We start from the raw sequence: 70646 nt of genomic DNA on the forward strand, positions 1-70646 counted from the left end.
GCACACTGCTAAAACCTGATAAGGTAAACATTATTGTTTTCCTGTCAAAGAATTTCTAAGTTTTGTTTGAAGGGAATGTTTGAGCTTCTTTTCTTGTTTGTTTCAGTGTTAATATAGCTACTTTTTGGATTATTTATTTGAAATTTGCCAGATCGCACAAAGGACTTAACAACAGAGATTTTCTTTTTATGTTCGCTGGAAGAAACATTTTGATTTTTAACTTTTTAATTTTGTATTTGTTGTTTGGTCGAATGTGTAAGACAGATAAACACTGGAACAGTCTGTAAACACAGTTGTAGTGCAAAAAAGAAGGTAGTTTCGCTTTGTTTCCCTCCCCACCTTTGTTTTGTTTTTTATATTTAAATGTTTTTTTTTTCCTGAACATAGACTATTGCCGTTCTTTTTTTTTTTTTTTTTTTTTTTTTTTTTTTTTTTTTCTGTTATGAGTCTGAGTAAATGAATCGCTGCTGCATTTGGGCGCACTCTGAGGAGGGTGCATTTGCTCGCAGCTAAAAGAGGGTGTTGTTAAAACAGCGCTATTATTATTATTTTATTTTATTTTTTTTCTGTTGACTGCTTCTATTAGCTTCAACCAACATTATTAACAAACTTACTCATGGGCAAATAAATAAATAAATTGGTCTTGTAAAAACAATCGACGATAGTCGATATATTTGTCCAATCGCCCAACCTCGTCACTGGCCAGTTTATTAGTTACAAGTTACAAGGTTGGACCTCATCTTTCCATCAGCACTGCCTTCATTTTTCAGGTCACAGATTCAACAAGGTCTTGGAAACATTCTTCACAGTTTGGTCTATGTTGACAGAATGGCATCACAGTTGCTTCAGATTTGTCGGCTGCACAGCAATGAGAAGCTTCTGTTCCAGCACAATGGTGCTCTTTTGGATTGTGATCTGATGACTGTGGAGGCGATTTGAGTACAGTGAACTCATGGTCAACAAACCAGTATGATTTGAGCTTTGTGACTTGGCAGATTGTCCTGCTGGAAGCAACCACCAAAAGACGGTATGTTGTGGTCATGAAGGGAACAACAGCAACCAGTAGTTCAGTACTAAAGTGCACCAAGTGTGTTAAGATAATCACACAAGGTTATTCCACCACCAGTCTAAACCTTTGATTAAAAAGCTTTTTATGCTTTTTAAAAACCAAATTCTGACCTTACCATTCAAATGCAGACCAGGTAACATTTTTCTAATCTTCTATTGTCCGATTTTGGTGAGCCTATGAAAACTGTAGTTTCAGCTTTTTGTTGTTAGATGTGCTGCTGCAGTAGCCCATTTACTTCAAGGTTCAGTGTGTTGTGCAATTTTAATTACTGTTGCTTTTCTGTTCACTCGAAGCAATCAGGCCATTCTCCTTTGGCATTGTCTACCCTTACTGCTGCTCACTGGATTTTCTCTTCTGCCGACCATTTTCTCTAAACTGAAGAAAAATCCCAGTAGATCAGTAGTTTTTGACGGCCATGCCACATTCAAAGTCACCTAAATCACCTTTCTTCCCGAGTCTGGTGCTCAGTTTAAACTTCTGCAGGTTGTCTTTACCATGCATACATGCCTAAATGCATTTGAGTTGCTGCCATGCAATTTGCTGATTAAATATCTACATGAACAAGTGGTTTAACATAACAATGTGCCCGGTGATGCGTGTATGGATTAAATCTTCAATTGTGTTCTTTCCAAAGTTCTTTAACACCTCAAGGGCCCCATATCGGATTCCAATACACAACTGTTTTTTGGTAAGTACTTTAAACTTGATCAAGAAAAAAAAATTGTTGGCACGTTAATTAGATTATTTTTGTAAAGGATATTAAAATAATTTTCAAATGGCCTTGTCAATATTTATAGTAGATCACACAGAGCTGAGATGGAGGTGATGATACAGTTTTCTTTATTATTAAGAAAGCACAGCATGTCATAATGGTAAAAAAAATTACTTTGTGGTAGTGCCTGTTTGAAAAGCTAGCTTTTAAATTAATTTAATGGGTTTTCATTGTTAAAAAAACAAACAAACACACAAATCGAGGTGTTGTCTCAGGAAAGGGTGCGTCAGGCGTCAGGAGGGATGGTATCAGAGAGAATCATGGGAGAGCCGAGCTGTAACTCCTGCTGCAAAGATTCCAGGTCAGCTGGAGTCATGCGGTGGACCTCGCTCCAGTCAGATAACAATGAAGCCGAGAGGGGGGCTGAGTCGTAACTGAACACAAAAAGGAAAATGCAAAATATGAAAACTGATATGAAACTGAATAAGATAAGGCCACATAGCCTTTGCATGCAGCTCTTTCAGCAGTATTTTAATAAAAAAACAAGCGTGACCAAGTTGTTTTTCAGCACTTGGTCAAAGTTCCTTTAAAATATGCAGCTCTTACTCTTTTAAGTAATCATTTACACTGGTGTTTATTGTAAAAGTGACACTAAACACACATGAGCTAGATCATTAACTAAAACTAAACAACTCAAAAACCAAACCAAGGAAGCTGACACATTTGATTACACTATACTTTCAAAATGATGGCTAGTTAGGTTGTTTGTACGCATGACTCATCCAACTTCACTCTGCTCCTTTCTGTGCTGGTAGCTGTTTACAAGTAGCTTTATAAAGGATTGTTATGACCCTTATTAAGATATAGTTGATTAGCTGACATACTTACACTACTAGTAACCATAAACTATTCAGGTCAGTGTGTACTTATGCCACAAATCCAGTGGAAAAATAGGGTCATGTTCTCAAATATGACCTGACTTCTTTTTTTGAGACCAGAGAAGTCGACCCTGCAGGCTACTAGAAAGAATGCATGTCTGAGGGACTTACTATTAAATATCTTCACTTTTCAGAACCGGATGTCAGTTCTTTATATTCAGTTCATTGGGTTTCCTTTAGTCTCCTTTCTGAGACTATTTAATTTAAATAGCAAATAAATAGTACAACAAAGCAGATGCACATAATGTTTTCATATGAATGAGCAGGAAGTGTTTATTTTTTCTTTCTATAAGAGCTGCGTCAGACCTCACCTTTCTCTGTCACTGTGTTGCAAGTCTGTAAGAGACTGGTTGAGAAGGTCATCCAGGTCAAAGCCCAAGCCGTAGCCAGCCCCGCTGCCCTTAGGGGTGACTGAGAATGCAGGGGGTAAAAGATCCTCTACCTGACACCAGAAAAGAAGAAAAGATTGGCTCAACTGAACTTTGGACCCTTTAAATCACTTTAAGACAAGCAGGAAACTGTGACGTTTAACCCTGGTATTTGTCTAAAGAAGACAACATTTTTAAGGGGAAAAAAACATCGGTGTAACTTCTTTGTAGCAAAATGCACTCTGTGCGGGGAAAAGCTACAGTAAAATAAGAATGCACACCTGGGACTTTGAGAGCTGCAGTGTCACCATATGAATGTCAGGGGCAATGGAAGGTCCTTGCTGTCCAGTATCTGTGAACCCCAAGCTGGACTTTGGCTGAGAGGGGACTCCTAAAGACCCACAGAGAGGATTTGTGGTCTGTGGTGCAGTTTTCTCTCCTACAGAGGGACAGATCTTCTCCATTTGTCCAGCACTTGCAGTCAGCGAGTTGTGGTGGGAGTTGTGATTATTCTGCCCCCTGATATCCACATTCCTGTTTGTATCTCTGGTGCTCAGTGGCGGAGCTTTCGACAAAAAACCCTCCAGGGCGAGCAGCTGTGACTGAGGTTGAGGGTCGAGCTGGGTTTGATTCTGAGGCTGGAGCTGTGGCTGGAGAAAGCTCGACGGCAGCGGCTGTGATGTCCTGTCTGGCTGCGCCCTCGCCTCTAATTGCTGCCCATTCCAATTCCCCAAACAGTTGAATCCACTCTGCCCATTGCTCTCACTGTGAGGTTTGAGTGTGTCGTTTTTAACAAAGCCACTAGTGACAGTCATTATATCTATGCCTCCGCTTACAGCGACAACTATATCTGCTGGAGGCTTCGTCTGGCTCATGGAGAAAACTAACGATGGTTGCTGGGTGCTGGGAGCCTGAAACAAGCCCGGCTGGTTAGGTTTAACTTGAGACATTAACTGTTCATGGGACTGAACCTTCCTCGCTTCCTTATCTGTTTTGTTGTTCAGTGCTCCTTGAGTGTTGTCATCCATAACTACACCTCTCTGTACATTGCAGTCCTTATTCTTTGCACCGTCGTTATTAGAAGGCTGAGATTTCTCATTGCGGCTGTCCATCATCTTTGTCCAGCGCTGCAGAAGACTTTTATCGTTGTCAGTCAGCAGAACCCCGCCCAGCGAATCCCCTTGTTTTCCCTCTCTTTTTTCTTTTTCTCTCATTTTCCTCTCCCTCTCTCGCGCGCGCTCCTGCCTCTTCCTTCGTTTCTCCTCTCTTTCTCGTTGACGCTCCTGGGCTGTGACAGGCCGACGCGACTCCGGAACAGAAGACAGGGAGGACGGTGCAACTCCTCCTGCGCCCGTGTCGGTGCCCAGAGCCGAGGTGCTTCCATCTGCAAAGAAAATATTACATTCAGATGAAGGCGGTCTAAAATTTTAAGCGATTAAAAGCAGATTATGGGAAAGAACCAACTTACCACCCCTGGCTCTATTTCTGAGAGCTGATTTCAATAAAGCTGCTTTAAGTGCAGCTTTAGTATCTTCTGAAATAGCACCTTCTTTTCTGGTTCCCTCTGCTGCACATGAAGCAGGTCTGGCGTTCTTGGACAGGGACTGTGAAAGGGATTGAGAAAGTGACTGGGCCTGTGCTGCAGAGAGAGAGAGGGAAGGCACAGCGGTGGGGAGTGTTGTCACTGCCTGTGCTGGCTTTGTAGCAATGGAGTTTGCAGGCTGGGCCATGCTCTGGCTCTGGGTGTTTTGAGCTAGAGGAGCCTGACTGCTTGCTAGCTGCCCTTGTGTCTCGCTGTCTCTCATCGTCTCTGGTGGAGCGTCCTGACTAGACACCGGTGTTGTTAAATCTATAGTCTCTGGCTGACCGTTCTCCGAGTTGGCACTTGGCATGTCCACGTCAACCGGGCCACTTTCACTTTTAGAGAGGAGAGGTAAATTGTGGGTCACATGGGGTGGGGCGACTTCTAAAGCGGATGCAGGCTTACTGAAGGTCGTCATGTGATTTGTAAATGCGTGGCTCCCTTCTGCTGGTGTGTGGTCTTGTTGCCGCTGAGATTTCACCTCTCTCATTTGCTGTGCTGCTTGTGGGTGCTGCGCCAAGGGAACCACTGATGATTCGTTCAGGTTGACAGTTGCAGGCTGAGCACTGCAGTGGTTACTGCTTTGTGCTGCAGCTCCACCTTTCACCCTCACCAAAGGCCTGAACTGCAGCCTCTGACGAGAGCTTTGTTTGTTTCTGTGAAAGTCCTGGATCTCCATCAGAATTGCCTCTTTAATTTGTTCCTTGTTCATCTGAAGCTTGTCAAACTCAAAGTCAAAAGCTGGCACGCAAATTGGCTCGTCATCTGGGTCATGGTATTTAGCCAGGTAAGGATGCTCCAGAGCTTCTGTCACGCTTATTCGCTGGCGAGGGTCAAAGCGCAGCATGGCCGCCAGCAGGTCTAAAGCTTCCGGTTCAGCTTGTGGATATAGTTTGGCCAAAGGTATGGGCGATCGTGATGGAAGACTCTGAACATATGCGCGGACCCTGTCAGCCCTAATAGCACCAATTAGACCCTCGGGAGGAGTGCCTAACACATTCAAAATAAGCTGGAGCTGGTGTACATAGTGCTTTCCAGGAAACAGCTGCTTACGGCCCAACATCTCAGCAAAGATGCAGCCCACAGACCACAAGTCAATGGCCAAGCTATAGTGATTCAGAGACAGCAGGAGTTCAGGAGCACGGTACCATCGAGTCGCCACATATTCAGTCATGAAGGAATGAGACTCCTCAGGGTGTGAACTGAGACCCCTTGCCATGCCGAAGTCACCGATTTTTAGTTCACAGTTTTCGTTCACCAGCAAGTTGGAAGGTTTGAGGTCACGGTGGATGACGTTGGCAGAGTGCACATACTTAAGGCCACGAAGGAGCTGGTACAGAAAGTAGCGTGTGTGCTCTGGTGTCAGCGTCTGGGCAGAATGGATAATCTGGTGCAGGTCACTCTCCATGAGGTCCAACACCACATACCTGCACACACAGGAAAAGCAAAAGTGAGGTGAACAACATGCGCACTTGGCAATATATATTTAAATACTTTTTATTTATAAACTGTTGCCCAGGGCAGACAGGGGACCAGTGGCACGTCATTCTTACCCAATGAAATAGACTTCAAAATAAATTTACTAAAACTTATTACTGTTCTAAACAAGAGTCATTAAGATCTTGTGTGCACAAAGATGTCAGGTCAACAATTTTGATTTACACATAACTGGCTTTGTTTTTCACATTTTATAAACCGTTTTAGTTTTATTTAAATGTACAAAAAACATTGTGCATGTTTTTTTTTATTTTATTTGTTTGTTTCTAGATCAGGTGGCCCTTTTGTAGGGGGCAGGGGCAGGACAGTAAGCATGCCCTTGTACAGTAAAGGGGATGCATGTCATGCATTCCTCAGCTCTGATTAAAATCTCTTTGAAGAAACTGCCAAAATTCCTCCCTGCAGGAAGAAGCCTGGACATAACAGAACAACATCCAATTTGATGACTATGTTTCCAGCTCTTGCATTTATTAATAATCTACAGATCTATCTGTGGACGTGTTATTAGCCAAAGTTAGAAAAAAGAAAAGTACATACACAGACTTGAAGGCAGAATGAGGGAGGTTCGGCTGCAGGATGTCTTTGATGGCGATAATGTTGTCATGTTTGAAGTGTTTAAGAATCTTCAGTTCTCTCAGTGTGCGTTTGGCATTTGTCACCACTTCAAAAGCGTTGGAGATTTTCTTTATTGCCACCTGCTGGCCTGCAAAGTGTAAATGCAGAACAGAATTAAGGGAGAGCCACCTTTGATCATTTATTCGGCATTGTACTAAAGACAGAATTAATTACATATATATTTTAAACTAAATTAGCCCTACCATTGTCCCTCCTCCTGGCAGAGGAAACAACACCATAGGCCCCGGTGCCAATGGTTTCTATGATGTCATACTCCTCTCCGACATCAAACTTCACATCTAGAGAGTGTGCTTTAAGCAAAGCCAGGTTTTTAGCTGCCGTGCTGGTGTCTGCGTTGCTGCCCGGTACCTCAACTCCCCGTGGGTTCTGGTTTTCTCTGGTTTTGTCTGTGGCCATTCTTTCAGGTGACGCCACAAGTTGACCATTTTTACTCTCTCCGCCCTCCTTAAGTGACATTTTTCTGTAAAGAATAAAAAACAGAAAAGTTGAAAAAGTTATTTATTTATTTATTTTTAATTTTCAAAAAAACAAAATGGAGTATAACACATAGTACATCAAAAACTAAATATCCAGATATACCCCACTTTAAACTTTTTACATTTTGGGAACAAAAAAAAACAAAACAAAAAAAAACGCATAGGGAGAGAAGGCAACAATGTCATACATAGAACTCAACAGGAACTAGAACACAGCACTCAAGTCTCTAAACAGATGAGATTTCAACAAAGTCCGGTTGAAGAGGCTTAATAAAACTGACCCACTCACACCATAACTTGCCAAAAACATTCTTCTTAAGACATATTGAGAATGTAATTATTTCCATTGCATAAATCTCATTCACAATGTCCCTCCAATCTGACATAGTGGGGTGCGCGGGAAGGAGCCGGCATCTTGTAACTGCTTTTTTGGCAGCTGTCACAAGAATCATAAAAAGATATTTATTTCTCATGTCCTGCAGATGATCAAGATTAGTTAGGAATATAGTAGAGAATTGTAAAGGTATATTATTTGCCTTAAATATGGTGATTAAGGCTTTGTGGAACTCGTGCCAAAAGGGCTTAATCTTCGAGCAATCCCAGAATATGTGCCAGTGCCCTGCCTACTGAGCCCCACACCTTCTCCAACAACCGAGGGTACCCGTGTGCCAATAAGTCATCTGGTTTGGTGTTATAAAAAAATGCATCAGACATTTCCAACTGAAATCCCGCCACGCATTAGAATTCGGACATTCCCATATCGATTTACATGCCATCAGCCATTCCTCTTTTGATATTGAAATGTCACCTTCTTTTTCCCACCTTTCTTTAATATAAATAGTGGAATGGGGCCTCCTGGGCAACAGCCCGTTTTATAATTTACCAATCATATCCTTAAGTAAGGTAAGCTTTCCGAAAAATTATTAAAACTGGATCATCTACATCTGTTTTGCTAAGGATGTTTAGCTGGAGGTAGTTCCTCATCTGGATGTATCTAAAATAGTCTAAATTATTAAGCTGAAATTCCGTCTTCCAATATTCAAAATCCTTAACCTCAAAATCCTTAAAAAAATAATATTTGAGAAAATATAGAAGGTTTACATGGCCTGAATTCACAATACACAAATAGGAATGCTGATTTAATTCTAGCTGTTTTACAAAGCTGAATATATATATATTTATTAGGGGTGCAACAATACATGTATCGATATTGAACCGTTTGATACAGTGCTTTTGGTTCGGTACGCATGTGTATCGAACAATACAAAGTTTTTTATTTATCTTATCAACTTTTTTCTGACGATGCTGTCTGTGTTGAGCGCTCAGTGGATCTGCGCTCGACTACTCCGCCTAGGCTGCACTGTCGAGCGCAGATCCACTAAAGGCAAGCTGCACAGCTCTACTACTCTTTTTGAGAATTAAGTTCAAATTTCTGATGAAGTTGCAGTTGCTGACAGGGATTTCAGGGATTTCAAGTCTTATAGTGTGTAATTTTAGTGAATAATTACATCAACTACATATTATTTATTAATGCAATCTGCACTAGTCTCTTATACAATGCCAGTCTTACATTTACTGCTTTTTAACAAGCTTCATTTTTACTTTTCTTTTTATCACTTGAGACCATCAATATGCGCCGGTGGCACTTTAACTTTGTTTTTTTTCTATTGTTGACTGTATTATTTGCATTCTTTATCCGACTTTAACACAATTGTTGGAATATCTATCTATCTATCTTTCAACAAAATTTATAATGTTTTTTTTCTTATATTATTTACACAGGAGTTGTATCTTATGAATGCATCAAAAACCTGCTATTAGCTCAGGGATGTCAAGGTCATTCTACATACTGGACCACATATAGCCCCGTTTGATCTTAAGTGGGCCTGACCAGTGAAACTGCCCTTTCTGTCAGTAAAAAGAAATGTACCTACACGTCTTACTGTAGCAAAAAGACATGGAATTTCAACAAGTATTTATTAGTTTGTCTACATGTTAAAGAAAGCTTCTGTAGTAAATGAAAGAATGTGTTAAAATGACTCTCTTTGTTAAAATGTTAAGAAATAAATGTTTAAAATTCCATCCATCCATTCATTCGCTTCCGCTTATCCTTTTCAGGGTCGGTATAAAATTACAGAAAAAAAAGGTTCTGGTAGCTCATTTGTCTAGACCAGGGGTCTCAAACTTAGATGAGCTGTGGGCCACTACTGGTACTGTAGTACCACTTTAGTGTTCAAGTAGTACAAAATAACAAACCAGCAAAAAAAAAAGAAAGCACCCACAAATATTTCAGAAAATGTAGTATTTTGTCTGTTTTTTTTTTTCATTTCTAATATTGTATTTTTTTTAACTCTTAACTAACCAAAGCCTTTCACTGAACTACCAAGTGTACCAAGTGTGACTGCTAGTGAAAATTGTTTTCTTTACAAAAAACTCTCACCGGACTGACACAGCCAATCCCCTAACATGTTTGTACTCATATTTCCTTCATATTAATTTTGTTTTGTTTTTAAAGAAGTTCTTTTTAACATTGCACTCAACAACAAACAAATCCTTCCTAACGAAAAAAGTAACTTCAAGGGCCAAATCGCATTATATTTCTTCACGTCAAAATACAGGCCACAAGTAGGGGTGGTGTGGGCTGCAAGTGGCCCCTGGGCCACGAGTTTGAGACCCCTGGTCTGGACTGTCCTATATTTGTAAACAAAAAAGTTTCTATTACTTCACAGAAAATGTCACTGTTGTAAAAACAGAGCTTTCTATAGTGATATTTAAAGAACAAACTTTTATGTCAGTTTATTTATTTACTTAATTATTTGGGGGGTAGTATGAGTGATCATGGGAGAGTCAACAAGACAAAGCTGTAACATTTATTAAAATAAATGTAAACATACAAAATGTATGTTCTCCTTTACATTTTCGATTAAAGTCTCTGCTAGGCCGATTTTAGCCCCCGGACCTTATGCTTGACCCACATGTGTTATGCTGGAGTCTGTAGCAGCAACACTATGCAGTGTTTCTGTCACCATTAAAATCAATTTTACTGAAAGCTAAAATTAAGCCCATATAAAAGCATTTTCTTTGAACACTTGTGCGCATGGAAGCCATCCCAGGAGTGCCTCTGTTAATGCGGGTACTGAGGAACAATAGAGACTGCACCACCACATGCCAAAGTTTTGCTCAATTGAGATTTAGGAGAAAATCTTAAATAAAAAGAAACTGCTGCTTCTGGTAAATAAAAACACACTTTTAAACGCTGATAAACTGTGTGAGAGTGACCTGGTAGGGCTCAAACTAGGTGTGATCAGTAACTCCACACCCGTTAGGCCTGGCAGTGAAAGTGGCCAAAACCAAACCTGTAGCTCTCTACTAACGTCTCCACAATGAAGCTGGAGTCTTCATGCGAGAAGCTGAAGGCCAAACCCAGCAGAGGCTGTCTATAAGAACGCACTAATTTCTGTACTACATAGTTATAAACTAACCGCACGACAAAGACGTAACCGTGATCGCCACTAGTCGCAGGGGCGTAGGCTAATAACGTTACCTGAAGCTGGAGCACTCTAGACACAGAAACCGTTAAACCGCATTTCTGTAGATTATATAACAAAACGGACAAACGCTGACACGTGTTTTCTGTTAAAGGAATGTGCGCTCACCTTGTGAGTCACCCACAACACCCGCATTGACGTTTTAACCCCGTAGTAGCACGACCATCTTTTGTTTTTGTCTGCCGCTTCCTCATATAGTTCCGCGTAGGGGTTGAGTGCCATGTTGCGGACCAACCACATGCGCTGACGTTAAGTAGTTCGTCCAATAGGAACAAAGGACGCGTTGGGAGGCGGCACATTACTGGACAGTCTCCGCTTTATTTATGTAAATATAATTATTTATCTTTGTGATTTTTTTTTCTGTTTCTGTTCTTTCTGTTTTCCCCACAGTTCAATTGCTTTAGGAGGAGTCAGATTTGTGCAAAGATACCTGTCCGTGCTGGTGCTTTATATTAACTTTATATATAATATATAATAACATATATCCAACTAAGCCCGAAGGCTGCGATTATCCGCTCAAACAGATGACAAATGGCAAAGCTGGAGAATATACTAACTACTAATCATAGAAAATTACATTACTGAAATCTTCCAAACTATCCTGGTGGCATAATTCACAGCTTACTAAGCACGTTGTGTTACTTTATTTAAAGGATTAAGCAGTTGTTACCTCTAGTTAAGCTAAATTTTAATGACGCATTTGCGAGTGGATATGTTAAAAAAAATCAGACACTTTTGGTTAAGTAAAAACAAACAAACAAACAAACTCTTTCAGGTATAATAGTTTAGCAGTGGAATATTCCAGTGGCGTGAGATGAACAGCGAGGGTGGTTATTAACATTCCTCAAAGCTCAAACAGACCGAAGTCCACAGAAAAATACAGTGCAAACACCCATCTGCCAACATCTGGACTCCACCGTCCAATGAAAAGCAGTCGCAAAACTAGCACAGACCAATCAAAAGCGACAATCTGAGCACGAACACGTCGTCTTGAGTAGGAGGACGGTGACGCTTGAAAGGAAACCAGACTGGACCGTGCAGTTTCAACACATTAGTGCAATAAATTCAACTTTTAGTGTCCTAATGGGTGCCATTCAAGGGTTCCCCAAATGGGAGCGAAAGGTACGCATGTTTTTGTGCCTTTTCGGTTTGGTTTTGTCTGTTTATGCCCTTCACGTCGAGGTATCCAGGGAGAGAAACCCAGATTACAGAGCGCTGTGCGACCTGGGGGAGTCTGTAAGCTGCTCCAGAGTTTTTACCTCAAGGTATGATTTGACTCCTGCTTTTTGTTTTTCCTCATACCTGCGCTTTTTGTGCAGAAAAATCTTACCTCGATCTGTTTTCAAGTGACCACTGATCCATATCTGACCCTAACCTTTAGCATATTTTTTCTAGCCTTTCTACCCCCCATTGAATTGCCACGTGTTCTTAATTTATCTGAAAAAACTTTACATCAAGTAGCTTCCCGTTTCACATTGTGAGCATACAAGGTATATACATTTATTTTGACATTTCTTGTAATTTTTAAGAGAATAAATCTTTATTACACGCTTAATGTTGTACACTCAAGAAATGATTCTTTGCCCTCATAAACATGAAGCAATGATTTTAAGTAAAATTCAGCTGTAATGTATAAAATCGAAGGTTTATTTATTAAAATAAATAATCATTAATGAAAATATGTTGATTATAAACTGTGTATACCATTCAAGTAAATTTCATTTGCTTAAATTGAACATTTAACATTGTACTTATGTAACAAAATTACATAGAACATTTACATGTAATTAAGTTACTGAAAGTAAGCATTTTGGCCATAGATACCTTTTGTGTACATTTAAATTGTCATATCACATTTCATATCTCTGTAAGGCTGATTATATTTCATTGGAATAAAGAAAGAAAAAAAATATTGTTCATTTTATTTGAAGAAATTGCTGCCCTGACTGTTACTTCTTTCTTTCTGGCAGATGGGGACGTGGTTTTGGTTTGGTCCAGTACTTTGTGGCCAAAGATAGTCCTCTAAACCAGCCCAACAGTGTTCTTGGCATCATATTTTACACTCTGCAGATGGGCCTTGGTTAGTCTGTGATTGTCTTCTTTAAATTACAGTGCATTGCTGAGAGCTTTTTATTCAGAATATCATTTGCAAGTCAATGTGTTTGTGATCCATGGCAAGCACAAGTATTTCAGGTATTTGAGGATTGCATAATATGTATATGGAGCAATACATTTACTCCACTCTGGACGTGAGACTGTGTGAAATTTCCCAATGATGTACTATGTTTGACTGAGGTCCTGATATCCTCTCTATTTGACTTTTTTATTTACAGGACTGTCTGTGTCTAAAAAAGCAGCAGCTTTTTTGGTCTTCTCCTCCTGGGTCTCTGTGGCCGGTTCACTCTATCTTGCATCTATTCTCGCATTTGTTCTGGGAGACTTCTGCATGGTCTGTGTCTCCACATATATTGTCAACTTTGCATTGCTCTACACCAACCTGAAACGGAGGAGAGCAGTTCAGGAAATTAAGGAAAAAGCCAGATAGAAAGTGTTGCCTGTGAAATGTAACAAATGTTCCCTTCCTGCCATCCTGAAACCCCGCTGGATTCATCTCACAGTATTTTGCCAGTGTTTACATGAGTTTACATTCAGTATTTTTACAGAAAAACAACTGGAGATTTAACTCTAATATCAGAATATCTATAAGTTGGTTCTCAATACAGAAACTTTGTTGTGCAGCAGCTACTTTTGTATATTGTTATTAACTTGTAATGATTAAAACACATTTTTGAATTCTGACTGTTGTGATTTAATTCTGGGCTGTTATATGGTCAAATGTGTTAAAAGTGGCTATACAGGTCTCCACATTACATTTACTCAGTCCTACCAGCAGATGGAGATAAATGTCTATTTAATAGCAGTTCAAACAAACTTTATTGGAACGACTTTTCAAGTTACCCGTCCTCCCCAAGAAAGTCACCGGACCTACAAAAAACAAAAAAAAGGATGATAAAAAATAAACAAATATATCTAATAAAGTGTGCATCATTAAATATGTAGTTTTTAACTAATTTATTAGACCACATGTCATAAAAAAGAACAAGCAGTGGCAGCTCATTAGCTCGCCTTCAAAGTAAAAATCTGATTATTAAAATAAAATTTATTTCAACTGTGGTTCAAAAGGACAACGACAAAAACAGTTAACTCATTCACTGCCAATGGCTGGCAGTGAATGAGTTAATATGGTAAAATGTGTATTGTTATTTCATGGTGCAAACACCTCAATTTCTTACATTTAATGCTTTGTCTATTTCTTACTTATCTGAGAACTGATGAAAATAATAAGTAAGATGACAAGTTTGAACCGTTTGCGCAGGAATTGTACCGAGCCTTCGAAACAATCTGAAACAATCTCCACAGTGACATCTGCTGGCCAATGTGACTATCGCCACATCTTTTTAATGCTGCTCTGTGAAACAAATGAGGCAGACAAGCCCCGCAATTCCAACAAAACGACTTATTATAACAGACTGTCAGTAATGGTGATGAGCACATCTTTTGGAGAAATCCAAATCCAACCAAGGCAAGAAAAACATTGAGACTGGGACAGCAGGCAGTAACCGTAATAAACAGTGTGCTTCAACAAAATTATATTGACTATTGACATATTTTACTGAGCTCACCCACCAGTCTCCGTTTTTCTCGCCATGTCTATATGAGAGTAATCGCTGAATAAGATATTTACACATTATTTATATATCTATACAATATCTATCTAATTACACTTTTAATTCCAGTCTTTAAAATTCACAGCAAAAATAGTAATGAAAGATGTGGTATTGTTTTCTTTTACACATGTGAGTGTAATAAATAGAAGAGGTAGCATCAAAAACATTAATTCAGTAATTACAAATGATTCTGGTTCATAAGAAAATAGAATCCTGGCGCTTCCCATGCATACTGAAAACACATTAATGCACTCCTTTGCAGATTTCACATTTTTCAAAACCATCCTCTGGATTGGACTCATTTACAGGCCAGCTTTGGCCTGTAGCCAGAAGGGCAGAACGACAGACTTGCACTAAGTTCACATAATAAATAAATAAATAATAAGGAAGAGAGACTAATTGGCTTGCTGAAGGTGGGCAAGAAGATAATGGAATCAGAGTGATGATGACAGAATTAAATTTAGATAAGTATAGCACATGTAAAGTGTAAACACTCTGGAATCCAGGCAGACACAAGAGCACAGACTTCTTGAACTTTCTGTAGCATAATCAATCAAAAGTAAAAGAAAATACAAATCTAAAAAATACAATCATTTTATGCTTCCTGGCTTCACTTTTTAATAACTTCGAGGGTGTGGAAATCTGTTCAGTGTGGTAACGTTTGTAGAATTCAAATCACTGGCCCTCTAATCTGTCATTTGAATAATGTTGGTGTGTCATCCTAGACCGGGTTTCAGTCACATCAAATCAGCTGGTCAAGTCATTCTCTATGACTTAACTAACTTTGACTGTAATCAAAGCTTTCCATAACATGACTGTTGTCATTTTATTTCACCCAAAGTTAGTCAGAATTTCCTGAGAAGGTAGCCTGGGATTCATCACCAGCAGACTAACTTGTAAACATGGTGAGATTATGTCAAATTTAAGTGATTTCTGTAGATATACACTGACCAACATTACACTAACCTTATTATAAAAATATATCAGTTTATATGTTGTGTTATTTTTAGTAACAAATAAGTAATATTTTCCACTGCTGAAAACTTTTTGTTTTTATGTAGCTTCCGAAAAGATGGCAGTTCATGAATGACTGGACAGCTCAAACGAAATTACGCAATATTTTCTCATGAAAATTTCTCATTTCATTATTTCCTCTTTTTCTTAATCACCACAGTTTTCTTCCTGATAGTTTTCCAATTTAACACTAGTGACATATCTTGAACTCTTCACTTCCCTATACTTCTCTTTTGTAACAAATTTTGACCAGAGATAACTAAGTTTGACTTTAGCATGTTTTGTTTTGGCTCAAACAGTGGAGTGCGGTAAAAATATGAAGGTTAATGCTTTGCATTTTACTGCAGGTGAAAGAGTATACACGGCTTGTCCTTATGGCATGTGCACAATAACTCTCCTATAAACCTCTTTCAGATTTTAATGACTGATTAGTTGCATGAACTACTAAAAGTAACGTTGTCTTCTAATTCTGTTTTCCCGACTACCTTGTTGGAAACAGTACAGGTTACAGTGAAAACAGCTCAAGTGTTGATGTCTTGATGTCACAAATGTGCTTACACATTGAGCTTACACAAGTAAAACAGCAGAAAGAAGATGAAAAAGTAAATTCATGACACAGTTCTGGTGTGAAGACTCAAAACACACAATCACACAAAAGTGCAAATTGCTCTGATTAACACAAGGTCATTGCCGTGATGTAAAAAAGTGCTGATTATGTACATTTTTTCTCCAAATAGCACCAAAAATGTTAGCTAATCCTGGCTATATTTAGTTATTTTCTTATTCTGGTTGAACTGGGCTTTCTTTGCATTTGCTGTGCACAGCAGACGTCCAGTGAACAAGTTAGAAGGATTTTATCTGTCAATGGTCAACAGCCCATATTCAGTTACAATATATTTATGAAGTGATTATAACTCAGCCTTTTACTGAGTTGAAAATTGTGTTTCACAACGAGGCAGTAAAATAACACACACACACACACACACACACACAAATGTACATATATAAAAATGCTCCCTCGCCCCTGCGGGCAGTCTTTATCCTTCAAGCTCAGGTCCTCTACCAGAGGCCTGGGAGCTTGAGAGTCCTGCGCAGTATCTTAGCTGTTCCAAGGACTGCGCTCTTCTGGACAGAGATCTCGGATGTTCTTCATGGGATCTGCTGGAGCCACTCACCTAGCTTGGGAGTCACTGCACCTAGTGCTCTGATTACTACTGGGACCACCGTCACCTTCACCCTCCACATCTTCTCAAGCTCTTCTCTGAGCCCTTGGTAATTCTGCAGCTTCTTGTGTTACTTCTTCCTGATGTTGCTGTCATTCAGTATCGCTATGTCAATCACTACAGCCATCTTCCTCTGCTTGTCCAACACTACTATGTCCAGCTGGATAGCCATCACCATTTTGTCCATCTGTATCTGGAAGTCCCACAGGATCTTAGCTCGGTCATTCTCAGCCACCCTAGGGAGTTTCTCCCATTTTGACCTCAGGACTTTGAAGCCATACTCTGCACAGATGTTTCTGTATACTATTCTGGCCACTTGGTTATGGCGTTCCATGTATGCCTTGCCTGCTAGCATCTTGCACCCTGCTGTTATGTGCTGGATTGTCTCAGGGGCATCTTTACACAGCCTGCACCTTGGGTCTTACCTGGTATGATAGACCCCAGCCTCTATGGATCTTGTGTTCAGAGCTTGTTCCTGTGCTGCCATGATTAGCGCCTCTGTGCTGTATTTCAGTCCAGCTTTGTCCAGCCACTGGTAGGATTTCTGTATGTCAGTTACTTCCTCTGTTCTTCCATGATGGTTCCCCCTCCTCTTCCTTTTTCTTGGGTTTCTGCTGCCTGAGGTATTCGCTGATCACACGGTCTGTTGGGGCCATCTTACTGATGTATACATGGATGTTTGTTGTCTCATCCTGGACTGTGGTGCTGACACTCACTAGTCCCCGGCTTCCTTCCTTGTGCTTACCATACAGCCTCAGGGTGCTGGACTTGGGGTGAAACCCTTCATGTATGGCCAGGAGCTTCTTTGTCTTGATTTCAGTGGCTTCTATCTCCTCCTTTGACCAGCTTATTATGCCAGCAGGGTACCTGGCCATGGGCAGGGTGTAGGTGTTGATAGCCCTTATTCTTACCGTTCAGCTGACTCCTCAAGACTTACCTGACCCTCTTCAGGTACTTGGTGGTTGCAGCTTTCCTAGCGGGCTCCTCGTCGTTCCCATTTGCCCGTGGGATTCCCAGGTACTTGTAGCTGTCCTCAATGTCTGCAATGTTGCCTTTTGGTAGTTCAAGCCCCCTCAGTTTTTCCCTCTCTTTGGTACCATCCAACTACACTTCCCCAATCTGAATAGTCATTCCGATGTCACTGCTGTATATCCTGGTGGTGTGGATCAATAAATCGATTGTCTCATTCACTCTTGGTATACAGCTTGATGTCATCCATGTAGAGAACATGGCTGATGACTGCTCCATTCCAAAGTCGGTATCCGTAGACAGTCTTTTTGATTATATCACTGAGGGGGCTCAGGCCTTTGCAGAACAGTAGTGGGGACAGTGCATCTCCTTGGTAGATCCCACACTTGATGGTGACTTATGAAGAAATATAACAGAAATATAAAGAACTGCTAAAAAAGCAAGCAGAAAAGCAAGAATAATGAGAAGAACTTGCAAAAAGTTGTAAGGTCTAAAAGGTGTAGACTTAAAGTGCAGCACAAAGCTTCTTCAGATAGATGATAAAATAGCACAGAAAAAAGATCTACAGAAACTGTGCCTGAAAAAGGAAAAAAAAAGTTGAGTTGATTGGAGGTGTGGTGCTTGTATTTGGAAGATTTTGCTGTGAACAGCCAACATGCAGTCAAATAGAAGGCAGGAGAATAAACCGGCTGTTCTCCACAGAACCATCGAAGGTGTACTCTGAGTGGCAGGGGAACAATATGAGAACAGCATCTCAGACTCGACCAGACTGAGCAATACTGGAAGAGCATAAGGGAGAAGGAAGCAGGACAGAACAGCAATGCTTGGTGGCTAGTGGATCTACTAGCAGACCACAGCAACCTTCCTGAACAGAGTCTAGTGTGGACAAATGTCGAATGAAACACACAAAATTGTATGCAAACTAATACATAAATATATATAAATACATAGAATCAGAATTAAACCCCTACAACATTACAAAGACACCTAATCCTAATTTATCACCTGTCTGCATGTGTGAGGACATGATAACAATCCACCTTCCCTAACCATCATCTGGTGACTGCTATTTTTAATTATAATGACCAAATCCGGTGATTTATATCATGAGCTGTCTTTTGCAGGAACAAGATGAATAACTCAACTAGCTGATGTCAGACTGTAGTTTTTTTGTTTTGTTTTGGGGTTTTTTTAGACTTTTCTTTTAGATAAGTCACACAGTACACTCAGAAAGTGTTTTTCCCCTAACATTTTGTCACATTTTGTCATGGGAAGCTCATCATACAATTGTGTAAATTCTTTTTTACATTCTACACTTAGAATGCCCCAGGGACAAATGACATTTTCCATTTTCAATTCAATTTATTTATACAGCATTAATTCACAACAACAGTCACCTCAAGGCACTTTATATTGTAAGGTAGACCCTAGAATAATACATACAGACAAAAATATGACCCACTATGAGGAAGCACTTTGGCGACAGTGGGGAGGAACATCTCCCTTTTAACAGGAAGAAACCTCCAGCAGAACCAGCCTCAGGGAGAGGCGGCCATCTGCCGCAAGCGGCTGGGGTGAGAGAAGGAAGACAGAACAAAAGACATGCTGTGGAAGAGATTAATAACAAGTATGTTTCAATGCAGAGAGGTCTATTAACACATAGTGAGTGAGAAAGGTGACTGAAGAAGAAATACTCAATGCATCATGGGAATGCCCCAGCACCCTAGACCTATTGCAGCATAACTAAGGGAGGATTCAGGGTCACCTGATCCAGCCCTAACTATGTGCTTTTTAAAAAGGAAAGTTTTAAGCCTAATCTTGAAAGTAGGGATAGTGTCTGTCTCCCGAATCCAAACTGGATGCTGGTTCCACAGAAGAGGGGCCTGAAAACTAAAGGCTCTGCCACTACTTTTAAATACTCTAGGAACAACAAGCCTGCAGTGCGAGAGCAAAGTGCTCTAGGTGATACGGTATTCACTATTTTGGATTAATTGAAGGCTTTTTAGGGAGTTTTTATGACATCCTGATCATAATGAATTACAGTAGTCCAGCCTAGAAGTAATAATTGCATGAATTAGTTTTTCAGCATGATTCTGAGACAGGATATTTCTAATTTTAGAGAGATTGTACAAATGGAAGAAAGCAGTTCTACATATTTGTTTAATTGAAGGTGCATATCCTGGCCAAAAATAACTCCAAGGTTCCTCACAGTGTTACTGGAGGCCAACGTAATGCCATTCAGAGTGATGATGATGCTGCTGCCCAGGGGAAGCATGTATAATATAAACAGAATTGGTCCTAGCACGGAACCCTGTGGAACTCCATAATTAACCTTAGTGTGTGAAGAGGACTCTCCATTTACATGTATAAATTAGAGTCTATTAGATAGATATGATACAAACCACTGCAGTGCAGTACTTGTAATACTCTATTGCTGTAATGCTCTAATCACTCTAATGGAATATTATGGTCGACAGGATCTAATGGTATCGAACACTGAAGAAGATTTGTAACATTTGTAACCTTCACTAAAGCTGTTTGATAGGTTTGTAGCTTGAACCTATTCGCTGGAACGTTGAGGACAATATAATTACACAGCAAGCAAGACCCGAAGTAGGCAAAGTTCTTCATGTTACTCATGCATGAGGGAGTCCTGCCTGGAGCCAAGTGTCGTTCCACCACTTGACCTCCGTCAGACTCTCAGCCAGGTCCCCCATAGCACTCCTTTTATTGTGGTTACATGAATATGCATAGGGTCATTAACATATAACACCTTACATAGGTATACATGTGAACAAAGAATACTGTGTGTGTGTGTGTGTGTGTGTGTGTGTGTGTGTGTGTGTGTGTGTGTGTGTGTGTGTGTGTGTGTGTGTGTGTGTGTGTGGTCAAGATGTGACCCTGTGAAGACTCCCCAAAGGCTGGTGCCAGGAGTCTAGGGCTCCATCTGAACAAAAGGCTCTTATACTTAAAGAAATATTTCTACTTCCGGCGCCCCCCGTGTGCGGCAGCCTGTTACAGCAGCTCTGCTCATTCTGAGTTTCTTTCTTTCTTTATCTTTTTTCTCGTAATTTTTTATAACTAACGTATTAGTAATTAGACTCTGCAACCATGTTCTACCGCTTTGTGCTAGTCCTGGTCGTTTTTCTCAGTTTATTTCTACTTTTTTCACCCGTGTCTGGGGACCCAGAGCAGAGATCCTTTGTTTACAGTAAGGATCAGCTGTTAGCGCTGCGTCCTGCAGCGGTACTGCCGGCGGACAGACCCGATATTCCCAGCGAGCTGAGGAGGAAAAGACGGGGGTGTCGTGCTGGGAAGGAGCGCCGTCGCCCGAGAAGGAGACGTTATCGACCATCTCTTCCTTCTGTAATTATTGGAAACGTAAGATCTTTGCCCAATAAGATGGATGAACTCATGTCGCTAACCTGGTCACAGAGGGAGTACCGGCAATGTAGCATCATGATGCTAACGGAGTCGTGGCTAACATCGCTAACTCCGGACACAAGCGTGACACTACCGGGATTCCAGCTGCTGCGAGCGGACAGGACCAGAGACAGCGGTAAGAGGAAAGGAGGGGGACTGGCAGTTTTTGTGAACGACAGATGGTGTAACCCTGGGCACATCACTGTAAAAGAGCAACTCTGCAGCAGAGACATTGAGCTGTTAGCCGTTAGCATGCGTCCGTACTACCTGCCCCGGGAGTTCTCGCATGTTATCGCGATAACAGCGTATGTCCCCCCCTCGGCCAACGCGGATGCAGCCTGTGACTCTCTCCACTCTGTGGTCAGCAGACTGCAAACACAATCACCGAGAGCCCTTCTCATAATATCAGGGGACTTCAATCATGCCTCACTGGACTCCACACTGCCCACCTTCACCCAGTATGTGACCTGCCCAACCAGAGTCAATAAAACACTGGACTTACTGTATGCCAATGCAGAAGAGGCATACAGTTCATCACCTCTCCCTCCCCTGGGCAGATCTGATCACAACCTGGTGCACCTTGTCCCTGTGTATGAGCCCTTAGTGCGCAGGGAGCCACCAGCCACCCGCACAGTACAGAGATGGTCAGAGGAGAGCGAGGAGGCTCTTAAGGATTGTTTTGAGTCGACTGTGTGGGAGGTGATTTGTGATGACCATGGAGAGGACATCGACAGCCTTACTACATGCATTACTGACTATATAAACTTCTGTGTGGATAACACTGTACCTACCAGGACTGTACGGTGTTTCTCCAACAACAAACCTTGGATTACCCCAGAAATTAAAACCGTCCTCAAGCAGAAGAGGAGGGCCTTCAAATCCAGAGACAAAGAGGAGTTGAAAAGGGTGCAGAGAGAGCTGAGGGGACTGATAAGGAATGGGAAGGAGAGCTACAGGTAGAAGATGGAGAACCAGCTTCAACAAAACAACGTTGGTGAAGTCTGGAGAGGCCTCAGAACCATCTCGGGCCACAAACAGCAGAACTCTCTGCCTGGGAGGGATGTGAGATGGGCAAATGAACTGAATCATTTCTTCAACAGATTTGATTCAGCCATGAGGCAGTCTGCAACATCGGCTGCAGACTCACCCACCCCCACTGCTGCTGTTCCACCTCAGACACTTCACACCTCCTCTATTCACCCTGCTCACTCCCCCCCACCCCCAACTGCAGCATCCAATACACACTCAACACAAGGCTCCAGCCTGTCTCTCTCAACCACCCAGGTTAGGAGGGAACTGAGGAGGATTAATGGCAAGAAGGCAGCGGGTCCAGATGGCATCAGCTCGAGGGTCGTCAGGTCCTGCGCGGACCAACTGTGTGGGGTGATGGAGCACCTCTTCAACCTGAGCCTGAGGTTGGGAAGAGTCCCACAGCTCTGGAAAACCTCCTGTGTTGTACCAGTGCCAAAGACTTCACGCCCCAAGGACCTCAACAGCTACAGGCCGGTGGCTCTGACATCCCACCTGATGAAGACCCTGGAGCGGTTGGTCCTGGCTCAGCTTCGGCGCCTAATAAGCTCATCACTGGACCCACTTCAGTTTGCCTACCAGCCTGGGATTGGAGCGGATGATGCCGTCATTCACCTCCTACATCGTTCCCTCGCTCACCTGGAGACCGCTGGGAGCACTGTGAGAATCATGTTCTTTGATTTCTCCAGTGCCTTCAACACCATTCTTCCCTCGGTTCTAAAGGACAAGCTGGTGAACTCTGGAGTGGACCATCACCTCACTACCTGGATCCTGGACTACCTCACCGACCGACCACAGTATGTGAGGACTCAGGGCTGTGTGTCGGACAGGGTCGTCTGCAGTACGGGGGCCCCACAGGGAACGGTTCTGGCTCCGTTCCTCTTCACCATCTACACTGCAGACTTCTCCCACAATTCCACCCAGTGCTTCCTGCAGAAATTCTCTGATGACTCTGCAATAGTCGGCCTCATCACTGATAGGGACGACAAGGAGTACAGAGGTCTGACCCAAGACTTTGTGGACTGGTGCCAGCTGAACTACCTCCAGATCAACGCCAGTAAAACCAAGGAACTGGTGGTAGACTTCCGCAGGCACAAGCATTCTCCACTGCAACCACTGAACATCCAAGGTATGGACATTGAGGCTGTGGACAGCTACAGGTACCTTGGTGTTCATCTGAACAATAGACTGGACTGGACTCATAACTCAGACGCCCTCTACAGGAAAGGGCAGAGCAGGCTGTACCTGCTGCGGAGACTCAGGTCGTTTGGAGTGGAGGGCCCACTCCTGAAGACCTTCTATGACTCTGTTGTGGCTTCTGCTATCTTTTATGGCGTGGTCTGCTGGGGCGGCAGCATCTCTGCCGGGGACAGGAAGAGACTGAACAGGGTGATCCGAAGGGCCAGCTCTGTTCTAGGATGCCCTCTGGACCCAGTGGAGGTGGTGAGTGACAGGAGAACGGCGGCTAAGCTGTCATCCCTGATGGACAACATCTCCCACCCCATGCAGGAGACTCTGACAGCACTGAGCAGCTCCTTCAGTGGGAGACTGCGGCACCCACGGTGTGGGACGGAGAGATTTCGCAGGTCTTTCCTCCCCACTGCTGTCAGACTCCACAATAAAGACTTTAACTGATCAAGCACACACATCCATACATATGCAATAATACTAAGTGCAATAATCCTTTCTGTCATCGTTGTATTTTTTACTCAGTTGTATATAGTATTTGTATTTGTATTCTATTTTTATCTTATTGTATATTTATTTTATTTTATTCTACTGTATATAGTATTTTATTCTATTCTGTACAGTTGTGTACTGTATTTATTCTTATTGTATTCTAATTTTTGCCTCATAACTTTTGCACTGTCCACTTCCTGCTGTGACAAAACAAATTTCCCACGTGTGGGACTAATAAAGGTTATCTTATCTTATATACGTGTGTTTGCTAAACCATATATCAGCAAAGAGAAGATACGACCTCTCCTAGGAGGTGTGTGATCTATGCCAGAACAATCTGTAGAGGAGTGAACGCACTCCCCTCTTTATGCTACACAGAGTTGTTACAGACCTCCTAGGATGAGACATTCTTTCAATCTACAAATGATTATACACCTCTAAGCATATATGGTTAAATATTTCTAAGCATAAATGACAATCAACAATACAAAACCTAACACTGTTTCTGTGCTGTGATGGGCTCTGAAACCTGACTTAAACTCTTCAAATAGGTCAGTCTTCTGCAGATGATCTGTTAGCTGTTTTATAACTACTTTCTCAAGAATTTCTGAGAAAAGCAAGGTTGGAGATTGGCCTATAATTAGCTAAGACTGCTGGGCCAAGAGATGGCCTCATAAGATGGCCTTATAAGTTCCAGTTTAACTACTGCCAGCTTGAAGGCCTGTGGTACATATCTAATTATTAGAGACTGGTTGGAGTAATTAATTGTGGGACTTCTTAGAGCAGTCTTGTAGCAATGGGCTCTAAAAGACATGTTGATGGTTTGGAGGAAGTAATTACTGCAATTAACTCAGACAGAACAATTGGAGAAAAAGACTCTAAATAAATGGTACTGAAAGGAGCTGTAGATAACACTACATCTGTGAGATGATAATGAGTAATTTTTTTCTCTAAAAATTACTCTTAAAATTAAAATTCTCTTAAAATTTTATTTGTGAAGAAGTACATGAAGTCATTACTAGCTAACGTTAAAGGAATGGTTGATAGGCCAAATTTTCAGTTTTCAGTTGAATGGTCTGGCCTGCAGGCAGGGCAGTTCAGCACCTCGACTCGTCTTCTGAAAAGGTATGCCTTTGTAATTAGTGCAGTTTGTGGTTAAACATTGTCTTGCTAAAATATGCAAGGCCTTTTTAAAAAAAATATGCCATCTGGATGGGAGCATATGTGTATATACTTTTTGTCATGATATGAGTGAAGTTGTTGTTTAAGGTGCAGTTCATGTGGAAGCCACCGGAGGGTGGTGTGGAGATAATAAAAAAGTGATGGCTAAAACCCAAGATGGTGTCATGTCTGCTCCCTGAAGTAATATCGTAACATGGTGTCAGAAGTGAACTGATAAGGCTATAGAAGAGTGTCGCACACATGGAAGGGCTTAAGCCGCCAGCTGGACTTGATTTGCTGCAAGGGAACCTCTCGGAAAATTGGAGACGGTTTCGGCAACGGTTCGAGCTGTATCTCGCGGCTACAGGAGGTGCTAGCAAGCCACCCAAGGTACAATCTTCACTATTTCTTCACGTTGCTGGAGAGGAAGCGGTTGAAGTGTACAATACCTTCACGTTTGCGGAAAATGGTGATGAGCATAAGCTGATGAAAATAATGGAGAAATTTGAGGAATACTGTAACCCAAAGAAGAACATAACCTATGAAAGGTACAAGTTTTTCACGTGTGTGCAAGGGGATATGCCAATTAGCCAGTACATCACAGAGTTAAAACTAAGGGCCAAGTCATGTGAATTTGGACAACTGCAAGAATCCCTCATCAGAGATCGCGTAGTGTGTGGAATTACATCGGATGCAATGAGAGAAAGGCTGTTAAGAGAAGATGATATTACTCTCGAAAAAGTAGTTCAGCTTTGCATTGCAGCTGAGACCACAAAAGCTCAAATCAAGCAAATGCATGAGGAGGATCACAATGCTCAAGTCTCTGCACATGAAAGTAAAGACGTAGATGCAGTGAGACATAAGCAGACATGCAAAAAAGACAGACAAAGTAAGATGAAACTGAACGACAAAGACCAAGCAAGCACGTTTAATTGCAAACGATGTGGAACTAAGCATGCATTACGCCAATGCCCTGCTTATGGCAAACAGTGCAAGAACTGCGGGAAAATGAATCACTTTGCCAGAATGTGTAGATCGAGAAAAGTGCACACTGTCGCCGATGAAGCTACGGATCAGCAGGCAAGTCTGTTCATTGGAGCTGTAAATGCAAAAACACAGACACGAACAGATGAATGGACTGTAGAAATAAAAGTTGGCCACAAACCTGTGAAATTCAAACTTGATACTGGTGCACAAGCCAATGTGGTTCCCTACAGTCTACTACAAAGAATAGGAAATAAGCAAATGCTTAGACCCACAAATGTCAGGTTGTCAACATACACCGGAGACAAAATAGCAGTTAAAGGAAAGTGCACTTGGGCAGTGAAATACAAAAAGAAAAGTTTTGCTTTGGAGTTCATTGTCGTAAAATCAGAAACCAAGCCAATTCTGGGAATTCAAACATGTGAAGAAATGGGACTCATCAAGAGAGTGATGGCACTGAATAAAAGTGATGAAATGGACATCTTCAAAGAATTTGCTGATGTGTTTGAGGGGATAGGTTGCCTTGAGGGAGAACACACCATTCAAATTAATGATAGTGTGGTACCAAAAGTTCATCCACCGAGAAAAATCCCTGTCACTTTGAGAGAAAAACTCAAAGTAGAACTGGACACAATGGAAAAAATGGAGGTGATTACAAAAATTGAAGAGCCTACCCAGTGGGTAAATCCAATCGTCATTGTGGAAAAGGCTACTGGACGACTGAGAGTCTGCCTAGATCCACGTGATCTCAATACAGCAGTCATGAGAGAGCACTACCAGTTGCCAACAGTTGAAGAGATAACGAGCCGACTGGCAAAGGCCAAATACTTCACTGTGCTGGACGCAAGCTCAGGATTTTGGCAACTTAAATTGGATGAAGCCAGCTCTCGTCTCTGTACATTCAACACACCTTTTGGTCGTTACAGATTCCTTCGCCTTCCTTTTGGAATTAATTCAGCTCCAGAAGTATTCCACAGGACGGTGAGGCAGCTGTTTGAGGGGATTGATGGCGTCGAGACATACATAGACGACCTTTTGATCTGGGGAGAGACTAAAGTACAGCATGACGACAGACTGAGGCAAGTGCTGGAGAGAGCAAGAGCAAAAAATTTTAAGCTGAACAAGGACAAATGCAAGGTAGGCCTGGAGGAAATTAAATACCTTGGCCACATCTTCTCGGCAGATGGTTTGAAACCAGATCAGAGCAAGATAGAGGCAGTAAAGAAAATGCCTACACCAGAGTGCAAAAAAGATGTGGAGCGATTTCTGGGTATGGTGACATACCTAGCAAAGTTCATTCCAAACATGTCACAACACACAGAGCCATTACGCGGCCTTACCAGAGATGATGTTGCATGGCAGTGGGAAGGTGAGCATCAGCACGCATTCAACAAATTGAAAACAATTCTTACTGAAGCTCCTGTGCTTAGATACTATGATGTACAGCTTCCAGTAACACTATCTGTCGATGCTTCTAAAAGTGGACTCGGTGCTGTCTTACTACAAGATGGCAAGCCAGTTGCTTATGCATCACGCTCATTAACAGAGACTGAACAGCGTTATGCACAAATAGAAAAGGAGATGTTGGCAATTGTGTTTGGTGCAGAGCGTTTCCATCAGTATGTGTATGGCAGAGAAGTGAACGTGGAGTCAGATCACAAACCACTAGAAGTGATAATGAAAAAGCCGTTGAGCAGTGCTCCAGCAAGAATACAGAGACTCCTAATGAGACTGCAAAAATATCAGGTACAAGTACAGTACAAGCCAGGAAGTGAAATGTACATCGCAGACACATTATCCAGAGCATATTTGCCAGTGACCAGCTCATCTGATAATGAGATAGAAGACCAGGTGCACATGGTAATTTCCAACTTACCTGTGACAAGTGCAAAACTAAAGGAATTCAGAAAGGAAACAAGGAATGATATGACACTGACTAAACTTACAGAGACAGTTCTGAATGGATGGCCAGAAACAAGAAAACCAAGCTGCAACAGAAATCCAAGCGTATTGGAATTACAGGGAACAAATTTCAGTAGTGGATGGAGTTCTGTTCAAAGGAGAGCAGCTTATTGTTCCTTCAGCACTGAGAGCAGAAATGCTAAAGCGCATTCACGAGGGTCACTTGGGTATTGAAAGCTGCCGACGCAGAGCGAGAGAAGTACTCTTTTGGCCTGGAATGTCACAGAGTATCACAGAGATGGTGAACTGCTGGGATGTGTGCAGTACTCATCAGAAACGTCTGAACAAAGAACCACTACATCCACATATTGTTCCTGAAAGACCCTGGCAGAAGATAGGTGTGGACCTATTTACCTTTGACCAGCAGGAATATCTCCTCTTAGTGGATTACTATTCCAAGTTCATTGAGGTTGTCAGAATGTGTCAGAATGCTGTCAGAATGTGGCAACAGGGTGTATGGAATCCAGCTCAGGTGACAGGTTTATCTGAACATCCAAGATCTTATGTTGTTCAGATGCCTGATGGACAGACATATAGAAGGAACAGAAAGTTTCTAAGGCAGTCAAGGGACAATCAAAACGTGACACAGCAAAATGAGTGTGATAAAACACAGGGACAAAGTGAGATGGACATGCAAAGTAAAAATGTCACTCCCACAGAGTTTCCAAGTTCCCCACCCAAAACTGTGTGTGGACGTATTGTTTCCAAGCCCAGAAGGCTTATTGAGGAATAAAATGAACATTATGTTTTGAGTACATGCTTTGACTTAAAAAAAAAATGGGAAGAAAAAATGTGTTCACAAGAGAGAAATGTGAGTATGCAAAGAGGCATTTTTTTCTCCCTTTCTTTTTTCCACTGGTCATGGGCCTTGAGTGGTGTTGTGAGTTACTTTGTTGTTTGCCCCTGTTGTTGAAAAAAAAAAAAAAGGGGGGGATGTCATGATATGAGTGAAGTTGTTGTTTAAGGTGCAGTTCATGTGGAAGCCACCGGAGGGTGGTGTGGAGATAATAAAAAAGTGATGGCTAAAACCCAAGATGGTGTCATGTCTGCTCCCTGAAGTAATATTGTAACACTTTTCAGCATTAATTGTGTTTTTTCCAGATGTGAAAGTCACCAGTTCCATTAAACTGAGTGCTGACAACAAACCAGCAATTGAGAAACTTTTTTTTTCTTTTTTATGGTAGATTTCTTTAGTTTAAGACCTTCATTCTGGGCCTGTGGTACATTTAGAGCTCCAGATTTACCTTAATAATGTCTCTTTGCGTTTCTACATTCAGTTTCTGATCAGTCTTAACAGGTTTTAATTAGTTGAAGAACATTCCTATAACACAATGCTTTCACTGTTATGCTGACTTGTATTGAGCAGCTGATTATTGATGCCACACTCATCATGGTAGAACTGAGACCAAACATCTGACCACTGCCATAAATCTAAGATATGCTGGAGTGTTGCACTGAGATTGTTTACAGGATTTCTGAAGCTTAGTTGGAATGATCACCAGGTTCTTTGCTACTTCGAGAAGCTTATCAGATTACTTTCGTTGGCCATTGTGGCCATTCTTTATAGCCTTAGCAGATCTGTTGGTTGATATTGTGAATGTCTCAGAGCTCTGCAGAAAGTTGCTTCAGTCTCATGGTGCATTTGGCTTGGTTATCTTACAAAATATTTTAACATGGTTATAGCTGTATAAATCTTTGATTTCAGGCAGTTTAGAATATCAGAGGTGACTTTTTAAAAAAGTATTTTATAAACATCTATAGATATTGTGTTTCTGTTTTGTAACCATGAAGTATGGAATGATTCATGACGAGGCAAAAAATTAACAGCAACAATTTTAGTGTTAGGGTGTAAAGGGAATTAGTCATAATGTTTTCTGAATGTGATGTAAATAGTTGTCACATCATGACAACATGATACTGGATAGTCATTAAAACACATGACAAAACCAGTAAATATTTTGTCACTGAAATATCATTTTATGTCGATATAGTAAACTGACTGACTTGTACAGAATTTCACCACAATCTCGGCAGATGACGCTGACTCAGTCTTTGGATATTTTACATATTTAATCTCCTTATTTGGTTCACAATCCACAGGGAGGTTTTTCGATGACTTTGAGAAGAACATTAATGTGGAAAGAAATACAGAACTGTAAAAAGGGCAGAAGTCTGTAACGAAAACTACTGCCAATATTCATGTTTATTACAAATATGACATATAAAAAAAATTATATATTTTTTTTAAATTGCACTGTGGTCTTTAAATCTTTGTCCCAGAAATTAAAGGTAGAAGGAAATGCTTCAGTTTTCTGGCTGTGGGGTGTGCACATGGGCAGGGCAAACATAGTGGCAGGTGACACTCTGCTTATATATTTGCCACTCACTGCTAGCTGGGTGACAAGTACAAAAAGAGGGACACACAAGAACTGAATTTACACAATGGCGTTGAGGCAGTGGACTCATTTATTTGCTTTGGTGAGCCTCCTGGCAGCAGGTAAGTCAGGCTTATGCCAACATGTGCATGCAACATAAATGTTTTGAATTAAAATATAAATGCAAATATATATTTTAACTTAAAACCTTTTAAAATAGAATCTCAAAATTGTCTCCTCTCATGAACAACACTGATCCTGTTGTGTTTCTTTCCAGAATCAAATGCTCAGCCTGATGGTAGGTAAAACAACAGTTTATCTGATTAAAAAACCAAATCCTTAATTAAAATTTATTATTTTTTAATATTAATTATGTATTTTAAAATAAAAAAAATAACAGGGATCCAGATAAAAACAGAAAAAAATGTTTTCCGTGTTCCTACAATGATTTATGTTGCTTCTGAAGTTTGATCCTGCCGATCTTTGTTTCAGTATGTGGCACTGCTCCACTCAACGGCAAGATAGTGGGAGGTGAAGATGCTCCACCTGGATACTGGCCGTGGCAGGTCAGCGTGCAGATATTTGGTAAACATTTTTGTGGCGGTTCCCTCATCAACAAAGAGTGGGTGATGTCTGCTGCTCACTGCTTCTCTGGGTGAGTAACACAAACATCTGTTTAATCTTTATACCTAAACTGATCCAGCTAGAACAGGACTTTGACTAACATTTGTCTAAAAGGCAAATACCAGATTGGGAATTCTAAAAATTATGTAATTCCTGAAACATTTCATGAACATAAATGTTGAAAAACTGACCCAAGCTTTCTTACTCTTCCAGCTCAAATGCAGCATAATGACAAATGTTTACAGTACATTTTTTTGTCAAAACTTCTATATTTTCTTTTTCTTTTTTTTTTAACTTTAGTTCAAGTCCCTCTGGGTTGAAGGTTTCTCTTGGTCTTCAGAGCCTGCAGGGTGCAAATCCAAATAAGGTGTCCAGAAATGTTGCCAAAATCGTTTTGCACCCAAACTATGACAGTATGACCAACAACAATGACATCGCTCTGCTCAGACTCTCCTCACCAGTCAGATTCACTGACTACATCAGACCTGTGTGCCTGGCAGCGAGTGGCAGTGTGTTCAACAATGGCACTGATAGCTGGGTGACTGGCTGGGGTGCAGTCAAGGAGGGAGGTGAGGCTGTTGTTGGTGTTTCAGTGTTCATGTGTTCTGTGGTTCATTGGTTTGTGTGTAAACGGCTCCTCGTCTTGCATCCCATCAGTGGCCTTACCCTTCCCTCAAACGCTGCAAGAAGTGGAGGTACCAGTTGTGGGAAACAGACAGTGTAACTGCCTGAATGGAGTGGGCACAGTCACAGACAACATGATATGTGCTGGTGTTCTGGCAGGAGGCAAAGACTCATGCCAGGTAGGCTTCCTCATCTCATTTGGTTACATAATCAGGTGTTTCAAAGATTCTCAGATGTGTCCTCTTTATCTCTACAGGGAGACTCAGGAGGTCCAATGGTGAGTAAACAGGGCTCTGTTTGGGTCCAGTCTGGAATTGTAAGTTTTGGTTTTGGTTGTGCTCGGCCCAATCTGCCAGGAGTCTACTCCAGAGTGTCCCGTTACCAGTCCTGGATCAAGTCCCGCATTCGCTCTAATAGGCCAGGATTTGTGCAGTTCATCTCCAGCGGGCTGGATCCTGACAGCAGCTACACCTGTCCTGGTCTCTAACAAGACTCTTAAGTGAGTCTGAATATGAATGGAAAAAAAAAATATATATATAGCTTTCAGACTGTGTTTGAATCTCACTGATTATGAATCCTGTTTTACATCCACAGGGACATAAGAGCAGAGTCTTCATGGTTACAAGTTGCTGTCGTAACAATCACTGGACGTAAACTGAGCCATGCAGATGTTGACATCTTTACCAAAACCTGAAGATTTGGGTCATTCTTTCAGGAGATTGTTAGTGAAACATCATCTCCTGCAGCACTTTTGACAAGATTTCACCAGATTACTGAGTTTCCTTATTGCTGTCTTTTGTTGTCCTCGTTATCTCCATGTTCCTGTTGTTATGGTTTGTTGTTGTTGGAGGTTGAATTAGTTTGTTATTACAAATGACCAACAGATGCTAACAATCTTCATTAGCACCCATTTATATTTATTTAATGTACTAATGATGCTCAGATCAAAATGAAGAAACTAATTCATATAACCTGATTATTTTGTAATATTTTGGTATGTTTCTGTGAACTAATTATATATAAATATGTCTGTTCTGTGCATTCTGATGCTGTTGTCTAAATATAAATGGTATGATTATGTAAATTTAAGAACTAAATTTAAATGCAATTCTAATTACATATAGAATATAATAAACATTCATTAAGCAGAAAAATGATTTTGTTTTTGACATCATTCAAAAGTAAATATTATATATATTATTTATTTGTGAACAATAAATAATATCATAAGTGCGTAAGTGCATCATAAGTGACAGTTTTAACAAATCACGGGTGCTTTTTTCACAAGCTAAATCATTTTGAGCATATATATTTAATTTCACACAAAGGTATATTAAAACATACAATGTCCGTGAAAATATAAACAGAAAATTTTAAATTTAGATGTGCAGTCATGAGCATATTCTTGATAAGCTATTTTAAATTTCATTCTATAATACATCACAATCACAATCTCTTCATCACTCCATCTTCTCGGGTAGTTACATTAAACCTTCAGTCTATTTCATTTAAGGATCCAAATTATAAGAATAATACATCAGATATCAATTCCTGATGACTTCTATTGTGACTCCTTAAAGAAAAATGTGTCTGCTTGTTATATTTTGCCTTCAGGTACCTGTGTGATCTAAGCAGATAATTAACAATTGCATTTTTCTGCTCAGACAGACACTAAAAAACTATCCACATCCCTAAATGCACCGAGTTTCTGCCATGTGATTGGCTGATTAGATATTTGCATTAACAAGCAGCTGAAGTGGTGTACCTGTGAAGTGCATGGTCAGTGTATGTCACAGTCCGGCTACAGACTCATTTTTTCTCAGTTGCAATGTATATACTAAACTGCAATTAACATCTCACGATACACTACAGATACTCCTGCAGTGCAGTCATGTTTTAGAGTCACTGTGGTAATTGTGCTTTTAATGCTTTTAATTACCCCTCTAATAATCACCCTCTACATCAGCCCATATACAACATTCACAAATTACGTGAGAACGCAAATGGACTGAGGGAAACAGAGGCTTAAATACACAGTACAACGACGAGGAAACAGAAAATACATGCGGAACAAAGTTGAGACAAATTAGACATGACGACACCAGGGAACCAAAACTAAACACACTGAACATGGAACACAAGACCTTCACAATAGAACAGGAAATGAATGAATGACTGACACATGAGTTTGACAGAGGAGTGGAGGAAAGGCAGACGAAAGGGAGCAAGGGAACATGAGGGAGAGAGAGGAGACATGATGGGCTCAGGAAACATAGAATGGAAAAGAAGGAGGGAGACAAGACGCAACGGCTCATACAAACACATAAACACAGACACAGAGAGAGAGAGGCAAAGACACAAGGGGAAACCTAACAACCCAAGAACTAAACAGGGAGTATAAAGAAATTCAAAACAGAATAACTAAGACTATAAATGAACCTGAACATAAACCATAATACAAAATATCACTAGAATAGAAGAAACTCAACATGATGGGTTAAAAGGACCCAGAACCATGACATTTTTAACATTCCCAAGTCATCAGAGGGCTATTTTCTCACACAAAAACAACAATTATAATATCACACATTTAGAAGAGATGTAAACAAAATAAGATCTGAAGTTTGCAATGCAATAGTTAAGATGTAATAGTTTGCATTATTAAGTTTAAAACCAAAATATTGCTCATAGACAAATAGTTTTTCATCAGGTGATTAAAAGATTAGGTGCAGGGTTAATACTAGGCATTTACATTGTGCTGACGGAGCTCTTGGAGTGCAGTGGCATTGACGTATATGCTGTCTGGCGTCTCGTATATGTTCTCACATATATCCTCATAAATGTTCTCTTCGTTCGTGTCTTTTGGTTGCAGACTGTCCATAATGCACTGGTGCAGGAAAATGTACTGGGACTGAAAAGGAAATACCAGAAGTTTTTGGTTATTTGAAATGCAGAACTACTGCCTGTAAAGATCATAATATATTATGATCTTTACAGGCAGTAGTTCTGCCCTAACCCCTAACCCTAACCTTAAAATATTCTGCAGTAGATCAAAAACGAAACATTAAGTCATTAATCAACATCTGAACATTACCTGATGCTGCTGAAGTGAAGCAGAGATTTTATTAGAGACACAGCTAAGCGTTTTGCAATTTTGGATAATTTTAAAAAGTTTAAATTTGTTCAGTAGCCTATTGAACAGCAGAAATGAGTCTTTCTTTTCGGAAGCAAGTAAAAGGGAAAAAAAGCAGCGGCCGACAGCGCTGTAAACAACGGTAGACTTGTGCATAATAAGCAAGCGAATAATGCAGAAAAAAGATTTTTAGATGGGAAACTGTTCTTGGAGAGAGACAGCGAGCTCTGCATGAAGTGTGATTTTATCGTGGTGGGAGCAAAACAGCAAAACTAATTCATGACGATGTTTACGTGAAGCGAAATGTGAAGCGTAGTTTGGATCTTCATTTGCTGCTGGTTCAGTCAATATTGTTTGGAGAGAGATAAAAACCTGCAGCTTCTGAATCTAGCGCAAAAAGGGCGTAAATACAAAGCGCGGATCCGCCGACGGAGGGGAATCAGTGAGCTGTCGGCTTTCAGCCCCGACCCTGCCCGTGCCGTCGGGTGAGAGATCTCACTGCTTCTGATCCGTCGGCGGGTCCGCGCTTTGTGTTTGTGTCTTTGTGCAGAATCCGTGTACCTGCTTTCATTTACTGTTTTAGCTGTTTGGTGATTGTTGAAATTTTGTGAGGTTTAACCTGAGATTCTGGCATTTCGGGAAAAATATAATTAGTATTAAAAATCGATTCAGGGTTTTAATGAATTGATTTTACGTTATCCAAGCCCACCTCTACAGCAAAACACTTGATTGAAATGTTATTATAGTCCTGTTTTTGACATTCTGGACAGTATTTGTCTTTGTGTCTATGTCTACATCTTTTTAAGTAAGAGAGCTAAAAAAAAATTTTTTTCATAAAACAAAGCTTGTTGGACCTTTTTGTTTATTAAAAAATTGGAATGCTTTATTTTTGAAACTGTGCTGCAATGTTGAAAGAAAGCTATAAAATCCCAGGCAAGGAAAGTCGCCTTCATGTTTTTCTGTGTTTTTTCCTCAGTTACTTTAACACAAAGGCATCTGCTGTGATGCTTACACTTTTGATAAATTCTCGCAAGTGTCAACTTTCTTTTTATAGATATAAAAATATGTACTGATACGTGATCAGAATTATAATATTTCTGACTGAGGCAAAATTTCCCAGATTCAAATCGAATCGAACCGTGGATCGAATCAATTCGGGACCATGTGAATCGGAATCAAATCGCCCTATTTTCCTGTAACATGTACAATGAACAAACTGGGCATTAAAGATTTTTTAAAAATATTTTAAGGAGTCATCTGCTGGTTAATGTGTACAAAGTTTGAAAACAGAAATTGAACAATAGAAAAAAATCTTTCAAACTCATATTTTAAGATGAAAGGATGGACAATAAGGACCTCAATTTAAAACAAACAAACAAACAAAACAAAAAAAAACAACTGCATATCTTATGATGACTAAAATGCTGTCTGTGTGTTGTTTCACCAGCTGTGACTATAAAGAAATACATGATTAGCTAATTAAGGAAGTGGTGGCTCAATCAGAAGCAGTTTAACACAGTTACCTCCGTCTGCACCATGTATGGTCGGCTCAGTCTCATCTTGTGTACGAAGGCATTGATGCCGACTGCTTGTTCTTTCTCCAGCTGCTGAAGCAGCACATCCAGGGAAATGATAGTGCCAGTTCTCCCGACTCCAGTACTAAGAGCGTCATAATAAGATAGCAAAAGGTTTTTAAGGTCACATAGAAAGCTCTCATCACTGTGTCTGTGCCAAAGTTATTATAGTTAACAAAACTAAACTAGAACCTATAACTAGATGTGAAAACAATGTGGAAAACAATACTGTACACAACAACAACAAGCTTCAATAAAATTATAGAGGAAATGTCTTTAATTATAGTCTTTGTCCCTTTGGTCAAATTTGTCATCACAGCCTGCTCAGTAAGGCTTTAGTGCATGTGTTTGCAATTTGTAATGTAATATCTGCTCAATGCTTTTAAAAATATACCCCTGACAAATACCCTAAATGTTATAATTATTAAAAAAAAACCCACACAAACTAATGAAAGCTTAAATAAAACGGAACATTTCAAAAGAGTAAAAACCAAAGTGAAACTAGTAAATGCAAAATGAAACTAAAGTGAGCTGAAAACAAGACATCAAGACAGAAAGAAAAATGGATTAGAAAACACAAAACCTGAACGACACTGTTAGTCACAAAAGACACACTTACACTTTTAATCACAGACAGGAGTGTTTGGGAATGTGATACCAACCCTTCACCTGCTCCTAATACGCTGCCTCGAAACATCACATTATATTTTTACAGTATCAGTCAGACACTGTCCATGCTGTGTCTCTATAAAGTCTCACATATAGTAGAGTTTATATGTGAGTACGTAGTAATTTATAATGTTGTGGTTAGTTGAATGCCTCCTCTGCAGATCCCAGAAGAGGTCTGACTGTAACACAGCATGTTGTATTCTACAAAGTCACTGGAGCACAATTGTGTCGTTGGTGGTATTTATATTTATGAGAATGATCCCAATTTGTTTCAGTGAGATTTCATAATCTTACAGGATTGAAGGCCACAGAAGGACAGAAGTAAATATAAGGATTAACTAGTTGCTCCTAACTGAAGATCTTTAAGCTCAGCACTTATACAAAAAATGACCTTTAATAAATTATGATTTAATATTAGTAAATTCTTTATGCTGACCAAATTTATGGTCTCCAGCTTTTATGTCACTTCTTCTTAATCTAATGTGAATGAGACTAAAGAAAGCGTGCCTGGCAAAACAAAAAGCCCAAAACACCTGGATTTAACCAAGCAAATAGTCTATAGCTTTCCCATTCATACTTACTGCAGTAATCAGTAATAATGTTTAATAATTTTGGCAACCAATAGCTTATTTAACCCTAACCCTGAAGTAGCATCTTATTTATTAAGCAGTTATTTAGGAAGACATATCCTGTAGTAATGAAAAATATGTTAGTCCATTTCAGAAAGGTCAAATTACTGGCCTCCATCAAGGAAAGAAATATAATTGCTGAAACTCCTAAAATGGGTTAAGACATTTCTAAAGCATTAAAAAAAAATTATAATATATTAAAATATAAAAATTAATATTAAAATCTGGAGAGAAAGTAATGAGCCATCATCTTTTGAGAGTAAATATGGTTGCAAAATATTCTTGAATGATTGTGATTTGAGCTCAGTTAAATTTAATTTGAGCTCAGTTTGGTGAAACCAAATCATAAAAAACAAAACAAAATACAAAACTATTTGACTTGCTTTCACCACTCAGTTCAAAAAACAGCAGCCGTGTGTGTGTGTGTGTGTGTGTGTGTGTGTGTTTGCACGTGTGTATGTGTGTGTCTGTGGGGTCATTAGTGATAATTCAATAGGACAGGCACCATCAAGGTTGAAAACTATAAATATGTTTTAGAGCAACACTTTCAGATAAATATCCCAGAGGTCCTGCAAGTGGCCCTTTTACCTTCTTTTACTTTACTTTTATTACTTTTAATAGGCCATTTTGAGGATCTCTTGGAACTTAGGACTGTTAGGTTGAAATTGTTAAATGTTGTCATTGTGTTACTTAAATTTGTACGCCTTGCCTTAAATTGTATGATCAAAGACGTTCTTCTGTTTCTGTTCCCATCCCCAGCCTGTTGAATGGTGAGGGAGGTAATTAGCTGTAGTGTTTAACTGTAGAGACATCCTATGTGAAAATTCTCTGTCCTTATTTAGTGAGTATGTTTTACTTCCTGCCATTTATGTCCTCACCTGTATATGGTAAACCACACACACACACACACACACACACACACACACACACACACACACACACACACACACACACACACACACACATATACACAGGCTTGTATATGCACACACACACATGCACACACACACAGTGCCTTAGTTTTATGACGCACCACAGGGTGGTTTTACAATGGGTGTTTGTGAAACTGTGGGTGCTGGTTCTTTGGAGTCGTTTGCTATAGCATGTGAAAACCGGTTGAGCTGTTCTGCCTTGCATTCTTCATGGGTGATAAGTCTGAACTAGCGGGCCTGCTGAAGCGCAGACTCAACAAGGACCATTCACTTTTATAGTTTAGCTACTCAGTTCTCTTAGATGTTTATAGGCTCTTAAAAGAAGAGGGGCGATGTCCCAACTTTATTGACTTGTGTTGCTGCCATCAAATTTAAAATGAGCTGATATTTATTGTTGGAATTTGGGTTGTAAGTGATGTGAGTTTACCTAAGTTTGTTGACAAGATCATCTAAAGTAAAGGCGGTCCAGTATTAGAGTGTGTGACTTTAGCTGGGTGGATATTGTATAAAAGCAACCCTGCACCCATGTAAAAGGAAACACTTATTTCATACCTGGAGTGAACCACAGTTGGTGCTTTGCCCCCTTCTCTCTCTATGTGCTGTCTCACCAGTCCTCTGAACTGGATCAGGACCTCTGTGCACTCTGGGACTCCATGATCAGGCCAGGCAGTAAAGTGGAAATGTTTAACTGTCCGTTCTTCTGAGGTTTTTCTCTGTGAGGAACATTCATATACAGTTACTTTAGGCCTATGTCTTGATATACAGCATAATATTTTAGGTATCAATCAACCATTATTCTTTTAAAAGCAACATTAACAGCTAAAGCCTTCAATGTTTTCTATTCATGTTTTCTAGCCTTACTTATTACCATCTACACACACACTCAGAAGATATAAGTAAGTTTTTATACGTCTTTTAGGTTGAATTCTCTCAGCGTCCAGTTGGTCTCCTGTTGCTCAGATCTCATGGTGACCAACAGCTCTCCATAAAGGCATGACTTGCTGTCTGCAGGCCAGTATTGTTCACACTTGGTCTAGAAAAATGAATAAAAAGCAACAAAATACACGTACAAAATGTATTTTAATCATAGATCTTGATCTGTTCTTTGTGAAGTAACATGTTTCCTCCTGACAACAACTTCCTTGAAAGACTATCAATAAAACATTTAAAGATTTTCCTGAAGACTTACCCGCCCTCCTTCAATGCAGTTGGTTACCATAAGGATCCTCTTAACTCTTTGTTCCCAAATCATTCTCCAGAAATCATTAACAGTAGAGGGCAGAGGGCCCTGAGTGGCAATGTACTCTCTGTTACTGCTGTAGCCCTGAAAAGCAGTGGACAAAGTTAATATGTAGACTAATTTAGCTTGTATATCTTCTGCTCGTTATAGAAATGAAAAAAGAAAGCTCATGAAATCGCACAAAGGTGCTTGTTTATATGCTCTCTGTATGGTGTAGTTATAAAGAGATCTTCACTGAACTTTATCTTAATGTAACACCTACTGGCATGTAATTGGCATTGATATAGTCTGAAATTCCATCAGGATCTGATGTAGTTAGCTTCACACGACACCAGTCGTCTAATATGAGAAAACAGGTGATTTAACTCCAGTGCACCTCCAGTAGACCTGACATAGACTGCTAGACTGAGCTCACAACAGCACGGTTCAACAGTCAGAGGAGAGACTCACATGGCAAGACGTTATTGAAACGATTCTTCGCTTTGTTTTCAGGTAGAATAGCAGTCTTTCGTGTCTGGTCTGTTCCAACAGGAGCGAGGCACTGCATGAACGCAGCAGATAACAAAGCATGAAACTGAGATACTGGCCATCGTAAAATGAATAAAATGGTAAGAAATAAAACAGTAAAGACACAAAAACAGGAACACACAGAAGCAGAAGAGGAAAAAAAATCTTGATCTTTTTATGCACCTCATATTCCTCGCTGAAGCCTCTGTTCTCGTCCAAACTCAGCTGATGGAAGTGGTCCGGAAACTTTGCAGCAGGAATAGATCTAAAAATAAATAAATAAATACATAAATAAATAAAACATAAAAAAAGTCGAATTAATCTTAGCTTTGTTTTGACCTAATGAAATAATACAGATTATACAATAGTACTTGCCATTAATGATCGTCTCTCAAACGTATTCATTAATTTTGCCTTAATTAATGTTTTTTCTTCATTGTGGGTAATTGTCATTGTAAAAAAACACTTACTTGCTCTGTGTGTTTGGTACTTTGGATCCACCAATGAATGAAGACTTCTTTCTGCTGCAGGATCAAAACATTAAATTTGATAAATGTCTTGATTTAATTTACTTTATTCTTGTCAGTGAATTGAGACCCACCTAATAATATCTGGTCTTTTGAGGAAAATTAAGACAACCAGAGCGACCAGGAGACCAAAAAGAAGCACACCAAATACGGACCCTGCAATAACTCCTAAAGGGAGCAAAAGCATAGTTAAAATGCAACAAAGTTGAAAAGTTTAGAGCTTTATTTTACACTTGAGTGAAATGAAACAAATTGTAATCAAGTCAAAGTTGAAAATACTGTATACTGTTATGATTACAAGCAGTAACATGGTAATATAGTTACTTTTACTCACCCCTTGGATCAGTTTGGCAGTAAAACACATGCGGTTCAGAACTCCTCACCCCAGACAGTGAAGTTACAGACACCTTATATTTATTGGCAGGTTGGAATCCATCGATTATGATCTCAGTTTCAGGACTAGCTACTGTGTGAGTCTTTCCAGCCACATTCACCTCCGCATTGGTCCACTCGCCCTCTGGAACTGTCCATTTAATAAGAACAGAGTATCCAGCTGCCCAGTACTCACAGTGAGCATTTAGATTAGGAGGAACTGAGTAAAACAAGAAAAAGGTTTTACAATCACAACTAAAGCAGAAAATATATGACTTACAGTAAGTATAATTAAACTTTTTATACTATAAAACAGAGTGTATAAAAACTGCCTGTAATTTTAAAATTAGTTTTCAACTAGAAAGATTATTTGCCTTATGTTGAATTCAAAGCAGTCCTCTTATTTTAAACATTTTATAATTTTGGGGATTTTCATATAAAAACTAGAAATAAAGACCTCAACATTGACACATTAGATATTGAAAGAAATACTAATTTTCTGCTTAAAGCTTTTTAATTTCTTGAGCTAATTTATCAGAACGAATTGGTCAGTTAATAATAAAATGATACCTGGATGAAGCTCATATATTAATACTGAATCAATGAATATAACTGTGTTAACCTGCGGCATGTAGATGGTGAATAAAAGGTGTTTTGTTGCAATAACCTTTTTCAAGACTAAAAAAATTGAATGCAAGGGAAAAAACTAAAAATTAAAAACTAAATTAAATCAATTCACAGATAATCTTTCTGTAACCAATATGACTGAATGCTTTAAGATCTCAAAAACTACTTTATAGATTAAAAATAAGCTAGTGCTTCAAATGGTTTCTGTTGTAAACGCAAACATTTGTTGTTTTAAGTCAGATTTGTACTCACGAATTGTTAATTTGTGTTCACACTGCAGGAAAACTCTGGAAGACTTTTCATAGACAAGAGAGATATTATAGGTGGCACCAGGGTAAAGTCCAGTAAACGACACAATTTCACGTCCATCACTGACATGAACGTTAGATCCATTATGGGCGGTTGCGTTCGAAAACAAGCCTTCAATCTTTGCTTTGATTGATGAGTTGGTAACTTTCCAGTCTGCACTGGCACAGTCGATGGCTGAAATGGATGAGAAAATAGTTATACGCAAGAACCTGATTCTTTTTTTTATTTTTTTTTTATGGTTGTTTATACAACTCATTGAAAAGAAGACCACCTGAAGTGCTTCAAACTGCAGGCTCTTTGTAATTTTTCTCATGGGACAAAATTTCATTCTGATACTGAAAAAGTTATAAAAGTTGTTTTTTTTTACCTGTCACTGTTAAATTCGTACAAGGAGTGCTCCTAAGTCCAGCAAACACTGTGGTTAAGCTGAAATCATACTGTGTTCCAGGCTGAAGAGATGTCACTACTTTTCTGATAGTATCTGAGGACCTGTCTGACACACCATCTGACACACTACCATTGATTTGAAGCTCGTATTGCCAGGCTTTATTCATGTCCTCCCACTCTAGAGTTATGCTGTTAGCAAATCGTTCAGTCACACTGACCCAAGGCACCACTGGTGGAACTGAAAAAACAAAAACAAAACTCAGAAGTGGAATTTGTTCAGCTTTTTCTTTTAGAGTGAAATAGCTACATGTTACTGTGGAACATACAGGAGTATAGAGCTAGTTCAGTTATCACAAGCTTTTACATACTTAAGTCTGAGTAGGTGTGTGAGCTAAATGGCTCAGCATCAATGTGTTTCCAATCAGGTGATCAGATCAGTCAAAATTCAATAAAAAAAAAATAACAATATATACTAATAATATGATAATTATATAGTTATTATATAAAATATTATAATTAAGCATGCTGCTTGCTAAGAGGACACCATTCATGTTTGTTGCTCTATTACAAGCACAAGCCTATCATAAGGGTTAGATACACACTTCCTTCTGCTCTGAGATAGTGGAGCCTGGATGGATAAATGGCACTGCAGGCCAGAAGGAAAATATAGAAATTTGACTTGGACTTATATTGTCCATTTAAATATATTGTATCACAAGGAAAACAAACAGTTAAAAAAACACTAATTACATACCTGTCGGTGCACTAAAGTTGTATCCAGAGCTGCTGACGTTCTCAAACACAGTAAAGAGGGTAAAACTGTAGTTTGTCCCAGAAGTCAGAGAAGAGACCACACATGTAACTGATGCACCTGATGTCGTGCATCCGTCCATGTCATTCTTGCCAATAACAATACTACCGCTGTCATATTCTAGGATGTATGTTAGTATGTCATTAACCTTCTCCCACATCAGAGTTATACTGCTCTCATTTTGTGTCACAGTCACATTCTGGACATTTTTTGGAGCTGAAAGAGGACAAAGAATGATTTCAGAAGCATAAAAAGATGTTACTTTTTGTTAATTCCTTTCAAGGCACTCATAGTGACAAAGCAACACACATATGTTAATAAATAAATGAAGCTCTGGTCTCATTTAGTCTGATTCAAATGCAGTTGCTGTGAATTATAAGGAGCTAAAGATGAAATAAAGACAATTTTACAAATTCTGATTCACAAATGACATCCTTAAGTAACCATTTTGGTTTCCTAAGTTTTAGTAAGTATAAAAATTCGATTTCAAGTTTTAATGTCTCCTGTCTAATGTTGTAAATGTATATCAGACAAAAAATACCTCACCAAGTCCCTCTCAAGGATTATGACTGTTTTAGATGTTTTTAATCTGATAACCTTCACGAGGTTAACTGTAAGCATTCTAGCATTATAGGTAGAGGTGGTATTTGACATATTCAGTGTTACAATGTTTATGTTATGAGGATCTATTATATAAGCATGGTCCAAAAAAAATTGAAAAAGCATTGCAAACGTTTATTTCCAAATCATATAACATCCATCCATTCTCTTCCACCTATCCTTTTCAGGGTCGCGGGGGGCTGTAGCCTATTGCAGCTGTCAAATTATATAGCATCCCCACATAAATAGATATTTTCTACAGAGACAGAATTTTCATTCAGTTCATTCATTGCATTATCACAGTCAAAAATATTAAACATTACCCATCTATGGTTAAAAAAACCAAATACAGGAGTTTGTGAGAGGATTTCCATAAGTAAAACATCCAGTAACAAACAAGTCTTCATGATCACCCACCTGTCACAGCAGTAAAAGAGTATCCAGTGCTGCTGGCTCCCTCAAACACAGTGATGAGAGTGAAGTTGTACTTTGTCATAGCAGTCAGAGGAGACACCTCATATATAATGGGTCCCTCTTGAGAAGCACTGATATTCTTCTTCATGTCAGTGCTGTTATTATACTGTAGGATGTATTCTGGGATGTTTTTAACCTTTTCCCACTGCAGTGTTATGCTAGTTTCATTTTGATGCACCACAGTCACATTATTAACACTTTGTGGTGGTAAAGATAACAGAGGAAAGTGGCTTTGACAAAAAAAATCTCTCCATCAGCTAAAGTTTCAAGTACAAATGAGGCGTCCATCTGGGCTTATTTATCTATAATACAGAAAATATGTCTTACCACCATCAGTGACTGCGATGCAGTTTACTCCACTGCTTCTGACATTTCCAAACACAGTGAAGAGAGTGAAATTGTATCTGGTTCCACTGGTCAAATCTGACACTCTGTATTCTTTTTCAGAATTACTAATGTTGATCTCTCTCCCATTAAACGCAAGAATGTAATTGTCGATGTTGGGGACTGTTTTCCACCCCAGAGTTATGCTGGTCTCATCTTGTCCATTTTTCTTAAAGTCGTCAGCATTACGAGGAGCTAGAATAGAAAAACGTACAAACAAGAAACTGTAACAACATTTTCTGTCAGAAACAGAAACATGGAGCGAGGCTTCAGTTTCAGTATTTTTATCTGTCCTTTTGAAAAATATTAGGTGAGCTACACTCTTGTATTTCTGAGAAACCTTAAACATCATTATAGAGCTCTGCCCTTGTTCATGTTGTAGAGGAGCATCAACTGTGGAACATTTTAAAGGACTATGACTGTTTTAGATGTTTTTAATCTGTTAACCTCCACCAGGTTAGCAGTAAGCAGTCTAGGATTATAGGTCGGGTTAGTATTTGACATATTCAAATTGGAAAATTTGACAAATGTTTATGTTATTATTCTGTAGGATGTATTCTGGGATGTTTTTAACCTTGTTCCACTCCAGTGGTATACTCATCTCATTTTGATGCACCACAGTCACATTATTAACACTTTGTGGAGCTAAAGATAACAGAGGAAAGTGGCTTTGATTAAAAACACACACACAAAAAAAACAACAACTCTCCATCAGCTAAAGTTTCAAGTACTAATGAGCCGGTCCATCCTGGCTTATCTATCTATGTTAGAGAAAATATATCTTACCAGTGACTGCGATGCAGTTTACTCCACTGCTTCTGACATTTCCAAACACAGTGAAGAGAGTGAAAGTGTATCTGGTTCCACTGGTCAAGTCTGACACTCTGTATTCTTTTTCAGAATTACTAATATTGATCTCTCTTTCATTAAACGCAAGAATATAAATGTCGATGTTGGGGACTGTTTTCCACCCCAGAGTTATGCTGGTCTCATCTTGTCCATTTTTCTTAAAGTCGTCAGCATTACGAGGAGCTAGAATAGAAAAACGCAAAAAGAAGAAACTGTAACAACATTTTCTGGCAGAAACAGAAAGATGGAACGAGCCATTCAGTTTCAGTATTTTTATCAGTCATTTTCCAAAATATTAGGTGAGCCACATGCTTCTATTTCTGAGAAACCTTAAACATCATCATAAAGCTTTGTCCTGGTTCATATTGTAGAGGAGCATCAACTGTGGAACATTTTAAACAACTGTGTTTAACAACTGTTTTAGATGTTTTTAATCTGTTAACCTCCAACAGGTTAGCAGTAAGCAGTCTAGGATTATAGGTCGGGTTAGTATTTAACATATTCAAATTGGAAAATTTAACAAATGTTTATGTTATGGTACTGTAGGATGCTTTAACCTTGTTCCACTCCAGTGTTATACTCATCTCATTTTGAGGCACTGCAGTCACATTATTAACACTTTGTGGTGTTAAAGATAACAGAGGAAAGTGGCTTTGATTAAAAAAAAAACACACAAATAAACAACAACTCTCCATCAGCTAAAGTTTCAAGTACTAATGAGCCGGTCCATCCTGGTTTATCTAGCTATGTTAGAGAAAATATATCTTACCAGTGACTGCGATGCAGATTACTCCACTGCTTCTGACATTTCCAAACACAGTGAAGAGAGTGAAAGTGTATCTGGTTCCACTGGTCAAATCTGACACTCTGTATTCTTTTTCAGAATTACTAATGTTGATCTCTCTTTCATTAAACGCAAGAATATAATTGTCGATGTTGGGGACTGTTTTCCACTCCAGAGTTATGCTGGTCTCATCTTGTCCATTTTTCTTAAAGTCGTCAGCATTACGAGGAGCTAGAATAGAAAAACGTACAAACAAGAAACTGTAACAACATTTTCTGTCAGAAACAGAAACATGGAGCGAGGCTTCAGTTTCAGTATTTTTATCTGTCATTTTCCAAAATATTAGGTGAGCTACACTCTTCTATTTCTGAGAAACCTTAAACATCATTATAGAGCTCTGCCCTTGTTCATGTTGTAGAGGAGCATCAACTGTGGAACATTTTAAAGGACTATGACTGTTTTAGATGTTTTTAATCTGTTAACCTCCACCAGGTTAGCAGTAAGAAGTCTAGGATTATAGGTCGGGTTAGTATTTGACATATTCAAATTGGAAAATTTAACAAATGTTTATGTTATTATTCTGTAGGATGTATTCTGGGATGTTTTTAACCTTGTTCCACTCCAGTGGTATACTCATCTCATTTTGATGCACCACAGTCACATTATTAACACTTTGTAGAGCTAAAGATAACACAGGAAAGTGGCTTTGATTTAAAAACACACAAAAAAACCAACAACTCTCCATCAGCTAAAGTTTCAAGTACTAATGAGCCGGTCCATCCTGGTTTATCTATCTATGTTAGAGAAAATATATCTTACCAGTGACTGCGATGCAGTTTACTCCACTGCTTCTGACATTTCCAAACACAGTGAAGAGAGTGAAAGTGTATCTGGTTCCACTGGTCAAATCTGACACTCTGTATTCTTTTTCAGAATTACTAATGTTGATCTCTCTTTCATTAAACACAAGAATATAAATGTCGATGTTGGGGACTGTTTTCCACTCCAGAGTTATGCTGGTCTCATCTTGTCCATTTTTCTTGAATTCTTCAGCGTTACGAGGAGCTAGAATAAAAAAAACACAAACAAAGAAGAAACTGTAACAATGTTCCCATCAAAATCTTGCATTTTGTGTATGTTTTAATTAGACTGAATGTTTTGTTCAGTGCTCACTAACCTGTCACAGCACTGAATCTGTATCCACTGCTGCTGAGTCCATCAGACGTGGTGACGAGAGTGAATGTGTAGTTTGTCCCAGCATTCAGAGAAGTGACCACATGTACTATGGGTCCTCCTTCAGCTTTATTAATACCTTCTGTTATATCACCATATTGCAGGATGTATGTTGGGATGTTGTTAACCTTGTTCCACGTCAGAGTTATACTGTTCTCATTTTGTGTCACATTCACTTTGTCAACATTATCTGGAGTGGAACTTTCTTTTTTTTGAGCCAGAGAAGTGGATTTTCGTGTTGTAGTTGTCAGCAGATTGGTTGTTAGTCTTGTGGTTGTTTCTGTTTTTGCTGTTGTAGTGGAGTCAGTTGTACCCTAAAAGCAGAAAAAGAGTGAAAACTGAAGAATCTAAAATTTGTGAAAACAAATTGCCATTGAATACCCAGTTAACCTGAGGCTTGGCAATCTCACAGAGCGATGTTTGCTGCTTTTAGTTTTACATTATATCATGAACAACAGCAACATCTAAAACATAAAAATCACAGAGCAGGCAAAAAATGTATTAAGTGTTTGCTTTCACTGAAAACACAAATCGTATTTATTATTATATTGTATATTACAGCTGCAGTTACTTAATCAGTGTTCTATAAAATATCTGATTAAATCATTAAGACTGTATCATGTAAGTGTTTAAGATATTGTTGAATTTAGTTTTAACATTATTTCTTCCTTCATGCTCTTTTTGTTCTCAGAGGAAACAGATCGGTGTCGCAAAGAAGGAATAAATTCATGTTTCAAAATCTGGAAAAGTCCAGAATTTTCATGCCGTTTAACAAGATTTTGTTGTTCCTGTATTTCTGTACAAACCAGTATTTCACAAAACATAACTATAGTGTTTCAAATACATAATGAAGCATGTCATGCATTTAGGCTTCACTGTGGTTTTGACTGCACTGCTTCCTTTTGTCGAGGGTAACCTACACTGAGCTTCGCTATCTGATCACCATCAAAGTGAAAGGTAAAAAAAAACTTACCCAGAGTAGACTCAGGAAGACACAGAGCAACAAGTGGTCTGAGATAAGAGATAAAAGCTTCATCGTCTTCAGGACTCCTAACTGGCACACATACTTTGAACTTGTTCAATTCCTTTGTTTTCCCAGGATAACCTTGTAGCTGCTATTTTCAGCACCTCTGCTGGTATGTTGACAAAAACCACACTTAAGCTTGGCAAAGAATTTCTCTGACCTGCACTATGATAACTTTAATTCAAAGTTGTTGACTTTTAATTCTTAGCTACATCCTCCTCTCGTAACCTCTGGTCCCTTTTCATATTGGCAAGTGACTAAGTAAATAACTGCTTCTCCTTTCTGGCCTTGTACAACTACAGAGACCTTTGTAACACCTGTTACTTCCTTATTAACGGTCATGCTGTGCTGCTTGTCAAAGGTACGTCAATCAAGAGCATTTGCCTCTCTTACATGTTTATTGGAGGTAATTGCTGCATATCAGCTGCTATTTATCTGTTCATGCTTGTGGCCGCTTGTGTGCCTTTATTATGGGCAAATAAAAGATGAGACGTTTTTGTTTATGATCACAGGTAAAGTTGTGAACTGCTACTTTGAATAAATAATATTTGTGTTGTTTTATTTTAAGAATTTCCAGTTTGTTTAAGGTTTTAAGTAAAATCACTGTTTAGGTTCCTCCGCTGATTGCTTTCACAGCAGAGTGGATCTCCTTCTTGTGTCTTAGCACTGTCTCAGAAAGTTGTGATATTTATAGCTTCCTTGTGGTTGATCTCAATAAGGAACTGCGAACAGAAACTTACCCTCATACTGTTAACTGCGCACAAAGTCACAACAGTCTTTATGGTGTCATATTTTGAGTAGCGCTCAATAAAAGTGCTGATATTTCAAAGAAAATTGTTGTCCACTGTGGAAACATGATGGGGAAGTTAGGATTCATAAATGATAATAGTTTTCCTCATCTGTTAATATGGAGTCATTTCAATTTTTGAGCTTCCGTGTTATACTGAGGATAAAGACAGCTCTTTTTAAACAAGTGCATGCATTGACTATTGATAGACAAATAACAGTATTTTATGACATGGGGAGCGATCTGCACAATCATTCGCATGTTTTTAAGACTTGTGAAAGTTGGGTCGGGTGTCCAGGTAAGGGAGCAACCTTTTATGGGTGCAGCTTGTCCCAGACCCAGACCACTTTGTCTTGTCCCCTTTCTGTGTGTGTCAGTTGTAATTAACTCCGAGCAAGCCTATATGGGGATCTGCAAGTTGGGACTGTAGAATATTTAGCTGATTTAGAGTTTAGAAATGTGTTAAAATATAATGTAGAACTGTTGTAGAGACACTGACACTGCCCTCACTATAATAAAGGCTGATTGTAGGAATAGATTGTAGACCTCCCCCACTGAGTGGAAATTCCCCAGAGGAAGTTTTAGGGTGGGGGTCTCAAGATTTGTAACTGTGGTCTGGAAGTGAGAGGGGTTTTATGACCTCTAGGGAGTCACCTACACCCACAGTGTTTTAACGGTCACGCACACACATCCACACGCACACTCACTCATGTGCACACACATACATACAGGTATGCGCACACACTCACTCACGAGCATTCACATAGACACAGACACAGAGTTTCCAGCATACCGTGGGGGTTTTATGATGGGGACAGCCTCTATAAAGCTGGCTGTAACTAACAAAGGGGTGAAGATTTGGAGAGGGACACTTCTAGAAGGGAAGACGAGGCGTCTTCCCTTCTAGAAGTGCATGCTTAAATGAAGATGAATAAAGATGAGTAAATGAAGATGAATAAAGATTTTGTGAAAATGACTACTGAGTCCGGTGCCATCTCTGGACGCTCGAGGAATGAAAAGAACCGGAGTAAAACTGATTTCGCAACAGGACATACCACAACTCCGGATCATTGGAGGGGGGGGGGTGTTTTAACTCTTTTATGCATGCTTGTGGGCTGATCAGCCATTTTTTAAGTTTCCCCTTTGTCTCGATTAGGTAGGCCAGTTTGTTTGTGTTAGTAGTACTGTTTTTTGCTAGCTTTTGAGTAGAGTTCTATGATTTTGACCTCTTTTATCGGCCCAAGATTGAGATTTTTCTATCCAATTTAACCAACTTAGTTTTGGTGTTAACCCTTTAAAACCGGTCGGAGCGGGCACGCTCTGTTTTGCGTAACTATTTTTAAATCGCGGTAGCACTGCAACCACATAAGCCAGCGCAATAATTTTTTTTGCATATGAAACCGGAGGAGTTGTACTTACTAGTGATGTGACGTCCTGTATCGAGGCTTCAAAGCTTGTGTCGAGTAATTGAGGGGGCATTTCCGCGATGCGCGTATCGAGGTTTGCTTCATTTATGGGAGGAGCTGAAAATGATGACGTCCAAAGCCTCGCTGCCCGGCTGTACCACGTGAAGACAGACGAGACAGTTTGGAGAGAGTTTGGAGGTTTATGACAGTGAGGAGAGAAAGTCAGGAGAGAATGGAGCCAGCTAAGAAGAGGAGGATGTCCTCCCCTGTGTGGGAACATTTTGATCTTATTCCTCCCAACAAGGTATGCAAATTTCTACAGAAGATGTATTTTCATAATACTGATGGTGCAATACAATTTATGTTAAGCGGCTTTACTTTTGTACAAGGTGAAGTGTTTGCTATGTGCCAGGGAGCTGGGATATAACAACACCTCATCCATGCTTAGGCACTACAGAGCTTTGCATGAGAATAAGGGGAACACCGATTGTGGAGCAAGACCAGGTGAGCCATCAAATGCCATGATAATATAGCATGCCGTAATGTTACTAAATGATATAACAATATTATACAACTGTTATAAGTTACGTGTGTGATATTTATATTTGTGCTTTGTCTTTATTGTCTTTCCTCAGGAGAACAATCTCAAATAGATGAAGACCTGGTTAGCATGGTGATTGAGGACTCCCAGCCATTTAGCATTGTGGAGGACAAAGGATTTAAAAGATTTGTTAAATCATTAAATGTTTTAAATGTTCTTCCCACTAAAAAGGCCATAAAAGCAGTGAAAATTTAGTTTTTTACAGAATAAAATGTGAACAGGCAGGACTGAGGCTCAAAGCCTCAGTGTGTAGCTGTCAATACCTCAACATTACAAAAGCACAACCACTGTCCACAACCCAACCACACCTCACCTCACAGTAAATGATCATTTCCATTTTAAGCATTTCCAAATGATCATTTTCCATACTGCCAGTATAAATATACACAGTATACTGCCATCACTACAATATAGATGTTTTACACACTCCTTTTGTTGTTGACATTTACAGGCTGTGTGCAAAAGGTCACACTCTTCAAATTCATGCCAACTAATATTTTTACGTCCAGTAGGTGTCCTACTAGAGCAAATGAAGCTTCAAGAAGCTTTGCGCTGGGGTGACCCAATTGGATGAAAAGCTTCAGTGCTTCATGAAGCTTCATCTGCCCATCACTAGTACTTACATCTTATGCCATCAGCTTGTCCTAGGTCACGGTTTCCTTCCACAAAAAGCTTTGCAAAAACTGCATATAAAGCGCTTGCAGGAACAAAAACATAATATTCCAGAAACAGGCTTTGCCGATCCGATCAGCTGTTCATAACACTTCCTACGTTGGAATAGATGTCAGAGCAAACTTTCGCATGTCCGCCATTACCTGCCCGAAACCGGAAGTGACGTCATTTTCGCAGAAATGTAGTTTTTTACCATCAGGGCCTCATGAGCCTATACTGGTGTTTTTAAAAGTTATCTTTGACTTTATGACTTTCTGTGTCGTTTCTGGGATGCTTAGGACTCATATTGCACTGCTGGAAATACTGTAGTTTATTTTGATGCATATGATGCTTTTTTGCAAATTTGCATTATAATATTTATTTTCGTTTTTCCTGCAGTATATAAAAATTGGTGTATTTCAAAAATAAAACTATGAAGACACTCAAAATAAATTTCCGGTGGTGGGAAACTATTTTGTGCAACTTTTTTGTATTTACAGTTTTGAGAGATAAGCCTCTTAAATTTCTCTAACTAGAAATATATGTTAAAAAAACAAAAACGATTTTCAATTTTTTTGTAGTTTATTGCACTTTTTTGCAATTTATGTAATTGCTATGCACTTAATGCAGACATATTATTAAAATTTGGGCTATAATGGTTGTATTGATGTATAGCAACTTGAAATGCTCCCAAAAATGGCACTACAGCATGTAAAAATATAAAGTAAGCTCTGGTGGACTTGGTTCTATGGTAGCCCATATGGAAAAGATATATATAAATCTTATAAAGTTTTTATCTGTCTTTTATGAAACTTGTATGAAAAGCATACAAGAGTGAAAACACATATAAGATCCCTTGAAAAATTATATAATGAAACTTGTATGTTTTGTATACTTACTAAAAAAATATATGAAAGAAATGAGAAAGTGGCCACTTTCATGAGTAAATCATATATGTTTTTACTATTTCTTTTCCATATGGGAGGTCTTAAAAAGTTAAATAAAAAAAACTTTTTTGGGGGGACTTTCCTTCACTGCTCAGTCCATCACCACAGAACATTGTCATTGAGGGTTCCAAGCTTACATTTTCCTAACTACTGAATGGGGGTGCCTAAAGAGCCAGTTGTTTGCTTGTTCTCTACTTCAGGGAGCAGTTTTCTACCTTCCAGTCTTACATGTTCCAGCCCTACCTCCCCCACTCTCTCATACAACACATCACTTGCACACAATTGAAGGAAATTAATATGGTAAGCTGTGAAAATCTATGAATAAAGTTACTGTTATTTAATGAAATAATAGTGAAACAAACCCCTCAGTTTCTTACATTTAATTGTTTCTGTTTCTTGATTAGCTAAGAATTGTCAGGCGTTGTGTGGAGGCGAGGAGGAAGGAACCCAAACGCAGGACTCGCAGGTAGGTGAAGACTGGTGAAGGTTTATTATAAGGAGTGGATGAACAGAACAGAGGTAGAAAACGGCTGGCTGGCTGGCTGGCTGGACGACTGAATGAATGAATGGCTGACTGACTGAACTGAACTGAACGACATCATCAATGACACGACAGTGAATGGGTAGAAACAGAGGGCTTAAATACACAGACTGGTGATAATGATAATGAGAGACCGGTGAGTACACAGCTGAACATAATGAACTAATGGGAAGAGGACTGAACATAACGCACACAGACCAAGGCTAACACAATAAAACAGGAAGTGGAACAGGCAGTAGATAAACAGTGAACAAGAACTGAAAATACTGGGTCACCGACCCAGGAACCCTGACAGTCCCCCCCCCCCGACAAAGGCCGGCACCCGACGGCCAAAAGAAAAAAAAAAACCAGAACAGGGCGGGCGGAGGGGGCCCAGGACGGAGGGACGGAGTCCACACAGAGACAGTTCAGGGGGCCGACCGTGCGGACGGCAACGGCGGCGACGTGGACACAGTTCGGGAGGCCGACCGTGCGGACGGCAACGGCGGCGACGTGGACACAGTTCGGGGGGCCGGCCGTGCGGACGGCAACGGCGGCCACTCAGGCGAAGGCGGTCGGGGGTCCGGCCGTGCAGAAGGCAACGGCGGCCACTCAGGCGAAGGCGGTCCGGTGGTCGACCACGCCAGCGACGAGGAGAAGGCGGCCGAGGAGCAGCTGCAGGAGGCGGCACGGGAGCCGGCGGAGACTGAGGAGCAGCTGTAGGACCAGGCGAAGCAGAGGCCGAGTCTGAGGCCGGACCAGGCGAAGCAGAGGCCGAGTCTGAGGCCGGACCAGGCGAAGCAGAGGCCGAGTCTGAGGCCGGACCAGGCGAAGCAGAGGCAGAGTCTGAGGCCGGACCAGGCGAAGCAGAGGCAGAGCCAGGTGACAGCGAGGCAGCCGCAGGTGGTGGCTGGACGGGCTCCTCGGGCCCTCCAGCTGACGAGGCATGAGGCTGGTGCGGTTCTCCTGAACCCCCAGCTGACGAAGAAGGTTGCCGGACGGGCTCCTCGGGCCCTCCAGCTGACGAGGCATGAGGCTGGTGCGGTTCTCCTGAACCCCCAGCTGACGAGGAAGGTTGCCGGACGGGCTCCTCGGGCCCTCCAGCGAAAACGGTCTCAGAACCAGTGGGCACTGGAGCCCCTGGCACACACAGGACAGGGCCAGCGGGTGCGGAAACCCCTGGCTGAGGAGCGGCCGGGCCAGCGGGTGCGGAAACCCCTGGCTGAGGAGCGGCCGGGCCAGCGGGTGCGGAAACCCCTGGCTGAGGAGCGGCCGGGCCAGCGGGTGCGGAAACCCCTGGCTGAGCAGCAGGGTAGCTCACAGCAGGCTCTGGGTACTGAACAGGTTGGTGGACGGGCGACTGGACTACTGACTGGACAGGAGGCGACTGGACTGACTGGACAGGAGGCGACTGGACTGACTGGACAGGAGGCGACTGGACTGACTGGACAGGAGGAGACTGAGCTACGGGAGACTGGACAGGAGACTGAGCTACGGGAGACTGGACAGGAGCGGACTGGAGAGCAGGTGAGGGAACTGACAGGAGTGGAAGCTGAACAGCAGGTGAGGGAACTGATGACAGAGCTGAGGTTGGTGTGGCTAATGGCTGGGCTACAGACTGAGCTAATGAGGGAGATAAAGCTACAGCCTGAGCTAGTAAGGCCGGTGCCTGAGCCGGGGACACGGCAGCTAATCTAACCAGGGATAGAGCTAGTGCGTGAAAGGCTGGATCAGATGGTGGATGAAGTGGTGGACTGATTAGCTCTTCCGTGCCTCCAGAGCGTGAGGGCACTGGCTGGAGAGCCCCAGCTGAGTCTCTAGGGGGGTCAGGCTGGATCCTGGCCGTCCTCAGCCTAGGCGCTGGGACAGGCACGGGAGGTGGCTGGACACCAGTCACCCCCACTCGAGAAACCGAAGCGGGTGTGGCGGTAGACTGGGTCGCAGCTGCCCTCCTCCTGGGAGCTGGCACTGGTGTGGGGGTAGACTGACTGACGGGAGTGGAGATAATGACTGGGTGTGTGATGTTAGCAGGTTTATTGGGGAATGTTCTGGTTTTCCTGCCACCACTATTTACAGTCTTTGGGAGAGCAGAGCAGAACAAATCTTCCCAGTCCACAGAATCCTCCAGGAGGGAAACATCCTACGAATCAGAGATGGGGTTATTGTGCGATTTGAGTGAATACTCAGATGGTGAGTGCGAAAAACAGTCACTGGAGCTCACCATCGGGAGTGGCTGAAGGTAGTCCGTTTTATGGCGCCGTGTGCGCCGATTTCTCCGGGAGGAGGAAGCGGGCGGGGTACACGTCCGAGCCTCTGGCACGGGAGCCTCTGTTGAGCCGAGGTGGAAGACGGAGCCGCTGTGCCGTGGCGAGGTTGAAGGTCCGGTGAACGAGGCGGGTGGTGTGTGAGCGTGGAGCGGAGTGGCGAGAGAGGGAGCGGCCGAAGCGCGGCGTGAAACGTCCACTCTCCGCGGCAGATGCTCCGGTGCAGGTGAGGCAGCAGGTGGGGGAACGCGGCGTCTCCGAGGCCCGCCCAGAGCCAAGTGAGTGCCCTCGAAGACGTGCTCTCGCTCCGCGAAGAGCCGCTGTCTCTCCTTGAGTTTTTCCGCCCACAAGGAGAGCGCTACCTCCTGCCGCTCATAGAGGTCCGAGTCCGCTGGGTTCCTAACGTGTCTTCGTGGCACGGGTCGTGTCATTCTGTCAGGCGTTGTGTGGAGGCGAGGAGGAAGGAACCCAAACGCAGGACTCGCAGGTAGGTGAAGACTGGTGAAGGTTTATTATAAGGAGTGGATGAACAGAACAGAGGCAGAAAACGGCTGGCTGGCTGGCTGGCTGGCTGGACGACTGAATGAACGAATGGCTGACTGACTGAACTGAACTGAACGACATCATCAATGACACGACAGTGAATGGGTAGAAACAGAGGGCTTAAATACACAGACTGGTGATAATGATAATGAGAGACCGGTGAGTACACAGCTGAACATAATGAACTAATGGGAAGAGGACTGAACATAACGCACACAGACCAAGGCTAACACAATAAAACAGGAAGTGGAACAGGCAGTAGATAAACAGTGAACAAGAACTGAAAATACTGGGTCACCGACCCAGGAACCCTGACAAGAATTGATAAAAACACAGTGCGATGTGAGCAGATATGTGAGCACAGATCTTCTTTGTTTAACTTACTGTAAAACAGAGCTTCATATTAAACCTTTGCACTCTGCATGTCTTTTTAGTGTGTTAAATTTTGAAGAATTTAAATTACTGTCTCTTTAAATTGTCATTAAAAATAATGTTGCTGCATCATCCTAGGCCAGGTTTCAGTCAACAGTTTTTCAGGATATGAATCAGCCTGTATGCCTTTGACAGCACAGGTAACTGCAGAAATATCTGTAGATTTATCAACTGCAGAGTAACGTGCTAACATGGTGACATTACATTGACATTACACTGGGAGGATTGCTGAACGCTGGATGATTGAGCATGGATCAAGACAACTTGAGAAACATTTTTTGTTGATCGATGTAGCTGTTCCAAATGACAGCAACATCAGGAAGAAGGAACACGAGAAGCTCGAGAAATACCAAGGGCTCAGAGAAGAGCTCGAGAAGATGTGGAGGGTGAAGGTGACAGTGGTCCCAATGGTAATCGGAGCACTAGTTGCAGTGACTCCCAAGCTAGGCGAATGGCTCCAGCAGATGCAGGGAACAACATCGCAGATCTCTGTCCAGAAGAGCGCAGTCCTAGGAACAGCTAAGATACTGCACAGGACCCTCAAGCTCCCAGGCCTCTGGTAGAGGACCCGAGCTTGAAGGATTAACCGCCCACAGGGGCGAGCAGGGAATTTTTTTAAAATATATATATATATATATATTATACGGTATTGAACCGTTCGATACAGTGCTTTCGGTTCGGTACGCAGATGTATCGAACAATACAAAATTTTTAATTTATTTTATCAACTTCTCTTCTGATGATGCTGTCTGTGTTGAGAGCTCATTGGATCTGCGCTCGACTACTCCGCCTACGCTGCACTGTCAAGCGCAGATTCACTGAGCGCAGCGCAAGCTAGCGAGACAGAAGCTCGTTGCAACATGGCCACTGCCTCAACGCTACCCGAAATTGAACCTCCCCCACCCTCATTCATATCTGGCCTTTGGAACTATTTTGGTTTTCATGTGAAGCATGACCCTGAAGGTAAGCGCGTCATGGACAAAAGTAAAACAGTATGTCGGATGTGCCACGCAATGCTCAATTGGTGGGAACTAGTGCGTTAGCGCAGTTAGCTCGTTAACGTGTTGACGCCGTCCAGCCCCATGCACGGGGCGATACGTGGTAACTTGTTAACGGAGATTTGCCGCGTTATGGCGCTAATGTCATTTTAACGAGAATAACGCTGACAGCACTAGTGGGAACACAACGAATATGACTGCACATTTACGCCGACATTATCCTAGTGCAAAGACAAGTGGAAGCAGACAAAAACAACAAGCACGCATGCTACAAACTTTACCCGAGTCATTTAGACAGCGGTTAGCACATGATTCTCCTTATGGGGACCTGAAATGTTTAATATGCTGCTGAGAATATAGCCCAGAAGATAGATAGTTAATGATTTATGTAATAATTTAAAATAAATTATTTATGTTTTTATGAAATACAATATAATTATGATATTTTAAAAATCTGTTTGCAATTCTTATAATAATAAACTTTAAAATGTACCTAAATATTTTATCATTAATGCATTCTGTAAATGTGTATATCAACAAATACTGTAGAATTATCATAGACAACAGTAATGTATGATTACACTATCTTGGACTTACCTCAGTATTCCAACTGTAGATTGTATAGATATTGGATTTACGTGGTAGATGATTTTAGTTATCATCCTACTGCTATTTGTGCATCCGAATCGATTCAGTCTTTTAAATCCTGATTGAAAACCCATTTATTCAATCTAGCTTTCCCTGGTTAGTGTCGGTATCCTGCAGATGTTCCCTTATGTAGTTTTAATCATTTTACTTTATTGCTGAATAACCTCTTAGTCAAGTTGTGTTTTGTAATTTCTTTTATTTTTTACACTGCGTTGGTGTATTTATACCCTGTTATTGTTCCTATCTCTAATTTATTGTATGACTGTGAAGCACTTCGGTGAACCACTGGTTTTTAAATGTGCTATACAAATGAAGTTGTATTGTATTGTATTGTATTGTATCATTGTGAGTTCTTTGATGTTGTGTACCTGTGAGTAAGTAGGACTGATTCTTCCTCCTCCTTCACCATTAAATATGTAGACGCTGCCTTCACCATTATTCTCCAAAGGTGCTCCAACTGCCAAATCCCTGAATCCATCTGAGTTTAGATCAGGCAGCACAGCAAGAGAAGAGCCGAACCTTCCTTTGACAGCTGCATGTCCTCTTAGTACTAATGGATCATCAAAATTACACTCCACAAACTAAAAGCAGGAGAGTGAATATTTTATAGTTAATAAAAATTTGACAAATAAAACGATTAATTTAATTGGATTAGATGAAACTGTGATTTACCAAACGAGTTAATGTGCAAACATAAACTCTTCCCTCTCTATCAGGCTCCGTGTACATTGGGGCAGATATGAAGATTAGATCAGTGATGTCATCGTTATTTATGTCCATGGCACACACCTCTGCCCTGAAATATTCCCCAGTCTGATACTGTGTAAGGAACACATTATTATTCTTTTATTTGAGAAAAATAATTTATATATTATTTACAAGGTCATTCAGAGCTGTCATGCTGCAAATTCATACCTGTGATGCCAAGGGCTCAATCATTTGATTTTCAAAGTTTTCTCTGTTAACAGCAACTGTTAACTCCTCTGTGTTTATATCTTGGAGCACCAACAACTGTCACTGAGCCGCTTTGAGTTTTAGCTTTGAGTTTTAGCAATTGCCACTGAGTAACCTAGAATTTAGGTATTTAAAATGAGAACAATGATTAAGTCTCCTCTTTTAAATTGTGCCCATTTTTCAAACTCATTGGTGTGTTTTACATGACAGAATTACAGCAGAGCTGTGTCATGTATATACATGATCACATGTGTATGAATTAGATTGTTAAAGCTGTAATATTCTTACCAAGATAACTGTCAGGCTCCAAAGACACATCCTCATATGTTTTCATCTTCTGGCCTCTTGTTGTGTATTGCACGTAGCCTCCCTTCCACTGGTTTGCACCAACAATAGACATCTGAATTCCCTACAGTGTAGACAGAAAATACAATTTATATACAATTTATTTTCACTTAAAATCCGGACTGTGTTTAACTGTTTATTTGCCTTTAGGCCATAAAAACTGCCACAAAGGCACATGTGAATCTTTCTTTCTATGACTAAACTGTCTGGTGATTTTCAGGTAGTTTTAATTACCTCAGGCACTAGGTCTGTGAAGGTTCTCAGTCATCCAGGTCATCGTAGTCAAAGGAGCTTGCAAAGAAAAGCGTCTGGACTTCTTTAAGTTACTTGAAGACGTTTCACCTCTCATCCGAGAAGCTTCTTCAGTTCTAAGGTCAAATGGTGGAGAGTCCCAGATATAAACCTAGTGGGAGTAACCCCCCACAGAGGGACAAAAGGACCCCCTGATGATCCTCTAATCGCCTGAGCCAAGGTGTGAAACTGGGTGTGGGTCCCAATCAGCCAGAGTTTCGGGTGAGTTCATTGTGAAACCTGGCCCCACCTTTAAAACACAGACTTAACAATGTGGTGTATGCTGTACAGTGCAGCAAGGAATGCCCAGACCTCTACATTGGAGAGACCAAACAGCCACTTCACAAGCGCATGGCACAACACAGAAGAGCCACCTCCACAGGACAAGACTCAGCAGTCCATCTGCATCTTAAGGATAAAGGTCACTCTTTCGAGGATGCCAATGTTCACATTTTGGACAGAGAGGACAGATGGTTTGAAAGAGGAGTGAAAGAAGCCATCTATGTCCACTGTGAGCGACCATCTTTGAACAGAGGCGGTGGTTTACGACACCAACTCTCTGCCATCTATAATCCAGTTTTGAGATCCCTTCCCAGACGCCTTAACGCCCACTCACATCCTGGGCCATCTGATCTCAGGAATTTGCATAAGGTGGGGCCAGGTTTCACAATGAACTCACCCGAAACTCTGGCTGATTGGGACCCACACCCAGTTTCACACCTTGGCTCAGTCGATTAGAGGATCATCAGGGGGTCCTTTTGTCCCTCTGTGGGGGGATACTCCCACTAGGATTATATCTGGGACTCTCCACCATTTGACCTTAGAACTGAAGAAGCTTCTCGGATGAGAGGTGAAACGTCTTCAAGTAACTTAAAGAAGTCCAGACGCTTTTCTTTGCAAGCTCCTTTGACTACCTCAGGCACATGAACTGCACTGAATCCCTCTTGAGACATTTCCATTTCCAGTGACTCTCCACTGCTTTGAGATCCTGTAACAGAAAAATAAACAAAAAGGTAAAAGAGAGACACAATACAACAAATTAAATTTTACAGGTTCATTCTTTCATTATGCTTCAATTATTTATCTTAAATGATGTTTTTACAGTTTATTATAAAAGTGAGCATTTATTGTTCATTTTACAAATGTACAGTTACGTTTAATTTAAAATGTGACTTTAATGAATAAAATACAATAAAGTTAATAGAATGTGGTGATTTAGTTTCTTCTTAGTGTAGCAGTTTACGCATTAAATGAACGTTTACTGCTTCAATTCAAGAAGGACGCAAATCCACGTAATAAATGTGAAATAAAATCCTTGTAAATAAGTGATCAGCTCAAAGTAGCATTCAATACAATGTAATTATTTTCATTTTTGGAACATTTACATTTACTTTAAGAAAATTGTAACAATAAAAAATGTTTGTACCTTCGATGGAGAAAATTTTGTCCTGCAGAATCTGTCTTATTACTTCAAGTGTGTCAAAGTTCTTCACTTGAAAGACGTGTTTGACTGAGGGAGACGATGCAATGGTGTGCAGTTCTCTTCTGGCATAACGGTCAGTAAATACATCCCCCACCTATGATTGTTGACAAATTTGTTTGAGTCCTCATACTATGCATAATGTTTTGCTGACTTTATTAAAATGTCATTAAACTTGATTTATAATAAAATTTACACACAGACATTAAACTCTCTAACCCTGAATAAAACCCAAATCCAGGATAGCATTTATCTCATGCTGTAAAATAGTTTTAATATATTTTCCTCTAGTAGCTAGATTTGTTTTACACACATATCTCATGTTTCCATCAATATTTCAGCTCTTTGATTTATTTAAGAAACTTAATTTCAAGTTTACATGGTCAGCTTATATACAAATGTGTGGCCAGTATATTCAATTCAATTCAATTTTATTTATATAGTGCCAAATCACAACAACAGGCTCCTCAAGGCGCTTTATATTGTAAGGAAGACCCTACAATAATAGATAGAGAGAAAAACCCAACAATCAAATGAAAATGAAAAAACCCAACAATCTTTGAGCAAGCACTTTGGCGACACTGAGAAGGAAAAACTCCCTTTTAACAGGAAGAAACCTCCAGCAGAACCAGGCTCAGGGAGGGGCGGCCATCTGCTGCGACCGGTTGGGGTTAGAGAAGGAACGCAGGATAGAAGACATGCTGTGGAAGAGAGACAAGAGATTAATAACAGATATGATTCAATGCAGAAAGGTCTATTAACACATAGTGAGTGAAAAAGGTGACTGAAAAGGAAAAATTCAGTGCATCATGGGAATCCCCCAGCATCCTATGCCTATTGCAGCATAACTAAGGGAGGATTCAGGGTCACCTGATCCAGCCCTAACTATATGCTTTAGCACAGGAGTCGGCAACCCTGGGTTGGGTTAACTGATGGCACGACCATAGCTGGACTGGCCATCAGGCAAACCGGGCATTTGCCGATGGTGATTTTTTGTTTTTATGGGCCTGAACTTCACGTAAGAAGTTATGACCTGCAGTCTATCTGGGTCAGATAGGAACCAAGTTTAGGTAGAGTTTATTTTTGTTATGCTGACTTTTTACAGTCAGTTACAATAACTCGTACTGCGTACTAGCTAGCATGATGGAGTTTCTATACAGCTGGGCGGGTGCTATGATGTTACTGATAGTGAACTTTATTTTATTCATAAGGTTAGTTAGTAGAGTTGCCAACCGTTCTGTAAAAGACGGAATCGTCCCGCATTCAGAGAAAACGTATTGAGCTGAAAAGGAACACAGTTTGTCCTGTACTTCAGCTAGAATGGAAAAAGACACAAAGCTGAAGTAATTCTGCGTCTTTTCACTGCACAGCTGTTTCTTCTTCTCTCATTCTCCCCCCTCCCTCTCCTTTTGCTACTTCAATCATGAAATTGATCAATGATGAAACTGATCAGCTTTTCTCTCTTGCTTATTTATTGCCCACTTTGCACCAGAAAGAGGAAACCAGCGGATGTCGCGCTAAACAATGGCAGCACGTTTAAGCTTGATCAGCTGTTGTTAGAATTTATTTAATATTAATTTCTAGTATCAGCTGATGTTTGCTGGAGCCACAGCTGTAAAAGCTGCTGGTCATGATAACGGTTTGGATATGTGGTGAGAGGGAAACATGAAGATGAAACCAGGAGATGTCCTTACTGAATCATCAGAGCTGAACAGGTGATGAGAAACAGGTTTACCTTGAATGAGTTGAAGGGAAGTTATGAACTGTTTCTGAGAGACAAATAACACCAGGATCCTTTTCTAAGTAGCTGACAGCTGGTAACTGTGCAGGGGCGGGTCTAGCAAAGTTTTGCCAAGGGGCCAGGTAGGACATTAACAGGGAAAGGGGGGCACAAAGAAATACTTTTCTTTCTTACTCTCATTTTTAAAATGTCTAGCTTTTAATAAATAATTATCTGAATCTTACAACCAAAGTTTTTATCTGACGTAAAATGTATAGAAATCATAGATATACCAACAAGAGTGTTTTCCTATAACACCTGGTGGGCCGGTCTCTAGTCAAAATGCCCGGGCAGTTTTTTTGTCCCAGTCCAGCCCTGGGTAAGACACGCGGTAAATTAATCTGAGAAGGCGAATTAAAAAATAAATGGCCGTGCCAGCGGTGCACATCGCAAATTAGCTCCCATAGACACATTAGTTGTGCTGCTTCTTAATGACGGTATCTTAGCTAACAACCCCCAATTACCAGATTCAACTTGTAATTGGCTAAAAATCACTTAGCCTACTGGTGAGAGGGACGTTGCTAGCTGGCAGTTTTTCCAATGTGGCAGGATGAATATTATGTCTTGGTTTATCCCACTTTTAGTCAGGCGCATTAGGGGGCGCTAGTATAAATAGGAGCAGCCATCTGAGCACCCCTGAATCGCGTACCTGTTATCTCCTTTCGGTCACCTGACTTCGCCCGGTGTTGCAGGTAGGAGCTGCGTACATGTCGTTCTTGCCTCAGCCTGAATTGGCAGTACTTGTGTTGATTGTGGTGTTCGTATTACAGAGATCACCCGTGGATTTCCTTCCTGAAGCCTCCATCGTGGCTGGTATGTGTGTATTTGGTGCTGTGCGTACATTATTTAGCTGTGGTAAACCAGTGTTGTTTATAGGTCATAGCTGTAGAAGCCTCCTATGGGCCACTCTGTTCATGAATTGAGTGACGCCGTTTAATTGGTACGTAACTCAGCTTTGTTGTGATCTCTGCCTTTTATTGTTGTTTTATAGTAAACGCTTATTATGTATTGCAGGAAGTGTGGGCCTTAGAGGGCGGCCAGTAGCTTTACAGCAAGGTCGCTACGGTTTTCTATGCTACGCTAACAGAAGTGCTGCTGCTTTGCCTTTTACCGTCTGTTTCCGTTTGCGAGGGTTATTTTTCCCTGCTGCTGCCAGCCTCTTAAGAGTGGATGTCAGTGTGGACAGCGGCTACATACATGCCGGCTACGGGAGTCAGCTGGCGTGCATGTTGATAGACTGAATTGTTAAATTAAAGTAGTCGGGCGGACAGCAAATTGGAGTAATATGGTAACTCCGTCTGCTCTAGATTTAAGGTTTTATTTAGTTTGTATGTTCGGTTGTTTTGATTTGTAGTTTATTTTTTTTGTTACACCACCGGTAGGAGGCCCTTTATCGAGTTGCGGATCACCAGTGTGTTCCTGCAGTTGGGCTAACCCCAGTGTGTGCAAACTATTTTTTTTGGAATATATTAAAATTTTCTTTGTTTCTTTTATTCAGATGTGGAGGGCCTGACGTGGAGGAGACTGGGGTGCCTTGGTGGTGGGATCCTTTGAGTGTTACACACCTGCATTTTTAGTTTATTAGTGTGAGCGTGTGATAGTGTGCTGCACTTGTGTATTGGTGAGTTTTCTTTTCTTTTTGAGCTGTTTTTGTGCGTGGCATCCCTGCCCCTCCACTGGCAAGCCTCGGCTCTGAATAATTTTTAGAATATTTGTATATTGATATTTATGCTCGTGTTTTTATATGCTGTTTTAAATCATTATCAATAAATTGTCTGTTTTATCACTGATAAAACAGTATATTGAGTATAATGGATCTTAGTGTCTTCCTGGTAATTAGCATTATTTAGATCCAGTATTCTCTGGGTGAAATTCACAGGGTGGCATTGTCTTTTAAATTGAGTATTTATTCCATCCCCACCTCTTGCTGCCACACCAAGCGACGTTGACATTTCCACATTCCAACACTTCCAATGCTTCAGGAGCTGTCCACTCATCAGCATCAGCACCACGTATATACATGGATACATCCGAAGACTCGAGACAGAATTCACAATTTGTTTTTGGGACTTTCAGGTGTATGGACCAATGTATTTTTTTCTGATCAAACCAGAAAGCTTTAATGAGCAGCTGGATTTGTCTTGCATTAACTGGCTGGACACAGAGGACATCGAAGTGCACCTGATTGAACCGAAAAGCTCGACTCTGTGGGGGTCAAAGTTTGCAGAACTACAAACGCAGTTGGAATCCATAGCTGTGCGTGTTCATGGAGCTTGCATTTTCACCTGCTGGACATCACTACCTGACAAGTTTAACTGTCTTCAGAACATTGCAGAAGCATTATTGACAGTACTTGGCTCTACATGTCTGTGTGAGCAGATTTTCTCTCACATGAGTGAGCTCAGGTAGCCGTCTGAATGCTGGACACTCGTAGACCTGTGTCTCTGTATTAACAAACATGCCATATTGGCCCAGTTTATTTTTCTTATCATTGTTGTGAGGAGACCATAAATAGCATTTGCATTTTCTGTTGTACAGTTCATTTGCTGTTATGGAGTTCTTGTTATGGATAAAAAGTGTCTTTTTTTTGTTTCAAAATAGCTGATAACTATTCGCTGATAGCTGCCAACATCTGCGAACAAATATAATCCTATAAAGTTGTTCTATATAGTGTGTAGCTGTTGATATAGAGCGTTATTAAATTTATTGCTAATGCAATCATATGGCACATTGACTTCTGAGGAAATTTTGAATGGCACTCATCTATGGGCTCAAAATGTGGTCATAAATATTTTGTACTTGTAAATCGGTTTTGTACTTGTAAAAAAGATTTGTATGTGTAAAAAAGATTTATGCGTGGACTTAGCCCAAAAAAAACCCTGCAAGTTACAACTACGAATTTTGACCCTATTTTTCTTCCTTTAAGCTGATTGGTCAATGTCATGTCAATCACAAATTAAACAATCCAATCAGAGAACAGATGGGTTTGGCTGTCGGAGGGGCACTTTTTTTGAACTGCAGGTCCTTGAAGGGTAATCTCTATATAAATATCCGATAGCAGTTAGGTCCCCTTACTTTCAGCAGCTGTTGAAAGGATAAAGTTGTGGTATGTCAGTGGTTAGAAATACCATTATTACTTTAGGATTAGTTTAACACAACGTCAGGGCTGACCCGGGACCATTGCTGTGAGTCACAGTGCGCAGCATAAAAGTCCTTTCACATCGGCAGGATGTGCTGCTAATGCTAATTGATAACTAAAAGCAAAGGATCCAGAATTTGTTGCTGGCTGCTGAGCTCTGTGGGTTTTTGCAGCAGCTCTACCTGTACTAGATGCACCTGCTCCTTGTCGTTTCTATCTCTGACTTTATGTGAACTACAAGAGTTTGTGGGGTTTTTTTGCTAGTTCTTCAAATGTTCAATAAAAACATGTATGCTAATTCATAATGAAGAAAGCTTTGTAATGAAGACTGTCATTTCCAAAACACTGCCCCCCCTGCGTCCGCAGCGCTGTTGAAAAGGCTGTGGAAGTCCCTGTATTAAACACGTAGTCCTGTGACACAAAAATCACCAAACTCGGACGACCACAGACTGTTTTCCTTCGTGGTGATGAAGGAAAACGCTGGGTTGGCATGTAAAAGGGCATTTATTCCCTTCAAAGACCTGCAGTTCAAAAAAAGCACCCCTCCGACAGCCAAACCCATCTGTTCTCTGATTGGATTGTTACATTTGTGATTGACATGACATTCACCAATCAGATGAAAGGAAGAAAAATAGGGTCAAAATTCATAGTTGTAACTTGCAGGGTTTTTTTGGGCTAAGTCCACACACAAATCGTAAAAAAGATTTGTATGTGTAACATACAAATCTTTTTTACGCACGCACAAATCTTTTTTACACACACAAATCTTTTTTACATATACAAATCCTGATTTACAAGTACAAAACTGATTTACAAGTACAAAATATTTAGTAGCAAAGTTGGATGCTGTAAGAGATTAAAATGAATCGAAGTATGATGTGACAGTTTTGTGAAAAGCTTCCAATTCTGAGCAGCACTCAACAAAGCAATCAGATATGTAAAATGAACGCATGAAATCCTCAAAATCATTTTGGATCTTATGTAGTTGGATTTTTGTGTTTGTTTTTGATAAATAATGAAGAAGTTACTTTTAGTTACATTCAGTATGACTATTTAGGAAATACTTTTTTTACTCAGTACACTTCAACAGTAAAAAAAAAAACAAACAAACAAAAAAAAAAACAACATTACAGCAATGAAGCTGTTTTTACAACCAAACTAAGCTGATTGTAGAGTTCAGCAGGTAGTTCGGTTCAGAGATAATGAAATGTAAATAAAGAAATGACCATTGCAAATGTAAATCTAAATGATATCACGTCTAATATGTTGTACCTGCTGGTTTTTAATACCAGAAGAAATATATATAGTGTTTTTACTATAAAATGTCACTGTGCTTTATTTAGTAGAAACGCTAAAGTCATAGTTTCACTGTTTCCAGAAACTTATATTTCGAGAACAAAAGACAAATTCCAAATGCACAAAGTTGTCTTACTTGAGAAGAATAGTGCAGCACTTATCCAGTTCATTGTGTTACTCCCTTGAGAAACATAAACGACACATGAGTTCAGTATTACTTCTGCTGATAGTGTCAGAGAAGGAGACGAAACCAAAATGCAGAAATCATGAGACAGTTGCTCCAATGTAAGAGATTCATTAGGAGGAGCTACAATACTGACAGCACTGTCTGTTTGATGCTACATGGTGTAGCTGTCAAACAGACTGTTGCATTTTTGTGTCTGCATCATTCTGTTCTGTCTGGTGTTGCACTGTCTTTGTTTTGTATTTTTGCAATTTTGCACATTGCACTTTATGTAGTCCTGTGTTGATTGTCTGTTATATATCATATATAGCACCATGGTCCTGGAGGAATGTTTGTCTCATTTCACTGTGTGCTTTACCACTGCACGTGGTTAGAATTACAATAAAGTCATTTGACTTGACTGGATTGGACCAGTTTGTTATGATGTAGAGAGAGCTGACCACAAAAGCATCTGCATCAGCTAGGGCCACAAGCAGTGTGTAGTGACTAAAAGTTTGAGATCACAGATATATACAGAGGAAAAAAGCTTCCTCTATAGGTTGTCTAGAATAGAATAGAATAGAATAGAATAGCCTTTATTGTCATTGTACAGAGTACAACGAAATTGGAGTGCCACTCCCTTGGTGCAAGTTTCAATAATAAATATAAATGTAAAATATAAAAAGTACAAAAAAACCAATCGTAAGTACTCAAACAATAGTATGTACAATATATACAGGATAGCAGCATTAATATAATGACAGTATGAATAGCAGCATAATATAATGACAGTGACGGTATGGAATAGGTTCAATTGTTTTTGTGCTTATTTACTACGGTGATAGCTCTGGGAAAGAAGCTATCCCTGAATCTGTTTGTCCTGGTTTTATGTGACCTGTACCGTCGGCCTGACGGTAATAGTTCAAACAGTTGGTTGCTGGGGTGAGAGTGGTCCTTGATGATATTGCCAGCTCTGCTGAGGTACCGAGAGTTTGCAGTGACCTCGAGGCTGGGCAGAGAGCAGCCAGTGATCTTCTGGGCTGTGTTGATGACCCTCTGCAGTACTTTCCTGTCTGCAGCTGAGCACCCTGCATACCATGTTGTTATGCCGTACGTTAGGATGCTCTAACGTACGGCATAACAACATGGTATGCAGGGTGCTCAGCCTAGACTCTCCCTTAGAGTTATGATCTCCATATTGACAGGAGGGCTGAGACATCTGGATGCATTCTGATGCCTCTTTGGCAAAGTGTTCTGGGCATCTCCTGTCAGGAGGATGCCCCAAGATCATGTCCTGTGTCTGACTAACGCTTTAACTAAGCTAGTGTTGTATCGATGATTTAGATTGATGTTGAGAAACTCCTGTTCCATTACATCCCAGATGTGCTAGATTCATGATACATTTGGTGATTGTGGAAGTCGTTTGAATACAGTGAACTTGTTTTCATGTCCCAGGAGCCATTTTGAAATCATTTGGCATGAAAATTTGCTAATGTGCCACTTTTGTAAGAGGCATGAGCTGGTCTCCAGGCCTGGATTAAATCTGTACTCTTGAGCCATAGGGGTGATCGTGGTTCAAGAGCTGGCAGTTGGCAGTTTGTCTTGTAATCGGAAGGTTGCCGGTTCGAGCCCCGGCTCCGACAGTCTCGGTCATTGTGTCCTTGGGAAAAACACTTCACACTTGCCTACTGGTGGTGGTCAGAGGGCCCAGTGGCACCAGTGTCCGGCAGCCTCGCCTCTGTCAGTGAACTCGTTTTCATGTTCCAGAGTCATTTTAAAATATTTTGTACTTTGTGATATGGTGCGTTATCCTGCTGGAAGCAGCCATCAGAAGACAGGTACATTTTCATGATAAAAGAATGAGCTCAGGTAGACTGTAGCATTAAGCAGTTGAAGTAACAAAGTACAAGTCCTTCATTACAGTACTCAAGCGGAATTTTCAGGTATCTGTAGTTTCAGTTACTTTTACTCCCCAGATTTGAAAACAATGTAGTTTCTACTCCTTACTTTTTCAAGCGTGTTGCTTTTGGTTTAAGATTCTTATGTGCAGTTATTGTTGCTCCAAACTGACATAAAATCGGTTTCAAAAATCAAACAGACTTTTAGGGAAGAAGCACTGATGATGGCATGATGAATACAATAATGTTGTATTCATCATTAGTTATTATGGCACACAAAGAGATAAAAGAAGCCAAAAACATTTATGCATTATTTACAACACAATTAACACTGTTCTACAGGGTAAAGTGTCAGGAAGTTGTGGTTGTGGTACTTTTATATCTAGCAAGTATATAGCTAGCTAGTTCCATTAGCACTTAACTCCTCGACACGTCAAATGCTCAACAGACTTAAACTAATACCAGTGAAGAAGGAAATTCAGCAGTGTTCATATTAGCTTAGCTTAACTTTTAAGTGGCAGGTAATTTTAGATGTAACTTTGAAAACAGCCCAATGAACATCAGAAATTACACAAACTTTCTGTGCAGTTTGCCGCAGTCACACTCCTCAGCTAGCTAAAGCTGCAGCTGCTGCGTTTAACTGGAAGAGAAATAAATTTGAGATAACTTCAGTCAAAGATAGAGAAAGATGAATTAAGGGTGAGAGGAAGAAGAGGCGACAGCAGCAGACCATATGAATTTGGGCGGGCAGGCAACTTTGACAATTCAATTCGGCTCAGTTTGGCTTTTCATGAAAAAACAAACAAATTAAAATTA

The 70646-nt window shown here is 40.5% G+C and overlaps 5 protein-coding genes and 1 long non-coding RNA gene across 8 annotated transcripts; 3 read left to right on the forward strand and 3 right to left on the reverse strand.

Moving 5' to 3' along the window:
* Positions 1 to 1892: 1892 nt before the first annotated feature.
* On the reverse strand, positions 1893 to 11079 carry mapk7 (mitogen-activated protein kinase 7). Of its 2 annotated transcripts, none has more exons than XM_040014557.1 (7): positions 10935 to 11079; positions 6985 to 7262; positions 6704 to 6869; positions 4556 to 6096; positions 3369 to 4471; positions 3031 to 3161; positions 1893 to 2215 (listed from the first exon to the last, which is right to left on the reverse strand). In XM_040014557.1, exons 2-7 carry the CDS (start codon positions 7256 to 7258, stop codon positions 2068 to 2070), a joined length of 3363 nt encoding a protein of 1120 aa, XP_039870491.1. In that variant the 5' UTR covers positions 7259 to 7262; positions 10935 to 11079; the 3' UTR covers positions 1893 to 2067. The 2 variants fall into 2 exon arrangements, with proteins under 2 accessions (XP_039870491.1, XP_039870492.1); XM_040014558.1 differs by lacking the exon at positions 10935 to 11079 and adding an exon at positions 10823 to 10844.
* A 716-nt stretch (positions 11080 to 11795) lies between these two features.
* vkorc1 (vitamin K epoxide reductase complex, subunit 1) lies at positions 11796 to 13625 on the forward strand. Its single transcript, XM_040014569.1, has 3 exons — positions 11796 to 12091; positions 12797 to 12906; positions 13160 to 13625. Exons 1-3 carry the CDS (start codon positions 11910 to 11912, stop codon positions 13369 to 13371), a joined length of 504 nt encoding a protein of 167 aa, XP_039870503.1. The 5' UTR covers positions 11796 to 11909; the 3' UTR covers positions 13372 to 13625.
* Positions 13626 to 25199: 11574 nt separating this feature from the next.
* On the forward strand, positions 25200 to 28267 carry LOC120723214. The gene is made up of 2 exons (XM_040014559.1): positions 25200 to 27459; positions 27724 to 28267. The coding sequence occupies exons 1-2, from the start codon at positions 25315 to 25317 to the stop codon at positions 28171 to 28173; spliced, it is 2595 nt and encodes an 864-aa protein (XP_039870493.1). The 5' UTR covers positions 25200 to 25314; the 3' UTR covers positions 28174 to 28267.
* Positions 28268 to 30407: 2140 nt separating this feature from the next.
* LOC120723221 (serine protease 27) lies at positions 30408 to 32789 on the forward strand. The gene is made up of 7 exons (XM_040014568.1): positions 30408 to 30496; positions 30652 to 30672; positions 30867 to 31029; positions 31299 to 31567; positions 31656 to 31801; positions 31879 to 32121; positions 32217 to 32789. Exons 1-6 carry the CDS (start codon positions 30442 to 30444, stop codon positions 32107 to 32109), a joined length of 885 nt encoding a protein of 294 aa, XP_039870502.1. The 5' UTR covers positions 30408 to 30441; the 3' UTR covers positions 32110 to 32121; positions 32217 to 32789.
* LOC120723202 (receptor-type tyrosine-protein phosphatase H-like) lies at positions 30448 to 49222 on the reverse strand. The gene is made up of 21 exons (XM_040014549.1): positions 48637 to 49222; positions 47608 to 47977; positions 47250 to 47495; positions 46416 to 46661; positions 45584 to 45829; positions 44741 to 44992; positions 43283 to 43555; positions 42509 to 42766; positions 42085 to 42315; positions 41168 to 41425; positions 40908 to 41001; positions 40777 to 40830; positions 40490 to 40571; positions 40250 to 40340; positions 40062 to 40138; positions 39749 to 39883; positions 39470 to 39592; positions 39112 to 39272; positions 36279 to 36414; positions 34375 to 34533; positions 30448 to 31025 (listed from the first exon to the last, which is right to left on the reverse strand). Exons 1-21 carry the CDS (start codon positions 48697 to 48699, stop codon positions 30987 to 30989), a joined length of 3594 nt encoding a protein of 1197 aa, XP_039870483.1. The 5' UTR covers positions 48700 to 49222; the 3' UTR covers positions 30448 to 30986.
* Positions 49223 to 58264: 9042 nt separating this feature from the next.
* Positions 58265 to 61802, reverse strand: LOC120723227. 2 transcript variants are annotated; one of them, XR_005693683.1, is made up of 6 exons: positions 61501 to 61795; positions 60989 to 61062; positions 59727 to 59847; positions 59400 to 59553; positions 59157 to 59303; positions 58266 to 59065 (listed from the first exon to the last, which is right to left on the reverse strand). It is a non-coding gene; the product is annotated as an uncharacterized LOC120723227 (long non-coding RNA). The 2 variants fall into 2 exon arrangements; XR_005693682.1 differs by having other exon boundaries at positions 58265 to 59065; positions 59157 to 59553; positions 61501 to 61802.
* Between the last annotated feature and the right edge of the window lie 8844 nt (positions 61803 to 70646).

Source organism: Simochromis diagramma, unplaced genomic scaffold (assembly GCF_900408965.1).
Source record: "Simochromis diagramma unplaced genomic scaffold, fSimDia1.1 OVJJ01000186.1, whole genome shotgun sequence".
Classification (NCBI taxonomy): Eukaryota; Metazoa; Chordata; class Actinopteri; order Cichliformes; family Cichlidae; genus Simochromis; species Simochromis diagramma.

Bases quoted from the DNA above. Each gene is read 5' to 3' on its own strand.
- LOC120723214 (XM_040014559.1), top strand. From the start codon at position 25,315: ATGGAAGGGCTTAAGCCGCCAGCTGGACTTGATTTGCTGCAAGGGAAC. The intron at 27,460-27,723 runs GTGCTTAGATAC...ATAATGAAAAAG, and splicing joins CAATTCTTACTGAAGCTCCT to CCGTTGAGCAGTGCTCCAGC.
- LOC120723221 (XM_040014568.1), top strand. From the start codon at position 30,442: ATGGCGTTGAGGCAGTGGACTCATTTATTTGCTTTGGTGAGCCTCCTG. The intron at 30,497-30,651 runs GTAAGTCAGGCT...GTTTCTTTCCAG, and splicing joins GGTGAGCCTCCTGGCAGCAG to AATCAAATGCTCAGCCTGAT. The intron at 31,568-31,655 runs GTGAGGCTGTTG...GCATCCCATCAG, and splicing joins GGGTGCAGTCAAGGAGGGAG to TGGCCTTACCCTTCCCTCAA.
- mapk7 (XM_040014557.1), bottom strand. From the start codon at position 7,258: ATGTCACTTAAGGAGGGCGGAGAGAGTAAAAATGGTCAACTTGTGGCG. The intron at 6,097-6,703 runs GTATGTACTTTT...CTGTGTGTGCAG, and splicing joins CATTCTGCCTTCAAGTCTGT to GTATGTGGTGTTGGACCTCA. The intron at 4,472-4,555 runs GTAAGTTGGTTC...TTTTCTTTGCAG, and splicing joins CAGAAATAGAGCCAGGGGTG to ATGGAAGCACCTCGGCTCTG.
- vkorc1 (XM_040014569.1), top strand. From the start codon at position 11,910: ATGGGTGCCATTCAAGGGTTCCCCAAATGGGAGCGAAAGGTACGCATG. The intron at 12,092-12,796 runs GTATGATTTGAC...TCTTTCTGGCAG, and splicing joins TCCAGAGTTTTTACCTCAAG to ATGGGGACGTGGTTTTGGTT. The intron at 12,907-13,159 runs GTTAGTCTGTGA...TTTTATTTACAG, and splicing joins CACTCTGCAGATGGGCCTTG to GACTGTCTGTGTCTAAAAAA.
- LOC120723202 (XM_040014549.1), bottom strand. From the start codon at position 48,699: ATGAAGCTTTTATCTCTTATCTCAGACCACTTGTTGCTCTGTGTCTTC. The intron at 47,496-47,607 runs GTTAGTGAGCAC...TTTTTATTCTAG, and splicing joins CAGATTCAGTGCTGTGACAG to CTCCTCGTAACGCTGAAGAA. The intron at 40,341-40,489 runs GTGCATAAAAAG...GCGTTCATGCAG, and splicing joins GCTTCAGCGAGGAATATGAG to TGCCTCGCTCCTGTTGGAAC.